The 61469-nt window shown below is 47.3% G+C and overlaps 1 protein-coding gene across 2 annotated transcripts; it reads right to left on the bottom strand.

Moving 5' to 3' along the window:
* Positions 1 to 12780: 12780 nt before the first annotated feature.
* On the bottom strand, positions 12781 to 54025 carry LOC142590556 (short-chain dehydrogenase/reductase family 9C member 7-like). 2 transcript variants are annotated; one of them, XM_075702761.1, is made up of 5 exons: positions 53416 to 54025; positions 25687 to 25923; positions 22882 to 23145; positions 16253 to 16385; positions 12781 to 14838 (listed from the first exon to the last, which is right to left on the bottom strand). In XM_075702761.1, exons 1-5 carry the CDS (start codon positions 53615 to 53617, stop codon positions 14484 to 14486), a joined length of 1191 nt encoding a protein of 396 aa, XP_075558876.1. In that variant the 5' UTR covers positions 53618 to 54025; the 3' UTR covers positions 12781 to 14483. The 2 variants fall into 2 exon arrangements, with proteins under 2 accessions (XP_075558876.1, XP_075558877.1); XM_075702762.1 differs by lacking the exon at positions 53416 to 54025 and adding an exon at positions 49979 to 50071.
* Positions 54026 to 61469: the final 7444 nt, after the last annotated feature.

Genomic DNA, 61469 nt, shown 5'->3' with positions numbered 1-61469 from the left:
CGCTGAAAAGTCATGGCGCGCATTTAGAAAACTCTCGCGGTGATTAAACTGCCCATCGTACGCACATACGTTTTGTTTTTCCAAGGGCGAGTCCACTTTAATGCGGTGTACGAGTGCCAATGCCAGCTTTTGCTTCCATGTGGCAATATGAGAGATATACCACGTTCTTCGTAATAAATACGACATTGACTTCTGTTGGAGAGTTCGTTGGATGCTAATTTCGTGTTCATTCAGATATTGTCACTTGCCGTACAACTATCATCATCATTGTGATCAGCTTATTTTTTATATCCCCTGCAAGAAGAGGTCCTCTCCCAGCCATCTCCAATTACCCCGGTCTTGCGCTAGCTCATTGTACGCTAGCTAAGTTGTACTTACAGCTGCACATTTCTTAATTTCATCTCCCATGTATTTTTAACGCGAGACCGTTAGCACTCCCGTGTCCCAGAAAATCCGGTGTCTGCGTCCGGCGACGGCCGTCTACTGAGCGAAAACCCATTCGGAACTACGCATACTGAACCACGTAAGCCCTCCGTGTAGCACACAGGCGTTACTGACATAACTGAATTTAACAAAGTATAATGCGTCAGAAAAATCATAAAACACTACTTACACACAACCTACAGGCATGATACAGTCGGATTGTAATTGGGATATGCGAGAAAGCATAACTCTATTACGCGGAAACTCGTACAGATACCCCTTTCGCAGCGCTTCTACCATTCATAGAGCGGCGCGCTGCGCTCAGTTCGTTGCACCACCATCCAGATGGCACTCGCCTCCTCGCATCCGCGGCCCCAAGTGAGAGGCCGCGTTTCTACCAGAAACCTCGCCGTCGTGCATAGCGTTCGCCGCCAGCGTTTCTCGGTAAACATTACGGTTACATAATCTACAGTTGCCGGGAAGCGTGAGAAGCAGTCAGGTATTTTTGAAAGCTATTGCGCTCCACTCTTAAAGGTGAAGCTTAGGCGTACTCCAATATTTTTTTTCTCGTTCTCGACGGCGCTTTCATTCCCCTGGAACTCATTCTGCAACTCGAAGGGTTCATCGGTTATCTGCCCTAGCCATTGCATGGCCTGCCCGGCTTCATCTTTCTCTACTAAAATTAACTAAATATAGGCTATCCCCGTTTGCTCCTGATCCATACCGCTCTCTTCCTGTCTTTTGATGTTACGCCTAATATGTTTCGTTCCATCGCTCGTTGCATTGTTAACTTCATCACGAACTTCTTTGTTAACCTTCGAAATATTTCTTTTACGTGCTCTTCTTCAGCTAGGTCACCCTGTGCAAAAATCCTTGCCTCGTTCCTTACTCCCGCTGAGACTTCGTGAAAGAGGTTTCTGAAGAATTGTATAGGGAGGTCAGGCGAGAAGGGGGGGGGGATTATTTTTATGCGTTTGGGTATCAGCGGTTGCTTGCAAGACAACAACAGCAGAAACACAGCACGATATTTGGTAACAAGATCTTCCGTTTCAGTCTGGCTCTCTGGTCCCATAAAGTTAAGTCAGTGGCAGATGGCCCCGCAGCTTGGGTGCCACGCCGTTAGCATCGCATTCTCGAGAGATGTTCCGCATAGACGCATCGCGAAGAGTTTCCTTGGACGGGAGGTCGGGAAAGGAAACTTTGGAATTTTTTAGGACTAGGTTTCCAGAACGGCACGCAGTAGCCGCATGTATCCTCTCTAACGCATCTAAGCAACCTACGTCATTGACGGTCACGGGAGCGGTACTTCCGAGGCACCTGCAGAGAAGCAGCACATCAGTTCGATCGCGCGTTTTTGTACTGGCTCGATCAGCAGATGCGCGCCCGTTAATAAAGCATACCTGCCGAAAACGAGCTACTGAACGCATCTGCTGCTACTCCGTATGTGTTTCTGGGAATAAAGGTACATCGGAGTCCTGTGACTTAATAATATAGGTTGCTGACACGGCCTACCGATTGCGACAAAGGTGTGTCTCTGTTTTTGCAGTCAGCCTCTCGGAACGGCCGACAAGACACTGAATCGAAGGAAGGAATTTATTTATTACGCCATACAGACCTAACTACTTTCGTCATCCCTCCAGCCTCGGCTGCTCGACCACACACTTGTGTGGCCGTGCTCCAGCGAATGATGTTGCTCGCGAAACCTCATCTCCGAAGAGGTTCTTGCACCTTGAAGTATGTTGTCACTCTGCGTTTCTATCTCATCTAATTTGCAACCCATCCATGCGTGCATTTAAAAGCCTGTTTAGGAGTTGATAGCGCGGGTTTCCATGCAAAACATTCGATTTGTTCATACACGATGTAGCTGTGGAAGCGAGCATAACGTCAAAATCGGCCATTGAACTGCGCACGCACGGAAGACAACGCAGACAACGGTAAACTACAATGGCTATGCTTTCTCTTTTGTGTGCGGCCAGACATGGCTAGCAACTCCAAAGAGCGAGTGGTTCAACCTGCAATGATGGAAGTATAACCATGACATCTACCGAGGTAAGAACCTACAAGAACACGTCCGCTTTTCTCAGGGTGCAATGCTAAATAAGCTGGTAATGCAATACTAGGCGCGACTTGATGAAAAGAGAGATATTCCACCGGTCATCAGAAACACCTTCATAATACCCCCCCCCCCCCACCCCCAAGGAACACGCACCCAAACCATAGCACCGAGCGACAGAAAGCAAGACTCAACAAAGTGCTCAAAGACGCTGCACATGTGGCTTATGTGGATGGTGCAAAGTGTCTGTCACAACCAGCCATGACTCTGGCTGTTGTTACGGCTACAAAATGAATATCGGAACAACTAGCTCCCTACGTACCAAGCACCCAGAAAAAGGGGAAGAGGCTGCAATAGCTTTAGCATATGCATACCTAGCATATGCTTCATACGTACCGAATTCTCATTGGAACACATTCTACCCGCAGAAGAACTGCTTGACTCATCTGGGTGCCATTCCATGCAAGGGTAACTGGGAACAACGCTGCGCAAGACGTTGTCCAAGCAAGTATCAACCGAGAGAGCCACTTGCGTCGCCCATCTCTCTCTGGACAAGAAATGCCCGAAGAGACCCAAACAGAACTACGGCCCCCAGAACGAGATCAAGAAATAGCAGCTTCCCAATACGAACAAATGACTACTTATGGAAAAAATCCTCGACTACTACCGAAGCGCTCGCTATACATACCCTCCTCTTGACAAATCATTAAACAAACACCAAGCAACTACGGGGAGACTTCTACAAACAAGCACCTTCCGTACGCCACTACTGATGCACCGAATACACCCAGAAGCATACTCATCACACTGTAAGACATGCAATACACCACGTGCAGACTTCCATCACATTATATGGGCATGCCCATCAGCTCCAAACAGTATCAGACAGAGAATAAACCACAATGCTAAAATAAGAACCCCTGAGCAGTGGGAGGCTATACTGCTGAGCGAATGCCCAGAAGACCAGCTCTGAGCTGTCCAGCTGGCGGAGGACACCGCTACGGATTAAGGCCTGGCCTGCGTCTGTCGGAAAGTTAAACTTTACGGGGCTAGCCTCTCAGCCTCTCCGTACCCCTTTCAATCTCAGTAGGGACTTTTCAGTAAAGATGTTTTATGTTTTATCTCTCTCTTTCTCTCAGGGTGCCGTGATTCATTAAGAAACGTTTAAGATGGGTGGACATTCACCTAAGATTATATATATATATATATATATATATGTATATATATATATATTGCCACATCTTATATGGTTGCCGCGGGTATGTGCCAGGCGATGCGAAAACAATGGTGAAGTAGCGCGCGAGTAGAAAAACAGAGACGACAACGACGTCGCGTTGACTGCTCTCATAAAGTGCTTTTACACGTCCTCGACACAGGCTGTCCCGTCTCCTACTAGGCCGTGACACTGATGGAGTCAAACGCTTCCTTTCGGGGCGGATCCAGCATGCCCACCACATCGACAAAGGTCATGTTCACCTCATAGGTTGCCGACTTGTTGCAGTCACCAAGGTCCATGGGGAAGAAGAAGAAGAAGCCGGAGGGAGCGGGAGTGGATTTTTACCTCCATTTTCTGAACACATAAGCAAAATCTGCCCGACTCTTGGCCAATCCCAGCGAGTTGGTAAGCGCCGAACTCATCAAGGACATCATCATCATCGTCATCATCATCATTATCATCATCATCATGCACATCACGTCGGCTCCGTATTCCACGAATGTTCTTGTAGTGCAAATCGCCAAAAAGCCACCCGCTATTGCACGCCATTCGCAGCTCGTTCCCAGGAACAAGTGGATACCGAAGACCAGGTAGGATTCCCATTTTTCAAGCCTTTACGACAATATTTTGGCCGGACCTCGTGGAGGGAGAGCCGCGAGGCCACGCGCCGGAGCCAGCTACCTCAACAATTGCCGATCATTTTCTCAATTATGGAAGTCACCGTAGAGGGGCGCAGCAAATCCCAGGAAGAAATGGATACAAGCAAGGGATGGAAGGAGGTCAGACACAGAAGATCAGACCGGCGAACCTCGCAACATCGCGAGAGCACCTTGTCGCCGACGCAGCTCGACAAGCGCAACAATAACCCATGAAAAGGCAGGCTAGAGCAAATACGCAAGGCAAGCAGAATGCCACATTTGCCAAGAGGGGATTACAAGATTGTGATCAGACAGCGTGGAGGACTCAAACTATCCGAGCACGGTATCGTTCACCTCACAGCTGCGGTACAAGATGCTGCAGGCATTCCTCGAGGCGAAAGGGAGGAGGACATTGTCTGCCCCAACAATTATCAAAATATCCTCATCGTCAGTACATCGGATCAAGAGCGTGCAAACAAATATCAGGATGTAGCACGTATCAAGATTCAAGACAGGTTTTACGAGACCAATGCTTACGAGACAGCGCCTGACATGACGGCCAAAGGAGTCATCAGAGGAATCCCACTCGACGAGGGCCCAAGAGACATCACAGCCGCGGTGGTTACGAGTAAAAACCCAGCGGCGATAGCAGCAAAGAGACTCAGTAATACTACCACAGTGATTGTGTTCTTTGAAGGACACAAAGTGCCCACGTACGTTCGATACAGGGCAGCGCTACTCCCTTGCTCCCTGTACACAAAACAAGTGGATTTCTGTCACCAATGCGACAGACTTGGACACAGAGGAGATGTATGTCCCAACGTTGACAACAAGATTTTTGAGAGATGTGGAACACCAAACCCAGATAAAGACCACAGGTGCCAACCTAAATGTCAGTTATGCGGTGAGGACCATCCGACCGCAGACAAGACGTGCAAAGCCAAATTCAAAAAGCCCTTCATCGTTAGAGACAATGGCACAGACTGCAACGAGAACGACAAGAACATGAAGACGCTACCTCAAGAGAAGACAGAGCAGAGTCTCGCCGAACGCCTGGCCTCCTAAGCGCCAGGGAACGACGCTCCAGATCGAGAACAAGGTCTCGATCTACCACCAGATCGTTATCCCGGTCCGGCTCCAGGACACCGGGGACACGATCCAGATCCAGGTCCAGAGCTAGGCCATCCTCTTCAGCAAACCAGACAAACACGGTGAGCTGGGCAGACGTGATCGATGGCGTGCGCCCGGGTGCTGGTGGGGAGACTGCCATTAATAACGAGATCAAGCAACTAAAACACGAGAACCCGCAGTTGAGGATTTTGCTAGCACGTATGAGCGATGAAATAAAAATTCTCAAGGAAGGAAAAAACCAAATAAATCACGTAACTTCCGCTCCACACGCGAGCACGAAAGAGCCATCTGAAATCCCGGACAATAAGATGGACGAAGGGGATGACCCCCCTCCACTCAAACGCAAGGCCCAAGCCATCAGTGATAAACAAGACCACGCAGTGGTAGATAAACCATTAGCCGATATTCAAAAGACCCTAGCAGAGATAGAAAAGTCAAATGAAAAACGGGACGAAATGATGAATCAAATAAATACGGCATTAACAGCAATTATGAGTAGATTAGACATCCTAGAGGCAAACCAGTCACCAGGTAATGGACTCCCCTCCGTTGCGTCAGAAGCACCACAATCCTTACCCACTTCACAACCGCATAATTATATAAGATCAGCTTCTCTGCAACCTCCCGTCTCCCTCCCATGGTCGCACCCGAAATGAGACGCCTAAAGAATGGTTCAGGATATGACAGTGGAATTGTAGAAGTTACGAAAACAAGAAGTCAGTTTTGCAGCAGTATTTAAGACAACGATTGACGTCCGGTGTATACACCGGACGTCATAATTCTGCAGGAAACACACGGGATTGCAAAGCTAGCAGGATACAGATCTTTTGGCTATGCCAAGGGGACACCAGGGCATTAACCACGCTGGTAAAAAGAAACATAACTTGCGTGCAGCACAACACAGGCATAACGCACTTTGACAATATTCTATTGGAACTCATTCCACAAGAAAAGGCAGGACGTAGCTTATTCTCAACATTTATAGCACCCCCATGCTACATAAACACAAATTCAAGAACCTATTCCAGAAAACACTCAGACTTGCTGGAGAAAATCCGGTAGTTATGGGAGGAGACTTTAATGCCCCACACACCACGTGGGGATACTTATATACCAGAGCAAAAGGAAGGGACTTATGGAACGACTCGCAAGAATTAGGCCTCACGCTCGTCACAGACGCCGCCACTCCAACCAGAGTAAGCACGGCACTAAATAGGGACACAATCCCAGACCTAACCTTTACCAAGAATATTGGAAAGGTGAAGTGGCACAACACACTGGAAGATTTGGGTAGCGACCACCGCATATTGGAGTTACACGTCAGAGAAGGGCCGAATAGACCCAAGGAACGACAGATCAAATTAGTAGACTGGGAACTATTTCGTAGAACGCGAGAGACGACACAGCAACGATCAATCGCAGACATAGAACGATGGACTAAGGAGCTCAGTGATGACGTCAAAGCTGCCACAATAATAGCACCACCTGAATCTAACTTGGATAAATGCGACAGCAGACCTCCACATGTGGGAAGCTAAGCAGTCGCTTCAGAATAGACTTAGCGGTCAGAAGCATAACAGAAAGTTAAGAAAGCGCATAGCACTCTTCAACAAAAAAATAGAACATGCTAAGCAATTGACCAAACAACAATGGGACGAGATATGTAATTCCATGGACGGACAATTAAGCACCGGCAAAACCTGGCACATGCTCAGGTTCCTGCTTGACCATGACAATAACAAGAAAAATCACATGCAAGTCTTTAATAAGTTAATACACGCATATGAGGGCACAGAGGAGGAATTTCTCAATGAATTACAGCAGAAATACTTAACACAGGCACCCCCTTGCATCTATCCTAGCTACAACGTGATTGCAAACGCAAAATTAGACGAGGAACTCACGGAGGCAGAAATCCGCGCGGCCCTACAAAAGTTGAACATCAAATCCGCCCCAGGCCCGGACGGTATAACCAACAAGACTCTCAGGAACCTCGATGATGAATCGATAGCCAAACTAACAGAATACATAAACGAGTGTTGCTCTGAAAAAGTTTTTAGAGGAGACCAACATTTTGGGGAAATATTAAGTATTGGATGATCCGAATACGCTAAATGAGTTACATAAACGTTGTTCGTGATGCGTAGTTGGTTTATGTGGGGATCGCAACTTTTACGCAATACGTATAATTCTGTCCTGTACTTGGAGTGTATTACAAGTGTTGTTGTGTGTTTTGGCTGTTCAAAACATCGGACTTCATATATGCGTACGTGGACTGAACTCATGCACAGAACTTTGCGACTCATGTACTGTTGGACTGTATATTTTTTATTGATCCGGTGTTCTACTGAGTGTTATATTTAGTGTCGCTATTCTCCCTTTTTGCGCAAATTTGTTTCGTCAGCCAAGTGACAAGGAGTAGCCGGTGCCACCACATAAAGGCGCCAACCTCTCCTAATATTCACTTCAATAAAAAAAAAAGTGTTGGGTAAAGGGAGAAGTGCCAGCTCAATGGAAGAAAGCGACGATAACGCTCATACCAAAGCCTGGTAAGAAGCGTGAGATCGACAACCTCAGACCAATCTCCCTAACATACTATGTCGGAAAATTAATGTAACATGTAATTTTAAACAGAGTAGACAACTTCTTAGAGGATAATAACCTATACCCAGATACAATGATAGGATTTCGCAAAAATCTTTCGACACAAGGTGCGATGCTCCAACTTAAGCATCAGATAACCAATTATAAAACGCGCTCGACAATGGCCGCCCCATCTTGGGCCTTGATCTTAAAAAAGCTTTCGATAATGCCAACCACGCAACCATATTGGAAAACATCGAACGAATAGGACTAGGGCAACGGACATATAACTACATCAAGAGCTTCCTATCAGATAGGAAAGCAGTCATCTCCATCGGAGGGCTCAAGTCGCCCGAGATCGACATAGGAGGGGGGGGGGGGGGGGCACTAGGCATGGGCTCATGTTCGTGATACCGTCATAGACCCTGTATTGGCGTCATTCCTGCTTTGTCATCCGGCTCTCGTCATGCCGTCGTCGTCACACCAACGTCGTCATGTGCTGCTTGTCACACCGCCATCGTGATGCCACCGTGGTCGTCCAGTCGTCGTCATTGCAGCCTTGCGATCTGATTCTCGTCAAGCTGTCTTCGTCGTGCGCTTACACCGACCCAGTGGTCCAAGTCGTCTAATTGCTCAGGCCACTAAGTACGTGTTTTTCTCTTCTTGGAATGAAAGCAAAAGCAAGAGACGTAGTCACCTTATAATGATGACGGCTATTCCTTTTCGCATAGCGGAAACAGCGATATAAGAATATATGTAAGAAAATGAGGCAAAACCACGTCATGAGGCAGGTAAGGAATCCGCAACACACAGTCCTATACGCCCATGACCATATATATATAAAAGGCAAATGCAAGTTGCACGACAACCAGTTTGTAAACAAAGTCGCGAACACACATAAGCAGCCCTGATGTAGACTGCGATAAGCTTATATAAACAGATGAGGAAGTACACAGAGTTACACAGAACTACAAGTATATCTTGTATATGATACTTCTTTTTTTTTGTATTCTGTAGGTATGTGTCCGTGGACGTGATTCCATCGTAGTCGCTGAATCGTCTTCATTCTAGCGTGATTATACTAATCTCGTCACGCTGTCGTCACCACGCCATCATCGTCAGGCAGTCGTCGTTATGCCGCCGTTGTCACGCTGTCGTTTTGTCATTGTCATGACTTCAGTAACGCGTTTTTATTGTGGTCATGGCGTAGTCATCCTACCGCATTCGTCATTCCCGACGTCAATCTTTCTGCGTCATCACATCCTATAATACTGTAGCCACTCAACTGTCATTATGCGGCCCTTAATTGTCACGTCGTTATCGTCAGACAGTCTCTTTCATGCATCCGTCGCTCAACCATCATCGTCACACCAACGTCAGCATACGGGTTGCTTGATAAAGTCATCACTATGACATTATCGTAGTGGCATTGCCCTAATGTCATCGTCACGTCATCGACTTTGAAAGTTGTAGCGCATAGGATCGCATTACTGTATGAAACTTTCTAATCTAATTTTTTTATTTGTTTCTTCTGTCACCTTTTATTCCCTTTACCCGCTACCCCTGCGCAGGGTAGCCAGCCGGTAGTTACACTGGCTAACCTCCCTATCTTTCCTGCCCTTTCTTCCTCTCCTTTTCCTGCCATCGTCGTCATTGCACCGTCGACATGCCGTCGACGTAATGCGTTCGTTGTTACACCGTCGTCGTGATGGCGTCACGGTCATTAAATCGCCTTTACCTGCCGTGGTTCCTTTGTAGCTATGGTATTGGGCTGCTTAGTTCGACGTCACGGAATCGAATCCTGGCCACGGCGGCCGCATTTCGATGGGGACCAAATGCGAAAACACCCGTGTACTTAGATTTAGGTGCACGTTAAAGAACCCCAGGTGGTCGAAATTTCTGGAGTCCCCACAACGGCGTGCCTCATAATGAGATCGTGATTTTGGCACGCAAAACCCCATAATTTATTTAATTTAAATCACCTTCACTGTAACATTGACGTTCGACTGTCGTAATGCTGTCGTTGTGAGCCATCGTCGTCGTACCGTTGTCGTCATGCTATGGCGGTCACGCTGTCGTTTCACCGTCCTCGTCAATTCAGTAACGTCATCCCATCGTCTTCATCCCGTCGTCATCATAGTGCCTTGATCGATCTGTCGACATCATTTCTTGTCTATCATTCTATCACAATCATGCTGTCCTAATTCAATGGGAGTTCACTGCCGTGGTCATGCCACGGTGCTCGTTGCGTCGTCGTCAGACAGACGCTGTCATGCATCCGTTGTCGAACCGCCTTCTTCATGCCACCGTGGTCATGACGTCGTTGTAATTCCAGCACCTTCCCTCGCTTGTCACTAACCTCTGTCATCACGCCATCTTCATTTCTTTGTCCTCATATCGTCATCATCACACTGTTATTTTTTTTTCATAACATCGTCATAATTTAAGAATCGACATTTCATTGACGTCATGCCATTCTCGTTTTACCACCTTTGTCGTCCCACCGGTATCATTCCTTCTTCGTCGTTCCATAATCACCGAGTCGGCATCACACGGCCGTCGCCATGTCTGTGAGGGATCTTGGCAATGGAGTGTCGTGGTAATGTGGCACGATATCGGAGTATGTGGGCATGTGGCCTAAGCAACGGAAGTCTCGGTATTACCACTACGCGTGTGAAATAGACGACACTTCAGGAATGCGGTCTGTTGCCACATCGCTCGAATGCTATTCGCATTACCGTCGACAGTCATCGCAAGATGGGCTGTGGCGCAATTTTTCTTTTTCTGTAGCGCGCTTCCAGCGCGTGAACTGGTTTTTCGAAACCTGTCTGGCACTGACATTCTTTACCATTCTATTCCCACACATTCTCAAAGAAAATACAGGTCAGTTTGAGGACACGCTCGCGCGTAATGCAGGAAGCTGCAAGACTGTAGAAGAAACATAAAATAAGAAAAATAACACTTACCGTAGCGATCCAAAGGCCAGGCACTAAGCCTTTCGTTACCGCGCCTTTTTCGACAGCTTTTCTACGCGTCGTTAAGCGTTTCCGTTAGCATTATTTTTCCAGAAACATCATGCAGTGTCTGAAATGACGACTGAGTTTTATCTATTTGTCAGATTTTACAGCTTTCGGCAGATTGGGGAGTCGGGAGAAATAAAACTTCGACTAGAGGTACCGTCGAAACTGGCTTCCACTGCTCGTAGCGCTTTTTCGATGATAAGTCGCAAATTTGCGCTCTGTTAGACTCGGCAACGTAATTTTCAAGTGACAGCAGCAGTGATGACACGGAAGCTACTCTGCAATTGTTAAATTTCTAATCCAACATATAGGCTCTTTTTACGATGTCTGAAACAACGGTAGATGGTCATGGTGCGTGTTATTTGGATTAATTCCTACAATGGATTCCTTTTATTCATCGGCGCTTGGACAGCGTATGTCCAAATTCTTACGAGCAATCCTCTCCGTCGTGTGTGGCTTTCAGCCACACAAGAGCCCGCAGTTGATTTCAAACCGACCTTCGACCGAAGCTTGACTAGCTGTCTAAGCTCTTACATTTCAAGCCCCACCTCCCAGCTTTTCCTGTCCTTGCTTTATCTCTTCCACTGATTGACTCAACATTACAGTATGAGGGGGCTTCTACATGCGCCTGACCTAACAGCCAATGCTTCACGATTCTAAAGAGTGCAGTGAAAAACAAACCAGGTACCTGCTGCAACCAGTAAAAAAAATGCTCCTCTCCCGGTGCAACAGGAACTTACCTGCTTTCACATTTGCGATTCTACTGCTTTCCTGCGTTGCATGGACGTTACTATGGCTAGTATTGACGCATACAAGTAGTTTTCTTTTGCGTGATTTAGCTTACAAATTTTGGGAACTAGAACCAGGTGAATATTTCGTATATTCCATATTTCTTGTACTCTCGGTACTTGCACTACAAAAAACAAATTATTACTATCATTCGTATTCCTCGAGGTGCTTCTTTGAAGTTCCACATGAGAATTCCCAAAATTGTTTGAGAAAATATCACAACTACGCATCCTTTCAAAAAATCTATGCGCACTTTGCCGAGCTAAACTGCTATAGGAGAAAGCCTGTCTATGACTGCCTCTGTTGCTGTTGTCGGAACTGCGCTGCGAGCGGACGCCGCCGTGGCGGCGATCATGGGATGCAATCACAGCCATATATATCACATGGCTGCAAGGTTTGTCGCCGACCTAAAACAAGCTTTGCAAGGTTTCAGCAATGGTATTTGAACGTCCACGTATTTGGCTTTAGTGCCCCTTTAAGTTAAAATGACACTTTCAGTCACCGGGTTACCGCGAGTATAAAATCGCCTTACCGCTCGAGAAAGTAGTGAAATTGCGAAGTAGCGTTTTGCTCGCGTAAATCACATGCGGCAATTTTTCGACACAAACCTGCTCTTTACATTTGTTGATCTAGCAACGAGCCGACTACCTCTTTCAGGGCCCGCCAGGCTTTCCACGTGCTCATTGCGTCTATGCTAGAGCCGCATTGATACAGCCTTGAGGCCACCTAGATCTTTCACGCTAATAATGGCGTGAGCCTTAGGACGATTCGAGCACGCCTTATCACTTTGTCACGTCGTTGATAACCTGACGCAAGTATGCTCAATCCTTCTGAATGCACATGATAGTCTGGCCTTAGTTGCTGGCGCCAAATTGCTCGCAATTGCCACTGTTCTGCAGCACAACACAAGAAAACATAACACACAAAAATTGGCAAAGATGTTTATTATACTTCTCCCAAGTCATTCGTCTCAACAAGAAATTTAAGGACACTTGTTTGAAGCGACGGTTTAGACTGAGGTTGCACAAAAGGCACATAGTGGTTCTCTCGGAGCACAGAGCCGATGCGAATAGAATCAACGACGGTAATTCTCCCCTGCAGTATCCCTACAAAAGCGTTTCACATATAGCCGAGAAGTCCGCATCTCTTCTGCACTACTTTTGTGAAATTGACACTTCTTCTACTGTACCTGTATAAATTATGTAAGCAATATACGGAAAGTATAATAGATTATTTGAAGTAGTAGTATGCACGGGACATTCCTTCATCAGTGGTCAATAAGTGGATGCCGAATATTCCCGAATTTTGAAAAATAAATTGCAGGTCCAAGACAATGAAATGATAGCTATAATAATGTTGCCTAACTCCATTACGCTGTTCGTCATCGAGAAGGAAAGACCTGTATATGATCGAACTTCATGATTCACCCTAACTTCCTAAACACAAGCGCAGCACAAAACTATATACACGAGTAGCCTGGGCTATAGATAAGCGACGCCCAGCATATACTTTGCAGAGTTGCGCACAGCGTAAACTGCGAGGTCTTCCTCGATTAAACTCTAAGTGCAAATATTGGCCTGGATGTCAGCGTTGAAATAATGTCACCATAACCGAAGCTGCAGTTAAGCGGAAGCCTTGATGTCGAGGCCACAAATTGCATTCGATACTTTCTGAATGAGAGCACTGCACGAGCGCGCAGTAAATTCTAGAAAGATGACACAACTTGAAGCAAACGTACTTTATCTTGGCAGTATTGCACTGTGCTCACGCAGAAGGGCGCACCCGGAAACGAGTCACGTTAGTTCACCCTGTCAGCCTCCGCACACCCACGCGTTCGCGCTGCCGTCTGGAAGAAAACGCGCGTGCGCTGGCATCGAACCCATACTGGGGGTCAGAAAAGAAACACCTTAATCGTATAATTTATTATTTAGGCACGAGGTAATATCTGTCACCATAAAATAAGCTCTTAACATTCTCCATTAGGCATATTATGAGTTGCGCAGACCACAGCATTTACGATGTCTTGTTAGATGAGGTTGAATTTTCGTTATTCCTCACCTACACATACCAGAAACCGCTGCCGTAGAAGCAGCCTCGACGCAATTGGTCAAAGAACATTTTCGAACAGAGAAGACACAGCAGCGCTGCAGTTCTTAAACCCTGCAATACACACTCGATTGACTGATGGCTGACAATTTTTTGGTAGGCTGTACAGTACTCCGATACTCGATTCCCAACTGCGTACCGAGAAGGCCGCTAGGAACTTCACCTTTTATCACGTCACAACGCCGAAGACGCTGCCGAGTGACGTTCCTTTTTTTCTGCAGACTCTCGTCATTGTTACAGTGTCTGACGTTCGGTCTTGTTGGCATGACAGAACTGAAAACGCATAATAGCCCAAGGACAGACAGCAAGGATGCTGCTAACTTTCGTACCACCATTAGTTCATTTAGTAAGGGATGGCAATGAGTGACCATTCAGTGCAAACGAAGGGCAAGCGTATTACACGCCTCCGGTCCATAACTGCCATTTGCGAAACGGCGGCACCCGGGTTCAGCGTCAGTCCTTGTCTTATTTCGCGCTTCAAGTTTGCGCGGGCGTTCGGGGAGCCGCGCACGGAGCAGCCACGGTCAGCCTCTGGCGATGCCTCGGTTGCCGGGAAGCGTGGACGCGGGCGGCTGCGTGTCCCGTATGAGGAAGGCGTCCTGCACGATGGGCGGCGCCATCTCCAGCATGCCGAACTGCAAGGCCCTGAGCGGGCCGTCCGGCCGGTACGCGAAGCGCGGCCTACGCGCCAGTACAGCGGCCTCCATGGCGTCCACGACCTCGTGGATCTCGGTTCGGGACTTGACCAGCGCCCGCCGCAGGTACTGGCGACTCAGCTCGTAGTAGCCCTGGCCGTAGTCGCGCCGCACTTCCTCGCTGGTCTCCTGCCACAGCTTGTCCATGGCCGGCAGAAGTATGCCGTCGGCGGTCAGGTTGGTTCTGTTGCAGGGAAACAGGCAACACATGTTATTATTTGATAATTAGAATAGCGCCAACACATACGTCCACAAAGGAACAAGGACGAGACAAATCATTAAAACTTCCTTCTGGACGAGTTGGTGCATACCTGATCTGAATATTATAACAGCGCAACACATCGTTAGCGCGGCTATAATTTTCAGATCAAGTATGCACCAACTCGCCCAGAAAGAAGTTTTAATGAAGACGTTACGATTCGTGCGACATTCTGTTCGTGCCATGAAGGAAACTGCCAGTGTTATGACGGCAATACAGCGATCGTGCATAACCTTTGTACCAGCGTTAATCTCGCAGTAGACAGGCATCCATTCCAACACGCTCCCATATGTATACGGAGATGCGTGCGGGTACGCGTAAAGGTGCATTAGCAAAGATGGCCACAGCGATTCATCTTTCCCAAGACCAATATTTATTTATAGCAGTCCTCGAAGCAGTAAAATGTAAATTCGTGCTGACGGAACATTAATCTTGAGCTTTTCTTTATTTCTGAGGCTATCAGCATGTGGAGTACCTACTTGATCGAATGAACACTAATTTCCTCTCGAATCTTCTTGCGCAAGGCAAAGCGACTATCTAAAACATGGCATTGCGTACACGTGCGTGTTTTTATTTCCGTGGGAGAGCGGAGCACATTTCAACACACTAGAAGGGCTCCTGCATTCTGCGCATGATCCTGCGACAACTCCTGCAGTCTGTGAAGAATAAATTCTGGGAACTGCATATCCGCCGCACAATTTTCAATCTTTTTTGCTTTTTTAATTCGATACCCACAATAGTCCCTGTGCGCAAGAAACACCGCAATTACGACAATCCAAGTCTATTTATTAGAGGTATATAATGTCTGGCGGCTACCTTGCATGTGAACTTTATCAAGATATTCAACTCATTTTCATTTAACACATCTTCCAAATTCTCTTTCATATCTTTCATTAAATTATTCGTGACTGTGGTTATCTAAGCATGCATAGCTGCATTAGTTACCATGCGAGAGAAGACGACTAAAATAACATCTGCCTTCTGTGCACCGGGTTACGCGTTCCCAAATCATCCACAAGGGTGATTAAAATTTAGAATTTGAAAACCAGTAGAGTTGCAGAGCAGGTTCCAGCGCGAGTTGCAAGGGCAGGAAGCTGTCCCAGCGCCATGAAGCCGGACTTCCATAGACTTCTTAATGATCTGAAACCTGATAATACAAGGAATTCTGCGACTATATCAATACTCGATAGAGACATGGCGTGCGTAGCCTTATATCGCTATCGTTAGGATAGCTGTAATTGCTCTCTTCTTTTGTGTTCAGTACGTATATTCCACAAAGCGTTCTGTACAGTGCAGACGCGCTTAACGTCAGGTGAACAGCAACATCGAATCTACTTACGCATACATGTTGGGCTCAATGGAGACTACACGGACGCCGAACTTTTTCATCTCCCGCCGGAGGCCGTCGGCGAAGAAGCGAGCTGCGCACTTAGACATGGAGTAAGCCACCGAGAAGGGAATGGCGAAGTACCCTGCGTACGGATAGAAACACAACACTCAAGACCGACAAAATTCATGACGTTTTTCAACGTTTAAACAATAGCCTGTTGTAGCAGCTTTATGTTAAAAGGTAAACGTTTTTACACTCATAAAGGCACTGCTTTGTCGCAAGGCTAACACCCTCATCTTAAATCAGTCAGATCCAGCTCTTTGTGGGCACAAAAGTCGTTTTCATTTTTGCCTATAATCTGGGACAATTAAACATGATTACAGCTGCGACATCGACCCGAAAAGTGCGTGAAAAATCTATAATAGCTAAAGTTGTCAAAATCTAGTTTCGGATCTTCCAGTGCACTCCGTCTTGTCAGAATTCCCGCATAGTTTTCAACTGCGGCTTGTCTCATCGCAGGTGTAACTTGATCTTGCTGTTCTGACTGTAAACCGCATAAAGTGTGAGGGTGTTTATGTGACAAACTAGACCCTTGAAGGGTGGAACAGCATTTACGTATTCAAGAAACAGCACGAAAAATCATGACAAGAAGATAGTGTCCTGTCTACTTCTTGTGCTCCATTTGCTTTTTCCACAAGATATGCAACACAGTATCAACCTTAGTTTCTAGAGGCCTTGTAAGGTTATTGAAAGAACAAAGAAAAATCACGGAAAATGCTGCACGCTTGATACATGTCAGTACGCCTTCGGGCTTCAGCAAAGCTTGTTATAAACTTACACCGCACGACAAGCAGTGGCGTTTCGACCAGGCTGTGGGAAAATGGCGATGATTAAGGATAAAGGGAAACACCAATGGAGCAAACATGATTGGCGAGAACTATTTAGTAGATCAGGCTAATATTCCGGCTAAAGCACCAGAGAGATCTGAAGAAAGAAGCAGACGAATGAAGCAGAACAGACTCACAACAGATAGCTGAGGGCCGAACCGAGGTCGTCCCCAACCTGACGCCTTATACTTGGACCTTAGGCCCCTGCCCTGTCCGCAGACACTACCTCAATTACAGAATCAATGATATGTTTCTCATAGCTATGGTCGCGTGTAGCACGGTAACTTGTTCACAGTGCCGTCAAGACAGCGAGTGAGAAGTACGTGCTGTCGCAGAGCGTTCCATGTTGCTTATTTGCCAACGTTGACAGTCTTGAAATCGACGCCGCCATGAATCGCGGAGAAGTGAATCTCATCGCGGAGCTGCCGCTGCTTGCGAAAAATCTGAGCCTCCGCACCATCGTCGAAGACATCGCTTGACGCCTTCCAGCTGGCAGCAAAGTAGACAAGACAAGCTTTCCTTTAGAATTGGACGCAGCCGAACGGCCCGGCACATGTGGGGACGGCGCAGAGCCCCAGGAGGGAAACCACTGTGACGGCTACACGCTTGTACCGGCTGAGCCTGCTCGCAACTGTGGTTTAGATGTCGGCGGGTGTGTCGACACTTAGAGAAAGCTAGGTCGGTCGAGAGCTTGCCTGCTTCTAGAATTGCTACACTTAGGTTGTACGCAGCTCGGCGCACCTCTCCTGCATCACATGAAGAAGGATGTGAGGACTGCGCCTATGAAGTGCTCCACCGTAGAGGTGCTCCTTCGGGAGCCGTTTACATCATCGTGCAGAGAGAGGAATAATGTGAGAATGTAAGTGTTGCTCTTGCCGCAGACTGTTCGATCTGGGGGAGCCGCTGCGAGATCAAAGGAAAGAAAAGGCACGTGAGCAGCGCAGGACGGACTCAAAACGACCAGTCGGAACGCGAATCTGGGACTGTCATACAGTGCTAACAAAATATTAGGAGCCTTCATTTCGTCACCCTGCACACACGCGATTTTGATAGCAGCTGGGGGATTCTATTAACTGATCTCCCATGGGAGGTTTGCATTTCGTAAACCAAAACATTTTCTCTGAAACACAAATTTCCAGGTCAGTTTGTTAAAGGCCTTGTCCTCTGCAATTATTTTTTCTTAGGTGAATCATTTAAAGTAATTGCTTGGGGTAACAGTACACAATTAATTGGAGAGCAGCTGTCATGGCTCAGAATTGTTCCAGTGACCTCTAGCTCGGAAGTAGGATGCCGCATCCTCTGAAGATTCCATCGGAAAAAAATGTTTTTGGTTGCACCTGCAACCAGTTTTTCACCGCATCAATGACTTCCGCATCGGTTGCAAGTCTTCCCCTGAGTGATTCCTTCAATAGCCCAAACACATGAAAATCGCTTAGAGCAAGGCCTGGACTGTATGGCGGGTGTCCCAGCAATTCTGATTCCAAATCCTTTATTGTTTCCGCCGGCCGTTTGGCAGATGGCCGAGGATTATCTTGCCGCAGGATGACACCTTTTAGCAGTTTTCCACGATATTTGGATCTCATTGAAGGTTTCAGTTTAGATCGCAGCACATCACAACAGTTCTCACTGTTCTTTGTTTCTAGTTTCGCCTCTTGGGGTCAAACGAACGGCTACTACACCTTTCATGTCCCAGAATAGTGTTGCATAATCTCCCCAGCTGATGGCTGACGTTTAAATTTCTTAACTCATGGTGAAGAGATTTTCCAAACCATGCTCACAACCTTACTTTCCGGTTCGTGATGATGTACGCAAGTTTCATCTACAGTAACAATTTGTTGTAAAAATCAATCACCCTCGAGACGATAACGGGCCAAATGCTTACGAGATGTCCAAGCTTCGTGTCTTATGCTGCACTGACAATTCTTTCGGGACCCTGCTTGCACACACTTTCCGTAAATTTAGCCTGTCATGTAAGACGGAATACGCTGAACCCTGACTAATATGTAAACTACTGGCGATTTTGCCCGCAGCGATTCGTCTGTTTTCCATCACCATACCCTCAACGACTTTCAAGTTGTCCTCAGTCGTTGACATCGATGGCCTGCCCGATCTTTCCTGGTCACATAAAGAAGTATTTCCCAGTTTGAAACGCTCTATCGATTCGTAGATCTGGCTTCGCGATAAACAACTGTTACCATACTGAGCTTGCACTCGATGAATGATTTCCGCGGGTTTAACACCTTCCGCAAACATAAAGCGAATCACTGCTCTCATTCCCTGCTTGATGGAGATCGACAATGGAGCTTTCATTTTCAACGGTTGCTATACTCTAACGAGTAACGCGGTAATAAGAGTGGCACGTTCCATACAAGTGCTGCATACGACACTAATTCAGCGCTGGATACTAGTTGTGATACCAAGCCCTAGTGCGAGAAATTGCAACTTTTTTAACTGAACCTTTTTCATTCCTGTACACTTTGGTTTCTGCATGGTAATTTTTATTCGAATATTTATGTGTCTTGTATAGTACCTAGATTTACGTTAAAGTACCTTTTACATTTTCCAGTGCTGCTCACTGCCGAATTGTAATACAGGGGACCGGGCTTAGTCAAGCTGCAATTAAGCGATTTTGATGATGATGATGATGATGATGATGATGATGATGATGATGATGATGATGATGATGATGATGGAAAACTTTATTTATCCCTCTTTAAAGGAAGGGTTTCTGCCACCGCCTTTCCCTTGTCGACATGAACAAAGCTTGATTGACATTGGTGGCAAAAATAGAAGAAACAGAATGAGAGTTTAAGTAACTGTCATTTAACATTGCAATCTGTCAGACAAACTCTTCGGCGTCTTCGAAAAATTCGCTTACCTATGCAAAATAACCGGTCTGCATGGCGTCTTGCTGCTTATGTTAGAGAGATCACCGAAATATTCAGAGCTGTATTTACCGTCTGTCACGTACTATGCTATTTATTTTGTTCTATGTTACCTATAGTATGTTACCTACTGTGCACTATAGTGCACTTATCGAGACCATTTATCTTACTTTCTTATTTAACACAATGTTACAGCGCGACATGTTACGGGCACGCACTAATTTCTTGTGACTAAGTACGTGCAGAAGGTCCAATTGAGAGTTTTGCTTCAGGATGAAATTGTACCAACTGTGTCTTATGTATTCCGTATGCTGGCCAGATATACATATATCATATACAGGCATCATCCCACAGGATATATGATTCGTCCCCCTCTGTAACGTGTTCTGAATACGGCAAACACAGAAATACATTTTAATTAGAGGAGAGCGAAAAAAGAACTGCAATAAATTTTTAAAAAAACTACGCTCCAAGACTTCCATCTGTTTCCTTTGACTTTCGCTTCAGAAGCTGTTTCTAACGTGCATTTCATTGCACGAGTTTCTCCGATTAGTCGCCGCGTTAGTTTTAGCGGGAGACACGCTTCCAGCTTTTCACAACGTGTGACCAGATGCGCAAACACCCACTGTTGGCTACATTGCTTTCTGTTTTTCCTTTATGTTCCTATCTGAAAGGCGTCTGGGCGCCTCAGTCACGCAGGGGTCGCTTTCGCGTGACTCAGTGCCACACATGGCATGGTGTTCACGAACGATTTCGAGTTTTGCCAGCGACTACAGTAACGTCAATGGCACAGTGCGAGCCCGCATTTCCAATGCACATCAGCACCTGCAAAAGTGGGCAGGCCGTGCGTCCCAAATATAAATGGAGCTTTTGTATTACTAAGGCAAGCTGGAAGATGCTGTTACTCTACTCAATGTCTCAGGCTGAATACATTTTACTGCACAAATAAGAGACAGTGAATAAGCCACTTGCGTTCGTTCATGGGTTCGCCACACTTTCCCTCGGGCATGGGTTGACTTAAGCTTAAAAAAAAAGAACATATATATATCCCTGACGGTATCTTCCAATCTCACCAACCTTCGGTTTTCCTTTTCATGGAAAAGCTACGTCTGGGCCACAGCTAGGCCAAGGCCACCGCGTGCTCTAGCGGACCGATAATACTTGCGTCGGTATATCTTTCTGTCGCATCGGAAAATCTCAAAAACGAGCGCCGTGGAACAAAGCGTGACTCGAGTCATTAGAGAGCGCGATAAAAAAAAAACAACGGGGCGAATGCATTTCCCTCGGAGCCTGAAGTATCAATGGTATGCGGATTCTGGAGCATGTATTGGTGACACCTCGTGGACGGCTCGGCTTCCGGGTTTCTCTCGAATTTCCTGCCTTCCAATTACCAGCACTGCTGGGTGTAGACGGTGCGGGTCTGTTGCTGATGCAGCTGCAGGGTTGGCGAAGCTCGTTGAGAAGCACTCGAAAACGTCGTCTAATGTCGACGAGTTCAATGCGGCGTCTGCGCGAACGCCTGCTTACACGTAGCTGCAGGTTAAAATATAGCCTCGCATGGACCGCAGCTAATGCCAAGGAATCTTTAAAAGCCCATCATGTGGCGATGGAGCGGTGTTGAATTTTGAGACAGGAGCACAAGGGGGACCTTAGTAAATGTATCAAGGAGGACGAGTTCATCCTAGATCATTCGGTAGAAAGGGGTGAATGAGGTTAAAAACGTAAGAAAAACAATCGGCTCTCTTTCCTGCGTACATATTGCAACAACACCCGCGACTGTCGCAATAATATCCTGTAGATGACGTCCGCTCGGGTTCTGATAGCAGGCTGCACTCGTGGCGGGAAACGCGTGTCAGCGGATGTCAAGATAACGGGGGAAAATGAATCAATAAAGGGTAAATATGCCGCTCACAGCGGAGTGTATGTGCCCAAGGTGCGGTGTAACGCTGGCTCATAGCCATGGGCCAAGAAAGTTGGGAACGCTGCCTTCGAATAAAGGCAGACACGAGAAGAGGAGAAAACAAGGGTGATAACTAACAACGAGAAGAGGAGAAAACAAGGGTGATAACAAACAAAGTTGGGAAAACAACTTTCCAAGCGTGATTTTTGCGCGATGACCCACTCTTCGCCGAGTCCGGCTCACAATCTGCATTGCCGCAAGAGCATGAATTTTACACCCCCCCCCCCCTCCCGCAGTGGTTTCATACGCTGTGGGAGAAGCTGTGAACGAAGAGGTGGTTATGGTAATGAGGTGGACCTGAGGTGGTAATGAGGTGGATGACACGCTGACGTCACAGGTGGCGCGAGAGCGACGGCGTAGTCCACAGCACGGACGGGCCGGAACATTGGCACGAATTGCAATTTAGTTCGCGCCATCATTACAGAGTTCCATACAAGCAATGAGAAGTACACCTACCCTAACCCAACAATAGACGAACTCGAGATGTCACAAGCTGGAACCAACATTTAGACAAGGGAACTTTGAGAAACACCTGCTCTCTATAGTTCTCAAAACACCAGACGTATATTGCCCGATGACTAATTATGGTGCAATATGACGCGAAGCAACGTGAAATAATACCAAGACGGGAAAGAGCGAGGAACGTCGCAATAGGGACAGATGAGCCTGGCAAAACTTAGTGGTAAGTTCGACCGCTGTTGATATCATCGTGAACCATTACTTGGTTAACAGAACTGGATTGGGACACCAGAAAAGTCCGCGATGTGACAACCACAAGAAAATAATAAAGGCAGCAGTAGCACTAGACCAGATACCGCAGCGCGAAATTAGCGCGAAATCGGGAAATGAATTCACCCGAAATAGGTAACCGACAAGCGACTGTGCGCGCGTCGGCGACACACTCACCCCACAGGCTGGTGGTGATGACCACGCGTCCTCCCTTCGTCCTGCGCACCATGGGCAGGAAGGCGCGCACGGTCCGGGCAACGCCCACGGCGTTCACCTCGAGCATGCGACGCATGGGTTCCAGCGAGCCCCACTCGAGCTCCGAGGCCCAGATGACGCCCGCGTTGGCCACCAGGGCCCACAGCTGGGGGGCCTCGGCGACGCCGACGCCGTCGTCACCGTCGTGACGTCCCGCACCCTGGTCGTCCTCCTTGTCCGTTCGCCCTGCGTACGTCGTGCACGTCTGTGGGTGCAGCTCGTCGGATACAGCGCCGCGCCTTCCTGGAACCAGTTACGAGCTCGCGGGACGATGGACTTGAATTCTTCCGTTATAATCAATCGTCTGACTAACGGTTTAAAAAAAAAATCTTTTCAGAATTTCTAGCCTAATTTCTGTTAGTGGGCAAAATAAGCCAACAGAGAAACACAAAGACAAAGCAGAAGAACTACACGGGGCAATCGCTTTTCCTGTGTAGTTCTCATTCGTCTTCGTGTTTTTCCGCTGCTTTCTCACAGCCACTAATATAAACCAACGCGCCTCGCAGACGACGTTGCTGTACTAATTTCCAGCTCGAGTCATGTTAATTTAACATGCCTGCCTGAGTAGTAAGGGCTATACAGACTAAATAAACTATTCCATATTCTTCATTTTCAACGAACTTGAAACGCACGGTCTGAAATAACCTTAAAACATCACAGCGAGGCAGCCTTTGCATAGTAGTTGATTCCAAACAGAGCCAGAACTACGGCTTGAGCACTAAAAGTCCTTAAAAGAGCCATGACTCCGTCCGCCTGCAGCAGAATGCTCTCCTTATGCAGTCCGAACAGCTGCATCACTAAAGCGCAGCTTGTAAGCAAATGAAAGTTATTTTTTACGATACGTTAGACTTTCTGGCCTCATTGCATGTTGCCGCCTCTACACAAAACCGCAGCAGACTTCCGAGAGATCAACTTTTGAGAAGCCTTCATCGCTTACCGTTCTGGAGCGTAGAATCAAATTAATGATGCATTGAAGAATTCAGCTTTTAGAACGTTCCGCACAGCGACCGCATCACCAAAGCTAAGCTTATGGCGCCATCTGTGAGGTGAAAATCGAAACACTTTCCCGACTCTGTGCCAGCTTTCTATGCCTTATGGCGTTGCAACGAACAGCGAATCACTTTAACAGTAAAATCTTGCTAACACTTGGTCCTCAGCGTGACAAAGGACTAAACGATCGTCGATTGTACCACTTATTTCGGGCTGTCACGATGCAGAACTGGTATAGCAAGGGCGAGAGAGAGAGAGAGAGAGAGAGAAAGATTTATTCTAGTAGAAATGCCGAGAGGTCGGGCTGAGTCAAAGTTCTGGCATGCTATTCAGCATTAGGAGAAGGAGGCGGGAGTAAATAGAGAGAGGAAGTGAGGTGTTGATCTAGAGGGCGAAGCTAATCAGAGCAAACCTGAACCGCAAGGACTTCTGAAAGTCTGAGATCTAGACCGCTCCCGTGCAATAATTTGATTAGAGTCTTCACCACATCACATCAGGCCAAGAAGCCGGCCTAGGTCCCATCACACAAAGGTTGATTGGTAAACTTGAGCACATCTTGCCTTCGGATCGAAGTGGGTAGGAGAGTAAGGCGTAGGAGGGGGGAAGGGGGAGTAAAAGGGAGAGAGCATAGAAGAAAGAATGGAGTAAAGAATCGTCTACATATATGCAATAGTCTAGGCAAGTGTCTCATTTTAAAACGGAGCTCTTATGGGCCCGTTTCTGGGGCGAGCGTCGGCGTAAGCGAGCGAACGAGCACAGTGAAAGATGAAAGCGAACGTGAAGGGGAGCGGGGGATGAAAGACGCTAAGAGGAAAGCGGAGGAGGAGGTGCAGCGAAACCATGAAGCGGGAATCGGAGGAACAAAGAATGGTGAAAGGGCGAAAGAAAAAGCGCAGTGCGGCGACGGCGGCTACGAGATGGCGCCAGAGTAACGCACGTAGTCTGCGGGGTCTGTCGGAGGCGGCTGCTGTGAATAGTGCCCACCCGTCACCCATGCGCTGGTCCTCGCGGTCTCCAGATTAGCGAGGCAGTCGTGGCACACTTCGCTACGTTCGCAACGTGCTGGACGAGAGAGACTGTCCGCGCCAGCCAATATATACATCGCGAAATGAAAACACGCATACAGCTGCGACCAAATTTCGAAGTTAGTTAGTATAGTAATCGTCAGCGAATTTTTGACTGATAAGTTGTTCGTAGCAGAGCTAGCATTTTAGCATGAAAATGACGGCGAACTAATGCAGGTAAAAATTGAGTTCATCCACAAACCTATTCGCAATGCCTTTAGGTATGTCCCATCTTACTTTTTACATAACCCCATCTCCTCTCCATTATTACAATTATTCACGTCTTTTGATCATATACTTCCGCTTAATTTACAAAGCCCCCAGTTTAGCGTTCACGTCCAATTATTCTCCTCGCCCAGGGAGGGAAAGTGAGTTGCATAGACGCTATAAAGAAAACTTGCTGTTGGCCTAACGAAAGAAAGCGCCTTGTCGAAGCATTGGTACCAGGCAGGGGCCGCTCTTGTTCTAACTATACTAGGGAAGCCCATGCCTAGGTATGATTTATGCAGCGCGAAATAAAACGAAAGGACGAGCTAAAGACGAGGACAAGCGCTTTTTTTTACTCGTCATTCTGTCTTGTTTTGCGCTGCACCCCTTATGGAAAGCCGATTAGCTCAATGCCCCCCCCCCCCCCCCAAATGCGTAGGCTTCGTCGGGATGACGCGCAGCCTACCTTCGCTGGCTAGAATTTTGGTGACCTGCTGCACGGCGTCTTCCACCTGGCTGTCGCTCGTGACGTCCATGGGCGCGATCACGTGCACGCTCCCTCTCCCCTCTTCCGAAGGGAAAGAGGACAGCGCGCGCAGTTTGTTGGCACCCAGACTGTCCGGCAGGAGGCAGGCGGCGAACACGCGCATGCCGCGAGAGTGCAGGCGAACAGCCAACTCCAAGCCGAAGCCGCTGTCGCAGCCTGCGAGGAGCGTAAAAAAAAAAGAATGAGTGTACGCCGCGCGAGGAGACGCCACAAAAGCAACTGATTACGTCACCGGCCACAACTAGGTCAAAGCACGAAACGACCGTTCATCTACATACTGCGCGCACGTACACGAGCACTTTGAACCAGAGTTATTAATTTATATACTATGCACATATCTTCAGCGAACTCAGAGCAAAAACACTGTTCATGAGGAGTATCATGATATTTATAAAAGTGGGCAACTAACATAAGGATATACCGGTTGTTCATTTGAATACATTAGCCAATCTTGAAATATCACCTGTGGCAGATAGCACAGCTCTGGTCCTCGAGCTAGATTGTCAAAATATGCGGACAATATTTCCACGACAAGCGGGAATGCATAACTAACAAAAATTCACTAATTATCTTTTTAACAGGTAAATAGCTTTATGATCACGCGAGAGATTACTAGCACACATCGCCATTTGCAAAGCGTAGCTGGGCAGTTTACAAGTTGTATACAATTGGAACGAATCCCCAGGATGACACCAGTTTAGATACATTAATTCGCGACCTTTTCAAAGAAATACACCGACGGACAGCTGTTTCTGTCCTTCAATGCATGAAACGGCGTTAAAAAAATAAGACGCTGTAGAATGACAGTACATTTTAAAGGGAAGTTCAACAGCGCATATCTCGAAAATGGTGCCATCCATTATAAGTGGATATGCCTTTCGCTGGGGAGGGGTTTCACAAATGCACAAAAAATTTCACACATATCAAGTAACAGGTTACACAAGTCATAGACGAAGGAGTCACGACAATATAAACGTGAAAGTTTCCTTGCACAAACGACGAATTTCCCCATCGCGAAAATTTCATGTTTTCAATAGTCTATATTTCGGTTAGGTTCTCGTGTTCCAGCAATATACCGCGCCTTTCATGTGATAGTAGCGTTTTTGATAGCCTTTGAGACTTACATAGCACACCTTGAAATAATTTTCCCATTACGCCATGAACAGAAAAAGCAGCACCACTCGTTCAACGAGGTAAACGGGACGACATCTCCTGAAGCGGAACTAGCAGCTACAATGCTGAAGACAGACAACTCAATAGTTGCACGGAACCAACAGCTGTTTTCAAGAGGTCCCCCTTTCCACACACTGACCAGGAACAATCTAACCAAAACCAGCGTATTCAATGGTGTGACTATCAGAAGGCGCTTATCCGTGCTGCTCGCTTGCTGTGCCAAGTGGTCTTGACATATTTGCCCACTATACGCGCCACCTCAGCAGCACACTTGCCAGGCATCTTCACCCAGGAGGGTAATAATTCACGTTAAGCGAGGGAGGGCGAAAGTACCGCATGGTAACAAAGACGCTATAGCGAAAGCAAACAGAATGGTGCGATTCCGAATGACATCGTCTGCTGCCATCAAAGAGCCCTCGCCGATAACCAGCAAGATCGAGACGACCGGCATATCGGACGTTCATGTAACAGGTGCGTGTACCAACGCGCAGCTGCTTCACTGCACCGAACATTGAAAGTAGGTTGGGAGCACAGGTAATTCATAACTTTGCGGGTTGATGCAGCAGCTCGGCTACTGCTCTTTGCCTGTAATCTATCAGTGAGCTGGTATCCGGTGAAACGTAGTGTTTCACATTAACCTATACTCTCATTAGCTGAACGGAAAAGTTGAAGTTTAGCGCACATCTGACTGTACTCCGCGAAGAATTCAGTTCAGTTTCAGTTTCCGTAATATGTTCAGGATAGTGTGACAGGGAACGGCATTCACAAGCGCTTTTTCCTGTGCTTAGTGAAATACTGATGCTACTCCTGAGGTAGAGAGGAATCTCTATCGAGAGCGTCCAGTCCAGCACGCCAGGCCATCATCCAGGTTGACACTTTCCGCTTCTCATTAACGCCAGCATCCCTCTCTCGCGCGCGATCTTCTCAAGGATATAAAGCCGAGTGTAGAGTCAATTTAATGGCGATATTTGAGCACCAGGTCGACACTTTCCAATTTACAAAATGCTCAAAGCACTACTACGTTTTCCACGATCGACAGGTCGCTGCGTCCGCATTTAGCTGTGCTTCCTAACTTCTTGTGCATCGGGAGCTGTGATGGTTTCTCCAATTTCTCATCTTTCGATATCGCGTTTCCGGAACTCCCATCTGTAGGGTCACAAACAAGACACTGGACTGGTCAACTTCTGCACGTTCAAAACTTGGGCCGGGCTGCTCAAGACAAATGCAGAACAACGAGGTTGAAAATGGACGACAACAACACACACGGAACGGTGCGCAGTCAAACGAAGAGGTCCTGATACATGATTATTATATAAAGGGTCACTCATACGAAGTCGTTAGAATGTTGTTATGCCGTTGATGATGTAGTCCTGTTTCCGCCGCTGTTGTTTTCCACGATCTATCGTCTTTCACTTCTTGTGCATGTGCATGTGTGTGTGTGTTCTGTAATAAATAAAAGATGGTGTGTTGCTTCACGTAACACCACTTTGTACCAGCCACCTGTGCATTCAGCATGCGCAGCTTTCTTTTGTTTTGTTTGCAGACTTTGCCCGATTCGTAAGTCGTCAATAAAGAGAGACCGAATTTGCTATGTTTTCTTTTTTATTCGTAAGACTTCTTTGCTGCTGACAGAGTCGTCTTCGCTAAACATGCCTCCTGTGTTGCCCAATTTCTCAGCGTGTGTTTTTACGAACCTACGCTTCTTACGTGCGCTCTCTGTGACACGGGTGCACACATATATCCGATACAGTCAACACGGGAGCACTTAGACGGGTGATAGGCGTTTTTTTCGCACGCTTTACTTCTCTCATTTATCTCACTTCACTCAATTATCGTTCATTAAACCGTAATTGCTGTAACGCCCCGTTTATCCTTCTCCCTGCAACATCCCAGCTTCGACATCAGGCATGCAAGTGTGTGTGCATATATATATATATATATATATATATATATATATATATATATATATATATATATACATGTGTGTGTGTGTGTGTGTGTGTGTGTGTGTGTGTGTGTGTGTGTGTGTGTGTGTGTGTGCGCGTGCGTGTGCGTGTGCGCGTGCGTGTGCGTGTGCGTGTGCGTGTGCGTGTGCGTGTGCGCGTGCGCGTGCGTGTGTGCGTGTGCGCGTGCGTGTGTGCGTGTGCGCGTGCGTGTGTGCGTGTGCATGCGTGTGTGCGCGTGTGTGTGTGTGCGCGTGCGTTGCCATGTAGAAACACCTGCATGCTTGCCTATAACGTGCGAACATCGCACAGCGAGACGCTGTTAAACAACCGCACGCTTTTGAGTACGCACCGTTAGATTAGCTCCCCGTCGCTACACACTCCTGCTTCTCGCCGCCACTCCACTTAACGAACAAACGATACCGACCTACGCGAGGCGAGCCTCGGCGGTCGACAAGATGCACTGCGGAGGCCTACCTTATCACCCTGAATGTTTTATCACTTACTGGAGCAGCTGTGTCCACTGTACACATGGGCTGCGTGACTGCTGGTGGTTCTCCGATGTGTCACCGTTTTCTGAAAGCGAAATTTGCCAGACCCCGCGACCTCTACTAGGCGGTGGAAACGCGCATGTTGTGGCACGCCGACGTCGCGCTCTCTAAAATAGATGCGTCGAGTGGGCTGTTGGCTGTGCAAGTTTATTAGGACATCGAAGTTTGACTAAGCTGGTACAATTTCAAAGCTGGACGGGAAAAAGCAATGCTGACAGAGGACCAGTAACGCTGACAATAGTGTAACGCGGATGAAAAAGAAAAGACAGGACAAGCGCAGCACTCTGGGTTTTTTTTTATTTTATTTATGTAAGAAAATGTTGACACCTCGTAGAGGCGCCGGGTACTCCTCTATACTCTCAAAGTAATAAAAAAAGAACACCCTCGCTAAACTGAAATTTACAGAGAGGCAGCATCGTTCCTTTGTGCGCACTGCACAAACTGCGCGAAACACGAAAAGCAAAACCGAAGAAAAAAAAAAGCTGCGAAAAGTTTCAAGAATGACATTGCGTGGCATGTGACATACCATCACCCAGACAACATGAAAAAAAGATGTGTTTCTTTATGCCCGACCACATGTGCGCCAGGTTAAACCACATATCGACATTCCTCGTCAGCTGACTGGCTGCCCGCCCCTTTTGCCCGACTTTTTCTCAGCGCATCGGGAGCTCGAAACCGGCGCGGTACTAACGTGCGTGTACGTGTTTGAAAGCCGCCAAGGAAATTCGCACCAACCAGATGTCCTTGGCATTCAGTGCGTTTTCCTGGAGTGATCAACTAGAAGCGAGCCGACATTAGCGCCCCGACGATGATGATCGAGTGAGATTCGAGGTCGTCCGCAATCAAAAGCGCGTGCCAGGAGTGAAAGGAGCCGGCAGGCGACCCTGGACATATAACCGCCTCCGATTTCCTCGAGTTTCGTGATCTGCCTTCAAGGCAATGGCTTTTAAGCGTTTATTTTTTTTTTAATGAGTTCGGCTATATAAGGCAAATCGATCATCAAATGCTGAAGAAAAATAGGAAGTAAACGTCCTTCGTTATAGTGGTTAGGGTAATGCCTATCTAGCAAATTGCTAAATATATGAGCATGAAGACCGTACCATGGCCACAACTTTCTTGCCGGTGAATACTCACAACTGCTTATGACTGAATATGCTAGCCCTCTTTGGGAATCGTGACAAAAGTACCTGGTGGGGAAAATAAAAGGGATGAAAAACAATGCGGCCAGGTTCATCGTGAGCAGTCTTGGCCGGCATGGCAGTTGTACAGAGGTGAATGCCAAACTATACATTTCGATGAGTTACCATTCCCTACAAGGAAATAAGGACTAAATCTTTTCTACGCGTATGCAACAAGAAAACTGGGATAAGCAGGGATGAATATATTCAACCGCCAAATTATGTCTCCGCACGGACTCACCATACGTTTATAATTGGAGAGTATCGAGCCAGGGCGAGTCTGTTCGCCAATTCTTTAGCTTTTTTTTTTTGTAAGAGGTATTACCAAGCGAAACATTTTGTCACATGCACAAATGTCAAGTGTAAATGAAAACGTATGTTACGTCCAAGCCAGTACAATTATGCCATCCCTTTTGCACGATTTTATTTGTTCTCACCCTACAACGCCCACGACAGGTCGGGACTGGCGATAAAATGAGCAGCATTCGGACAGCTCGCGCAGCAATAAAAATAAGATAATCACTTCAGTAATCGTGCACACATTTTCGCACATTATTTGTTCTTGCAACTTTCGTGCAGAAACTTATGTGCAAGGCAGAAACCACAGGCAGTTAATCTGCGGGTGAATGAAACCTTCTACTTGGCCAAGGTTGCTCCACTTCTCTCGAACGAGCACGGCAGTGCTAATATATATGGCCACATTACTCAAGCCACGACCACCTTTGACGGCACGCACGACGTACTGTGTTCCTAGAGCAGCGGTGGACAATGGGTTTTATTTCATCCTAATTCCTGCACACCATAATTGCTAACTCGCGCACGCGCGTCCTTCAAGTCGCTTAACTACTCAATTCTTCTTCATAAAAAGACACTACGTGACCGAGTGCTCCCTAAATCGAGATTTGTTTACTCAAATTACTAAGCCTCCCATATAAATACGCAAAATATCATCGTAACGACTGGACTATACCAGACGAGTCTGCGGCACATTGGAATAAAATTATGAAAATATTATGAAACTGGCACATTCATTAATAGTCAACCATAATTTGCCACTAAAGGGAATAATTTCGATAGAGCCAACACACTATCCGTGCCCGAGATTCCCGTTGACTAATGTGAACTGCGTTGTTTGCAAGAGGGCTTCCTGACTGGCCAGCCATCGAGTGTCCACCAGTGATAATAGCGACCCACTTGATAGCCGAATAACAAGCGCACCGATGGACGGCGTAGCGAACAGCACTCGGGTGAGAGCTTTCCCATTGCGGGCCCTGGTCTCCCTGATGCGGTGCTCGCTACGTCAACCTAGTAACGCGTGTTCATAAATCGTGAGCTTCAAAGACATCCCCGTTGCTTACTTGTTATGCCTGCCCGCGTTGAACAAAGGTCATTGTGCGGTTAATGTACTCAGCACGAAATGATGCCCCATTCAAGCAGTTCTGTGATGAAACCCTCATTGACGAGAACTGACCTTGAAAGTTACATTCCTTGCGTACAGGTAGCGAATCGACCAAAATCTGCGGATACCGCGTGGAAGCACCCCTGCCGGTGGACCCATGATTAGCAACTCGAAGAGCAGGAGATATATAAAGATCGCTCTTTCGACATGGCCAAATTGGTGGCAAGGTTTGCGTAAAAAATAGGCCCCCAGTTTGACCAAAAGTGTTACGATGGAATGTGTTAATTTAAATTTAAAAAAGAAAAGATAAAAACGGGTTGCCACACTGAGACCGAGCAGCTTCAAAGACATGCATCCTTCGTTCTTTCTTTCTTGCGTCCTTGCACTCTGGCTGTAGCGCAGCGCTAGCTGAAAGTGCGGGTGGCATAAGCAAATGTTCACATTCCTCGCTGTTCTTAGCGAAATATTTACAAAACTACCGCATTTACTGCGAACATTGTCCGAAAGCAATTATTAGCATGTAGCCATCAATTATTACAACCATATCCCGTTATTCAAAGATGATGTACGCTCCTACGTTGTCCTCGTTTCCAAAGACTGCTATTTGCAGATCTGTGTCAAAAAATTTCTTAAGGCACAGCTACTGTTAGCACTATTGCTTTCCAGCATGGCTGGCGAGCCAACAGGCAGTGGCGTAGCTAGGTCGTCTGGCACCCGGGGCCCTTAGCTCTTCTGTCACCCCCCTCCTCCCGGGTGTAGTCGAGGAAGGCGCGGATATCGACAATTTTCGGGTGTCTTCAGACGTATATGACACCCCCCCCCCTACTGGCCCCGTGCACCCGGGGCCCACGGCCCCACGGCCCCCCCTGTTGCTACGCCACTGCCAACAGGACCTGTGACAGCATCATTAGGCCTAGCACACAACCTAAAGCCGATTCAGGGCGGCACAATAGCCTCCGAGATTCAGTGGCGCGCGATGTTTCGCCCCATCTCGGAGGCCATTCCGACACATCAGAGTTCCCTAGTCATCCGCCAGGAAATGGCCTGCAGTCTGCTCTCGACAAATGCTTGCGATTTGCTTTGTCTGTTGAGTCATTAATTTTATACGCGAAATAATTACGTTTATTCAGTTTATTGAAATACCCAAAAAGCCAATATTGCGATTCAGATGGTAGAAGGTGGCATTTCGAACAAATTTGCAGAAAAGCATACGGTTCAGATAATAAGCGAATAATTGCAGAAAGATAAAAGACTATTACACAGGGAAAAGCATTGGTTTCTTCTCGCCACCAGCAGTAACGAAATCACCGGAGAACAAACAAAGAATGCTACAGAATTCATGAACACACAACACAAACTGCGAGTGCTAGTAAGACTACGGCGCTTTCATTTGAGTGCCATATACCAACTGGCTATTCTTTATACAAAGAAAAAAATAAAAGGAAACATGAATCCGAGTAGGTGTTTGGGAAGCATTTCTACTCATTTATCGATCCGTCATCCATTAGGTCGTTTATTGTGAACGGGGTTCCTAAATTGACACCTGAACCTGCGTCGATTTTTCTATGTTGTAAGCGTCGGCTTTTTCTGGGCTTCCCGAGAGCAGCATTAATGAGGCTACGTTAAAGACCCCATTCAGGTCATCTTAGACGGCCGTATCCTTGCTTCTCTTTTAATGGGAATATCATTTTTGTCTACTTTAGCCGATCGATCAATCAATCAATCAATCAATCAATCAATCAATCAATCAATCAATCAATCAATCAATCAATCAATCAATCAATCCATTGTCTGAATGTTATAAACAGGGATAAGGTGATTCATGAAGGCCTTCTGAGCCACCTTATGCCCTCTTATAACCTTTGTACCGCAGTGGCTACTCCATCTGTCCATCCCCTTCTTCATGTTGGATATCTATCTATATACTCTGATATGCCGACCCAGTGGACCAAGTTGTCTACCAGCTTGGGCCACTAGGTATGGGCTCGTGGTCGTAATGACGTCGTCGTCGTTTTAGTGTCATCATTTTAGCTTCGTGATTTTACTCTCGCCGTGCGCCGTCGTCAGGCCCTCTACTACGACCCAGTGATACAAGTTGTCTAGTACGAGTAGCTTGTGCCATGCTTGAATGTTTCGGGTCGAAAGGCCGTCGTGGTAGTGGCGTCGTCACCATTCCAGCTTTGTCATTCGACTCTCTTCATGCCGTCCCGATCACGCCATCTTCGTCAGGCTGTCGTCCTATCCCTGATCACTTGAGCAACGTCATCTCATTGTTATCCTGCCATCGACGCTATACGCCTTTGTCGTTCCATCGACGTCATTTCTTCTTCGCCGTTTCATCGTCGCTGCTTCGGCGTTGTACAGTCGTTCACATTCCTCCATGCTCATGGGCGACCTTAACAAGCGAGTGCCACAGCAATGTGGGACGATATCGGAGTACGTCGAATATAAACGAAGCAAGAAAATTATCAGAATTACCACTACGTGTATGACATCACCTTGAATTTCGAAGTACGGTCTGGCACTACATTGCTCGATTGCTATTCGCCTTACCATCAACATTCAACGTGAGATGAGTTCTGCCGCAATTGTTTTTTTTTTCACGTGAGGAGAGGTTACAACTAAGTGCTAATTGATGTTTTACTTACACAGCCTTTTCGTAATTGGTCCTCAACTGTGTGATGGGCCATATCGGCTATGGATCCACATGCTGTCACAGTTAATTTGTACACCTTTAAGCGCAATAAACGTTCTTATTATTCTTCTACTACTTGTTCTTCAACAATACCATTGCGCGGAATTCGCATTCTTCGTTGGGGGCGAGCGCTTTTGCGTACCAACAACGAGATAAGACAAAACAAAAATGAAATAGGAGGCTTCAGACCATGCCCACACGAACGAGAACATACAACCTTCAGTTACAAGGAAAAACAGACGCGTGTCGCCGTATAATTCGGAAACTGAACCGATGTTGTTCCCGGGGAGCACAGGCGAAATGAATTACGACACGCAACTCTCGCTTCGCTGACGCGCGTCTTTGCATTAGTGCCACTGCACAGCCGATCGTTACGACATCACTTGCTTGCCCGGCTCTTCACTCTTATGCGCAGCGGTGACTCAGTGCTTATTTTTGGCTTTGGTGTTGGATCGCGCGTGCAAATCCCGGCAACGGCGGCCACATTTCGATGGGGACGAAATGCAAAGACGCCCCTGTACTTAGATTTAGGTGAACGTTAAAGAACCGCGGCCAGGTGGTCGAAATTAATTCGGAGTCCCCTGCTGCGGCGTAGCTCATGATGAGATCGTGGTTTTCGCACGTAAAGCCCCATGATTTAATTTTAGGTCAACTCAGTGGTTGTGTGGCCTTCTGTTGCTCAGAGCTGAATGCGGGACTGAATGCGGCAGCATGGCGCAGATTGAAGGCAGGCTCGTTAAGTGGGTTTTGCGGCAGGCTGAATTAAAACTCAATGTGTAGGGGATCAAAATTAATCACGACCTATCCAGTGCGACGCCATCTTTAGCTAACGCCACAAATTTAGGGTGTTAAATAGCAGGTTCTGTTTATTTTATTTGTTTCACCACTTCAATTCTTTTACTTCATCAGGATCGAAAGCAGAGCAAGTTTTCAAGCATTCGCCTTAGCGCTTCTGCAGCGCTCACGTAAAAGCGGGCACAACAGAAGAGTAAATGCACAGGACAGCCGCTGTCCACTATAGTCATTTGCGCTTCCTTCTAATATCTGGCTGTTTTCACATGGGCGCTGTGTAAACCACAATAAGAATGCATTTTACTTTTGTTGTTACTGTTTAAGCGCATAATTTACAAATCCCCTTCATTTCAATGGAAATGGCTCCTCCTTGAAGATCAATATTCAGTCTATCGAAGTTGCCCAACTCAACCCACACACTAAATTAGGAAATGACGGACCAGCACCAGAACGTCGAGCTTCGGAGAGCTTGTGAATTACACGAATCGATGCACGCTAAAGAAACCGGACAGATAACTCCACAACCTAAAGAAGGAACGTAGCTCTTCAAAAGCGCCCAGACGGGGCACTGAAGAACAGGGCGGCCGTCAACTTCCCCGAGAACACGGGTCCAGTTAATTATGCTGATCACCTGGCTTAATCGGCTATCGCAAGCTAAATTACGCGGGGTAGTGCATATATAAAGGCGCCGGTTGGCGCAGTAGGTTACACCTTCGTGGCGTCGGGCCAGGAATAAAATCTTACCTACATGCCAAAACATACTTTTTTTTCCTGTTCTTTCACTTGGAGCGAACATAGCTTATACGAACTAGAAAATAAGGAAGTCATGCTCGCTCTATAAATTATGCACATTCAACGCATATCCTGGAATACACGTGAGGCGAAGCTTCCGTGAAGAGGTTATAATGAAACGCTATAAATTTGCCCATTTCATTCCCGCGCCTTTGGCACAAAGCAAGGTGGCGCGCGCGAGCGCGCGTTCTCGCGTAACCGCGCTATGCACTGTGACCCACGCGGCGTTCATCTCAAAGAACAAGTTGGCGTTGGCACGATAGAAGTGTACACGCGATTGCGGCCTACACTCAATGGAGAATCGGGCTGCCGTGCAGGAAGACCGAGCTTCAATCCCACCGTCAGGCACGCAGTTCAACTTGCTTTCTAAGTGCGAGCCATTCGGTGAGACAGCAGCAGCCACAGTTAGAAAAGTCCGGGAGAGCTTGCCAAGGAACCTTCGTTTTCAAACGTATCCGCGACCTGAGAGACAGCCGCCAATATTGTGTTTTTCAAGCCGAGTACTCCAACCACTATGGCATAGCCTATCTTTTTCGTTATAGCGCACGAGTAACGTCGGAATTGGCAGCTCACAAATGCCGGTGTAACATGGTCGGAGTCATCTGGCGCATCGTAACACTGAGCGCGGCAGTGCCGTGGTAGATGCTGTATAGGTTGATGAGTACGCGGCGATTCGGTTTGCTCTGACTTGAATTTTGTTTAATGAATATAGCCTGAAAACTACAGAAAATTGGACAAGAGGTGGAAACAAAGCCGCAAGTACGCATGATGCCACGGGCACCAAGCTCGGAACGATTGCAGCGCCACAGTTCCCTGTGGCAATTTTTGTAGGAAACAATATGCCTTACGCGGACAGAATCGATTCTTGTTTAAGACCAGCACTGCAGCGGCATAAAAGTGAAGACGGGGGGGGGGGGGGGGCGGAATCAGATTTGTTGTAATTCGCGGACCTTCGTTTGGAAACGAGTCACACGAGTGATAGCATGCTCCAAAGAATAGAAATTTATATTTCCGAATGCCCTCTGACTAAGGGTGATCCATTAGCGAAGCTTCTTAATCAGCTCGCATAAGAATATCAAAAAAGGACTCCCGATTACCGAATCGAATCTTTTACCATTTCTGGAGCAACATAACATACGAATGTTTTGACCACATGGCACCAAAATTTACAGGGACCGACAGAGTAGACAGCACAAAGCGCTGTAGGTCCCTGTCAATGTTTTGTGCGCTGCGGTCAAATAGACTTACGTAACCAACTAGCCCACCAGTTCGTCGTGATAAAATACGAAGTTTGTGCGGAGTAGGTTCAATAAAAGAAATCTGCCTTCTACACACCGACACTTGCATGTAATGGCATTTACAAGCAGGCGTCCGAATGACTGAGGAACTTGTAAATGATAAACAGCTGCTTCGTATAAACTGTAGCAACACGGAAGTGAAAGAAAACAGCGCGTTAACAGATTCACATGCCGTGCTGTGTTCACTAAAGAAGAAAAGTGCGGTACTACATAGTATCACACATTGTTTTAGATTGGATGCAAACATGGTGAGACTACTCGAATAATACATCTCAACAAATCCGTCTATAGCGTGTAAAAAGCGGGCCATTTTTATAGAATAAATGGAAAATATTGAACAACAGGTATGTGCCCCGTGCAATGTCTCGTGTGCAATAGCCGCAGCTTTCTTGCAGCGAAATCATCCGTAGCTGTCCCCTAAGGGCCATCATTCTCTCTACCTCGAGTCTTCAATGACTGTTTCCATTCCTGAACTACGCGAAAGAAATTAATACTTGACAACTTCGAATAGTAAATCCTCGCATCGAATAAGAATGAAATACCAAGGACTACAAGATTGGTATTCAAAATTTTGAACATTCGCACACGCATATTTCTAACAGAGAATGTTGACACATTTAGGTTAATTTATGGGGTTTTACGAGCCAAAACCACGATCTGATTACGAGGCACGCCGCACTGGGAGCCTCCAGAAATTCGGACTAGCTGGGCTTCTTCAACGTGCACACGGGGTTGACATATTTTCAGTAACTGTAACAAATTGCAATAGCTAAAATGTGTGAATTATTCCAAGCTAGTTAATTACGCACAATACAAAATTCTGGGGACTTCTTCATTTTGCTGGTAACAAAATCCAGTTGGCTTCACCCGCATAGAATGTTTTGGTTTTTAATGTACCAGCGTTCTCAGAACCCTTCACGCTCTTTCCGATATTTATGTATTTCCGGTTGTTATCGCTTTTTTTTTTCCCTAACCAACTCGGGTCATCGCATACGTGCCACTGGGCATGGGTCGATCCTCAGTGAAGGAAATCGCGAGAACGGAACCCATATGCTGTACAGGCCACGCACATGACGCATTTCGGCCATCGCAATACAGTGTGTGTCGCTACGCTGTTTGAACGCTAATTGAATGAGCGTTGACAGACGTGCCCAAACGGTTTCTGCCACATTTTATTTTGTCTTGTGGCTTGGTGCACGATAACTGGTACGAAAGTACGAAGCTGTGGTCCGGAAGCGTCAGCTGCTGCGTACTTCAGATCCTAGGAGCCTCTGTTAACGCTGCAGTACTGTCAGTGTTTTGCAAAGAGGAAAAGGCTTTTTTTTTTTACAAGAGCACGAGTGATTCTTTAAATACATGCACGCGTAGTGCATCCGCATAATTCCTGTTAGTACTGACTAAATTATGAGAATCAGAAAGCCGTGCAAAATGCTCGGAGATTCTTTAACATTATACGATTGCACTAAAAGATCATCGGAAAAAGAAACACTAACAGTTGCACTCTCACGCGCGGCCTTGAAATTAAGGAACGATCGCACAATTTATTGCCAGCCGAGCACAGCGATCCAGGCGTGCCGGTCTACTCTTAAGGAAAACAGCGGCCGCCCTCACAGAACCCGCTAGGACGCCACTAACGTACAGGCTACAGCATGGCGTGATAGCGAATAAAAGTATTAGCCAAAGCAGATAACCAATGACAACATGTTCTTACAAACAAAAATCAGCCATATTGTCGACAAAAGGAAGCTGAACGGTTAACTTTAGGCACTTGAGCAAGTTTGTGAAGTCCCGACAAAACACCGTGTACGCATCACCTTCGCAGGCCTGCGAACAATCGCGCTTTGCCCTATACGTAAGTGCACACCCAGCTCTGCACACGAACCACGCTGAGCACCAGGCCCTTCTGCAACTTCCACAGCGGGATTAAACTTGCCACCCTTCCTCCCAGGCCCACTGTTTCTCAATCGCGTACTTCGACCCTGTGATTACTGATCGAAACACAGTCAGACTCTGGACTTCCTCGCTTTGCTACGTTGACGCGATGCTTCTCGGCTCCTCTGCACCAACGAATAAGACTACGCGGACTACATTCGATGTACGGATTCAAATCAAGGTATAGTACGTTCCGCCCACAGCAGGAGCTCAAACTGAGACCCCGAACAAAATGAGTAGTCTTGGAAAATCTTCTCTTCGTCTATATTCGCGTTTTTCGCACAACCATCGCCTGATCTCCGCAGAATAATGCGTTAAACTATGCACGTCGGCAAATTGGCACCGCACATGACTTCCTCTTCTTAATCCGCTTATAAGGAAAACAGGCACAGGAAACCATTAGCTTGCAATGCACAAAGGCAAAAGCCACATGTATTTCGAGACGAGAATTACTAGCCGGCGACACCACTAAGGAAAAAGCAGGCACTGCGAGAGAAAATGAGAAGCCAAGGTCGAGCGCTGAATGGAAGCTCTGCCAGCTAGTGAACGAATGTATGTTATCTGAATTAAGTTTTCGGGATGTGTCCCCGCAAGGGGAGCTTAGGTTATCTGTCTCTAAAATGGAAACTGCTCGCGAGGAGAATGTCAGCACACCGGACCCACAGCGCGATGCTCCATTGGAACGACAACAAATAAGAGGGAGCTTTATACGATACAAGTGCAGAAATCTTTGTGGAGGAATGCCAAGCAACGAGTCAGCAATCAGACAAAAACGCGCCGGAATTCTGGCTGTTATCAGAAGGCAGACGCTTTTTGCGAAATGACGGAGACAACATAGAGACGACATAATTACAAAACAACACTCGACGACGGAGTCAGAATACTATATTTACAACAGGGGCAAAACCATCAAAAGCGACAAATAGATAGCGTCTCCATGTCGTCACGCATGCCATATTGTAGTTTTGTTTGTGGCTTCCATAGCGATGTTGTAGATAAGCTGATCGAGATAACAGAGACGCTTTCTTCGAGCCATGACTGCACAGTATAACGGCATCTTCGATGACGTCAAGGCGCAATCCACATCGCATTATAAACGAACATTAGGCCAATTAGGCCTGGAACACTAGAAATCTTGCTGAATTACGCAAATGTGATCAAAACGTTCAAGTGTATTGCGCGCGAAATATTGAGCGAGTGTTTACGGGAGCAGGAGGACGCGAAACATGAGCGCTTGCTTTCACATGTTGATTGTTAAAGCTATTGCTTGCTACGTTCGCAGTGAAACCTACACGAAAGCACTCTGCTACGTGTGTGTGCTCCGCTTCCTTTTCTAAGATGTTCACAGCCACAATGTATACTGAACCAACAATCAGAACTTCGCCGGTTTCGGGCATACGATCCACTGAAGTGGGTAAATATACATGCAAAAATATGTTCATGCCGAACACCCAATAAGATTGAGTTCCACACAAGATAACAAATAAGAATAGTCGATATTCATGCAAGGGAATATTGTCGTTCACCTGAGTGTTACACGAAGCTACAAAGGAAACCCATACGGGCTTCTCAGAAAGGAAGCTCCGCAATCGAAGAAAAATTTGGCCTGCTCCGGGACTCGAACCTGAAACCAAGATCTTTCCGGGTCGGTTTCCTTCGGTGGTTCCTGTTACATTCTGGTGGATGACGCTCGCTTTGCTTTCTTAGACCTTACTCCACCTTACGGTCTCCACCATACTCGGTAAATACTCCCCTATGCGGTGCGACACTGGCTCCATAAATTTTGATTGAAGCATTCGTTGGATGTCGGTACATCCGCAATACATTTCTTTGTTTCAGATAAGTCTTAGTGGCGCTGTACGTCAGGGCAGGACGTGATTACACTGCGGTGACGGTACACACTCTTGAATGGAGACGCACAGTGCGGCCTTCCACGAGGAAATTGCTACGCATCTTCGATTTGTGGCAGCGCCGTCGGGGTACGAAGACAATGGAGGACCTCGGTGGAACAGAAGAAAGAAAAGAGGAAGAGAACTGTCGGCCTTGGACAGGATAAGCGAAATGGATACGACCTCGTACCCATGGCATTCGCAGTACCGGGACGTGTTCTACAGTTTTGTTAAAGTAGCATAAATGGTGACGCATTCTTTCCAGGTGTTTTGCTTGCTATCCAGTAAGATTGCGCTAGGTAAATATCGAACGACGAGACAATGAGGCATGAAAAAAAAAAAAAGAAGACCCCGGCAGTTCAACAACGCCGCTTGGTCGCCTGTCTCCGCCTTTTTTGTTATTATTATTAATATTATTATTATTCTTAAAATTCTCGTGGATGCGCTCCTCCAGAAACTAAACCTATATAGAGTGCTGTCATGAGGTGGTTGCTGGGCGTCCCACTCTTTGCCAATCCCAATGTTTCTGCGCCTGCACTCGCGTACGCACACGCCTCGCCTTAGCTGAGCGCACGGCATTCCTGGAGCAACACAGCGTCCGCAGAGGATGAGGCAACGTATACTGCTTCGGGGTTCGGGACTCCGGCGGCAACGCTAAAGAATGCGACAGCGCGAATAGCTCGCAGGAAGGCAAAATTTTTTCAGGCAAGTGTGGCGCGATTCCCCGAGACGTCGTCGCACGCTGTGGAACATTACGAGCGCTCGGGGCGCAGGTACGAAACGCGAATGCACAGACGAAGAAAGTGGGCCAGCAGAGCTATTCGGGGCATGTCTCCGTGCACACGCCATCGGTTTGCGCAGCGGCGAATGGTCCTTTTCTTTCGCTTCGGTGGCGAAGTTTTCCTACATTCCGACATGCGATCCCCAGCCGTAACTCGTCTCTGCCCCCCCCCCCAATCTCCACCCACCCCCCTAAAAAAAAGAAAAAAAGAAGGCTTTATAGTTTCACACTTACGTTGCAACGTGAACAACAACGACACAAACAAAAGCTAGAGAGCGCACCGCCTACGTGACACGCAAGCGCCGCCGCACGCACTGTGCTTGAGCGCAGAGGTAAACCGAATAAATGGAAACACGCTCGCAACGAGCAACGCGTCCCCTTCCATCATGGCCTCTGCCACGACACTGCATTTTATGTGTTTACCAACTTGCGCGCGACAGCTCGTTTGTGGCAACCGTGTGCGACCTCGGACGAGAGATACGTTTGTGAAACGCCTACAGTATAGGCGCTGTATACCTTGCGTTTATGTTTGCGGCAAGGCGCTCTGTGTCGAGTCGCTGCCGTAAGTTAACAGACAAGAAGGTCGTTGCGACAGCCGTCGCTTCGCCGGTCCGGGTAACCGGTCTCCGCAGCGCCTCATTTCTGTCAACCGCGCAGTGTCCAGCCAACGATGGCGCCGGTTAGCTGTCGGGATAAAATGGGGATTATTATTCGTGGTTTATTGCTACATCGTCCGTCACTCCGAGTGGCGCACAACCGTGATGACCCAGCTGCTGTTTGATGGCCAATAACGAAGGGCCGCAAAATGTAGAGTCAAGCAAAAAAGCTTACGGACCACGGGTCTCAGAAAACATTCAATTTACGAGCAGCCCGTAACAGTAGTCAGTAAAATCGCACATCACAATGTTGTTCGCGTATACTGGTAGAGGCCGTAAATGCGAATACAACGCTGCGTTGTGAGGGTGCGCAGATAGTCAGCTTCTTTCTCAGATTTCGTGTTGCATAAAATTTCGCGGATGACTGTACATCGAGTGCTGGGACTACCGAGGAACTCGTATGTTGGGTGTGCGTTAAGAGAGAAGCGAAACCGTGCCTTCGCTGAAACGCAACTAAAGTTGTCCTTCGCAGCAGCCCGTGTTCAACGCACTCGGGACATCAGCCGGGTTCGGTTGCCGTTGACCTTTCCTCGTTAACAAAGAAGGGGCCTGCGCCACGTTTCTTTTTCAACTTCGAAACGGCAGACTTTGTATCGGCACAGCCAAATGAAACGTAGCCATATTCTGCGCATTTATCGATACTACGTCCGTGCGAGCATTGGAAATTTCGAATACGAGTCGAGCAGTCTTCGCTACTGCATTCAGTTCGCGAATTCAATATTCGATATAGTCGAATATTCGTGTCTGTTGGCACGTCAGGTACAACAACGCACGCTGAATTCTGGCAGAGAGAGATCAATGCCCACGGGGATCGTTCCGAATTATTCTGCTGTAAGTAAGAAAAAGCCGCGATTTTTCTTTTTTTGCTTGCGCACATACCACCAGTTTATGAGCCAGCGCACGGGGCAGGTAACTTACGCTCAATAATCTATATTCGTTACACAAAAAAAAAAAAAAACGTTTATTTCTTAGGAAGCCCAGATAAGAATTTGTTATCTCGTTTTACGTTCGTGTTCGTTTGTGTTCTCGCAGACGTGCATGCCAGTATGCGCTGCTCCTTTGTGTCCCGTCCATTTGCGCCGCACAAACCCAGTTTTCAAGAAGTGTGCCAACTAGGCCGTGAACCAACTCGGTTAAGCACGCTCTCTAAATATTTGAATAACTTGCAAGACAATGTGCGGTGTTGTACTCTCACACCTTCTTGCACTTGCACTGACTCTCTTCTTGCACTCTCACTCTCACTCTCGTTGTACTCTCACACGTTCTTGCATTTCGCCCCCATCGAAATGTGACCTCGTGCTCAGCAGCGCAACAACACAGCCGCTAACCCACCGCGCCACGTGAAGCAACAGTGAAGCATTGGCTGCAGGACTGCTAACTGGCACGATCCGCATAGCCTGATTTTGAATGAGCTGCAATGGGGACAACTGTGTGGGGTCAGTGTTACGCGATGTACAGATACAGTAATTCAATTGACTGAATAATTACGTAATAAAGTGATAGCAGGGTTTTTAATATCAAAGTATGACCTAGCCTTTAATATAATTCTAAAGCCGCATTCCGACTTCTTCAATAATGAGTTTATATGCGTAGTAAATTTTAGATGCCTAATTTTACTAGCAGAAAGGTAGTATTGTCAGAATCGAATGTTATGTTACTACCAATATGAAAAGATGGAGTTCCAGAAAGGCACCTATTGTGTGAGGAAAAGATAAAGTTAGACTTGTTAGTGTTAATACTTAGTCCATTACTACGGCACCTGTTCAATACATTGGCGGCGTCTTTGTTAATGTTGCATAACAGTAAGTCTATACATGTACATTCACTTAGTATGATAGCGTTGTCAGCATAGAGTATACAATTAGATGAGCTTCAACATAAGGGAATGTTATTGATATAGATTGAGAGGACCAAGAATAGAGCCTCGCGGTACACCAATATTATTTATTTGAGGCTGTGAGCAAGTACCAGATTTGTATATAGATTGTTCTCGATCATGTAAGTGCGGAGCAAGCTTAAAACTGGACCCAGTTCCAATCGATTCTAACTTCCGAAACAATATGCAGTGAACAATGGAATAGAATGGCTTTGAAAGAAGGACAATGAATAACGCAGCAACAAAACTACCAGCATCTATTGCAGGTTTGATGTCGTCTGTTAAAAATAGTATTGCTAGCACAGCAGAAATGCCTGGCGGAAAAACAAATTGACGTGGACCAAGAATGTTAAATTTCGTCAAATAGTTATAGTCAAACGAGTAACAATAACTTTTTCAAGAAATTTGCTAAAGAAAGAAAGCATGACGATGGGACGATGGTTCGAGCAGAGGCATTTGTCACATTTCGTAGAAACAGCAATTAGCGCTGCTTTTTCTTTTTAATGCTGCCGGGAAGATGCTCGTTTCAATTATTATGTTGATGGTGCGGGAAAACGTGTCGTAGATTAAATGGTCGACTAATTTCACGTAAACGGAGCGAAAGCACTCCTATCCAGCAATAGTGTCTTTCGTGTTATGGATGACAATGTGCATTTCTTCGGGTGAGACAGAAAAAAGAAAGGTGTGAGGTCAACGAGGGCATGAGTTATTGACAGGTTTAAAAGAGTCGGCTTCCTGTAGCGAAAATGAACTATTGAATACATTTCTAATGCCACTTTGACTATCGTAGGCGCGATCTCGTAAATAAATCTTGGCCATGAGGGTATTAGACGTACTCTTGCAGAGAAAAGCATAGATCACATTGCACTGCTATTTCAGATTGTTGCCTGCGCTTTTAATCTTGTTCTCGCAATAAGTATCTTTAGTATCCTTGTGAAGTCTCCCTAATATGTTAGAATATGTCTTATAGCCATTAGGTAAATCAATGCGGAATGGCTGTGTCTTCGTATTTTTTTATAAATATTTCCTATCTTTTGCAGACAGTTCAATAGGCTAGTGGTTATCCACGGGTTGTATGAAATCGAAAACTTATGCCTACAGCCACTAATTTAGTGCTTGTAGTGAGGTAGTTATTTATAATGCTCGAGAACTTCTGATAAGCAAGTTTCGGATTTAATGCTGCTGTTACTGGTGTCCAGTCTGTGCGGCTGATTACATCTATGAATAATGATTTCTATAGGCTGCTTGAAAGTATTGCTGTCGCGTGCTGCGGAACGATTTCGAGATGTTTTAGATCGTAATTTGTGAAATTTACGCCATGTCCGTTCATATAAGGTCGTCAGGGAAGCCTTTCGGTGCATCGGTAACTACAGTAGGCGGAAATATCTCTTGGGGGAGAAAAAATGTGACGCGCCTCATCAGCCGCGGTGTACGCACATTATCAGTCGCGGTGTGTGTATGTGTCGTGAACTATTTTGCTTATATCGCTTTTAATGCAACAAAGAAAACCGGTCTCTCTGTATTAGCAGCATGAAATGGTAAATCTGCTCACTATCTGATCGCCTGGCATAGGCAGTAAAACAAAGCATAAGAGCGCATGCTCGTGCACGGCCAACCTAAGGCAACCACGATACATCTAAGCGGCAGGCGCTATCAAATATTTGTGATGCACCAGTACCGTTCATATGCCTATACGCTAGCCTTCCTGCACGAGGCCGATGGCGCTGCTCAACACAGCGATCTCTGCGGTTGGTGAACCAGCACGATACATATGTAATCTGTACGCTTCGGCATTGCCTTCTTGGACTGTATACAGCCATAATATATGAGCGATTCCATAAAAAGAATGTGATGGCTATTTTTGAGGACAAGATTTCCGTAATACGTGTGAGTGCGTCGTAGAGAACGGAACGAACACAACCGAAAAAAAAAATTCGGTTATCATCCTCTTTCTCAAAAAAGCAAGAGAAAACGGGCTAACGCCGCAATACGACCTCGCATAGTCACGCCGCACAACGCTTATGAATATATAACCGCTGATGCCGTATGCTTGGACCATGCGGTATATAGAACAAAGATATGTAATCCAGCACCTACCACTGCTTACGACGCTCGTGCAGTTCGTAAACAGTCCCTTTGCTGGAGAAGCTTAATTCAGACTGTAAGGTATGCTGCTATTACTTTCCGAAACTATTTTATTCAGGGGCGGAAACCTCATCCATCGGACCAAGTAGTCACGCAAGGTAACCAGCAGCGAACAGTTTGAACGGCTCAAATATGCGCGCACACATCGCGCTGCGTGTTGCGTCCACCTCAACGCCAGCAGAAATTCTAGCCATGACGCCTTAAACCACTTCAGCATGTCTCACAGAACCCTCTACCACGTACAAGACGCACGTCATACTAAATAGACCACAAGACCGCGAAAACAAACGCCAGAACCTGCCGCCTTGCGTATACCAGCCATGCAAAAGACCGCTTTCACCGAAGCCAGTCTGGCGCTGCTCATAGGCGGCGCCACTGCGTTCACAATATGGCGGCGCCTACGAAAAAACGGTCTATAGGTGCTTTACTAACACCAGCATTAGGAGGAGTAATAAGATTAGATCATGTGAGGTCAATAATAGTACGTTGTGCGTCTGAAGTGCAAAGCATTGGAACAATTAACAGGTATTCATAACCATATCCATTGATGCCTGTAACATAATCATTGACAGAAGTGGTGGACTGTTGCAAAAGATTAGTCTTTATGTCTCCTGATATAAAGACCACTTTTACAGCGAAGCTGTATGTAGCTACCCTCCGGCGGTGGTCGATGTCCGTCCATCGACGCGTCGCGTCGACGCGTAAAAATGTTCTGCAGTTTTCCGCGGATGCTCTGTGGCTCTCAATTTAATATAGGTATCTTGGAAAAAATCACGCTGAAATATGCCGCTAAGACGACTCTATCATTACGCCGAGATCCATTTACTAGACATAGTTAGTTAGTTCACAGTCAAGTTGTGAACGTTACAGAATTCCCGTCTTCTGTCAACACATGGGCTTCCACGGGAGGGACACGTACAGTCGCATGCTTGTCCGCTAGAATAAAAATCTAGTCCTTCCACGTTTCATTCAGCTAATGAAATAGGAAGTATGCCACATAGTAAATTACAAACAAACGTGTTTTGTTTCGTGTACTCCTTTGACTCGATGCATATCGTCGCTCGCGTCGAGGCTCGGTTAAACGGCCACCTGCGTCCTATACACACTGCTACCAGCAGTGGGCGTTGTGTGCTGTGGTTACGTCATAGTCGCCTAGGCGACCTCATCGTCTGTTTCCACGGCGCTCTGGTATGGGCCTGACACGCTTTGTGCGTAATACCTACATATGCATAGATGCGTCGATGGAGGTAACACACGACACAGCTTTGCTGCTCGTCCTTCACAGAGTGGAAGGGCTGATTAATTTTCTTGTTCTAATGATAGCTAATGCAATGTTTCGCCCAAAGCCAAACAAACCATTAACAGAAGATGAGCGTGACCTGTAAATGTAAGCCACAACTAAGTTATTTTTATCTTGGGAAATGCATGATTCATGCAGTTCAATCGAAACGGATTCACATTTAAAAACGTTAAGCGCCAAGTCAAGCCTACCGTGATACTGGAAGTTGGAAGAAATGAAAACTGCGCCACCATGATTGCTTTGGCTGCGGTGACAATACTCTGAGTAATACGAAGGAAAGCTATACAGATTCTTGGCGCTTGCGCATGGCCATGTTTCACTCGATCACACAAATAACGGAGACATAATAACGAATAAATGATAACAGACTATAGTAATATTACGAATGTTTTCACGCAGGCTGAAACACCTGGTGTGATGTAGCAATAGCAACGTTTCTTTACAAATTTCACGTGAAAACTTCGTGCTTTATATTAACCAACCCGCGAACACGCGGTAAAACGGTTGGTCACACTGCAAGATGCTTTCTTTGAACTTTCATTTTCACTGAAGACAATAGTGAGGTTCCAAATATGCCGAATTCATATCTCGGTAAAACTTAGTACGTTGTTGAGTTTCCAGTATATGTGCATAAATTTGCATGCGTTCTCATGAGTTAACAGAAACCACGCATTAGACGTTTCTCCATTACTACGACTAAGAATTTGAAGCACTGGAGTAGTCGAGAACAATGGAGGAAAACACGGCACGAGCCAGGCACGTGCCCAAAGGAGGGGTGGGGGGGGCACCCCTGACCTCACGCCACCACACACATTCCCCAAGGGCTGCCAAATCACGCTTGATACTTGACAGCTACTCGGCGGTCAACATTTTGCTGCCTCTTTCACTCGTTTCGGATGGTGATAGTTATCGCCTTCTCCTGGGGTGTGAAGGCCAGTTTTCTGATCGATTTGGTGCCCGCGCGATTAACTAGAGAGGCGTTGAGTTGTCACCATCTATTGCAGAGGTAAAGCGCATCGATGCTCCTTCGTTAGTTCAACCTTCTTTGTTTAGACTCATCCAGGGACCAGGAAAGGGATTCAGTTCGCATTAAGCTGGTCTTTATGCTCTTGAAAGAAGTTGCGGCCGGAGAAAGCGGCAGCTGCGTTTAACTTTTCCTCATTACTTCCTCGAGTGATAGCTCACCGCGGCGCTAGCTGATCCTCGGAGCCTGTGATATGGTTTAGATAACGTGGATATTAAATTAATGCGAATCAGCGCCCATCATCAGACCTTGCAATAACCGTTAAACCCATAAGCAATATGACTGTCACCCGTTACCTCGTCTGGCTTTTCCCTAATTGTACAGCCCTTTTCGTGCAAATTGGCAACTGGAAACAAGAGTCGCAAGGGGTTCAGAAATTACGCGATCAACTAATGGAGAGAGCCGAGGCAAGAGCCAAACAGGAAGGAAAAGCGAAAATTAAGAAACTTAACCGTAAAAGAACTGTGATTGCTCCCCAACAAATATATATTTCTCTAAAATTCTTCCAGACTTATTTCAAAAAACGCTACTAGGAATCTTTATTTTAGACTTTCGCTCGTTTACTTGTTTTTGGCAGTGTTTTCCCTCCGTTTCTTTCCTGCGCGAGTGCATTTGATGTGGTTCCTTGTTTGTCCAGCAAATGAGAGGTGCATCTCGCAGGCGTACCTGTCAGATATACATTCTTTCATTTCTCTATTGCCGATTTACGCGTCTTTATGGCGAACGGTAGGCATTATTCACGTTTGTACTAGTAAAGATACCCGCCTTATTTTCTTGGAAAGGTTACCTTGAGCTGCACAGTGGGTCATAAGGAACGGTGCAGTGGAGGGTCCCGGATTGATTTTCTTTTAACGCTCGCGGTTCCTTAACGTCCACCTCAACGCGCGAAGTTACACTTTCGTTGCATTTCACCCCCACCGAAATGGGGCCTCCGCGGCCGGTAATCGAACCCGCGACTTCGCACTCGGCCGGCGAACAGCAGAACTCCGTCCACGGAGCTACCGCGACGGGCAAGGCCTCCACCCTCGACGCGCGCCTTCCACAAATAAGAATCTCTCTCTCTACCAGCCGGGCGTGCATGCACCTACACCTTCTTCGAGCCGCCGGGCGAACCTTCCGGGGAGAACAGAACGAAAAGCAACGCCACGCGGCGGCGTGCACTTGACACGGCTCGGCGCCGAACGCCCCCCCTACTCCCCGACGCTAAAGGGCCACTCGCCAATCAACGATTCCAGCCGACCTCCCACACGGTATCGTCGTCACGCGGCGGCGGAGAAAGTGCGGCACGCGCCCAGCCTCCTCTTGCGCGTCTCTTTTTTCCTCGTGTTGCGCAGCGTTCAAGGCCGGAGCCGCCGCGGAGCGTATCAAACGCGCGGCGCGCTTCGCGAGGCCGCGATGCCAAGGCGGGCGCGCAGGTCGGTCGTTGCGCGCAGTGCAGCGACTCGGGACTGCGCTTTCGTGCGTTCTGGTCGTGGCTTGAAAGTGCGGCGAATTACAACGAATGTCACCCAAAATAACCCAAAAAGAACTGCGTGGAAGCATATATACATATATGTGAAAGAAAGCAGCACCTCCAATAGTAGTGAACTCTGCTTGTGAACACTCCTTGCGGCACCTTTATACTTATTAGCTTGAATGGCCAATTTCCAGTACGTCGTTATCTCTTATCTTTTTACTTTCATTATTGTCTGTATTGTCTTGTGGGAGTTTTGTTTCTAGCGGCACCAAATTTTTAAATTTACAAAAATGTACATCACGCTGACGTCATGTTTACCATTCGAGTCTACGCATTCCAAGCCTCTAGACACAAGGCGATTGCCGCACTTATCAGCGTAATGATCGAAATTAGGGTAATTAACTTCCTCATTAACAATAGCTGGCTACACCGAATTAGTACTCCGGGGCCCATCCTCGACACTAAACTTATCCCAACCATCAAATTTTGAATAGCGGAGTTCATATGAGAGTTACGCGAACAATTAGTTCCCCTTGGCAGGCTACTTGCAACCGAAACTGGCTGCAACCCGTCTTTCGTCACGTCTCCGAGTCCGGTCCGACTCCGCGAGCAGCTTGCGTTATCGCCTTGCTACAAAAGAAACACCCTGTATGTACGTAGGTGTGTGTTTTGCCTTTCGCTTGCTTTCAACGCAACATATCTGTTGCAACTGTAGCACTTCAAGGTAAGCAGTGACAGGCGGATGAAGAAAACAAGCTTTCAAGAAGGAACTCACGGCAGCCCTGCCTTGGCAAATCGTGTTGGTTTCCACATACCGCAGCAAAACGAAGCAACTTACTCCCGCAATTCGAGCCCACTTGCCATCGCATACCTGAACGCTTCCATTTGCTGCTCAGCGAATACAGCTACAACGTAACAAATGCAGCGGTGCCGTGTGACGAAAGAACAACTTTGCATAAGCGGTTTAGCCGAGTTCCTTCATCCCCACCTCCGCCCCTACTGCGTGTTATCTGTAGACTTTTCTCCAATCGCCGTGCATATCTACGTGTATGTTATACCTGTAATTATCGGACGTACAAGAGAACAAAGAGAGCCGGATAATTTGTGTAAAATTCATTAGGGTTAACTGGCTTGCCATCAAGCACGGCGGCGTTTTGTTGACCGATTACTTTTTCAGCGAGGTGTAGAAACGCCCGTCACGATGCCTCTCTCCGTGATGCCGCCTCCCTTCGTCGCGAAGGCAAAGCGTCAGGCTTGTCGGCGGAAGAACGGTGATCGCAGGTGTGCACGAGGAAAAGTGCCACACAAATCTAACTAAGGGATGCCGCACCTCTTGTGGCACATATCCACTGTGGAGAATGGGACAAGATGGACACGCTCAGTGGCACACGGCTGCAGAAGTAGCCACGCCAAATCGGGGACGGTAGGCGAATAAGGCTTCGCTTTAATATTCGACAAATAACCAGGCGACAGCGGCATGCAAGATGCCGTTGAAGCAAAGTTCGTTCGGTCAGCTCGTAAACATTTGCGCTCGAAGGCGTGACTCATCTGCCACCCCGGAACACAACTTCAGCCAGTGTGGCCGCAGAAGAATGATAACTCAAGCTATCTCTTCCAGATCCTAAGCCTCTGGGTGATTTCTAAAGTTGATTTAGCATCATCCATCTGGCCGCTGCTCCGGCTTTGTTTAACACTAAAGCAATACCATACACTATCCCACAGCTCTAGTTCTGCATTGGGAAGATTTCGGCCAAGCCATCAGCGTCTGCTTTCAAGACCATAGATAGCTTGTGTCATTTCCTGTGTTTCTTTTTTCAGCGATGTCATGTTAGAAATCAACTGTCCTTATCGCTTGTGTGGTCCCACTAAAGAAGACGCGACTTTCGTGCTGTCTTGGCGTTGCGTTATTTTTTCTTTGCTTACGCAGTTTCTCGACTTGCTGGTACCATAAGATGGCGGCTACCATGGCATCAATGCAAAGTATCTATGACTGATTCGGTGCCGTAAGTTCCAGAGAAATGGAATTGAAGGGATCTTTTCTGCCTACGCCTTCAGTGTATCCACATGCCGAACACATTTTCTCTCAGGGTCTTTCTTGCTAACCGTAGACCGAAGCGTACATGTTAAATGCAACAGACTAATCTGCGCCTGTCGCTTTAATAACATTTCGGCTGCAAGCGCTGGCTAAACCTATGCGAATGTAGCGCACAATGATGCAAGAAGGTGCCATCGCTACCAGCCACAAATCGTCTGCTGCAAAGCCGGGCGTTTCCATACTTGCCAGGGGGTAATATGAGCACTTGCTCTACACTCGAGTGTTCCCTCTAGCACTGAACCACACTTAACCTGTGACGCCACGAATGTAAAAGTGCGCATATCTCGAAATTATTTCTGTCTCATGTGAGTTTTTTTTTTTTTTTTTTTTTTTACCACGCTCTTACTGACATAAATCTAGAGCCAGAAATTCGTTTGAAAGAACATCAAGTGCTCGCTTAAACTGAAAGCAAATTAAAACCTTGCCGTTAGTGCGACAAATGAGTCCCTCGAATGCTTCAGGCTAAGGAAGCACGTTCTGGTGTCTTAATATACTCAAGTTTCATTCGTCTTACTATAAGTGTGGAATCATTTAGGCGGTACCGTCCGATAATTTCGTTTCGGCTATACTGGCATCGCAAGAGCCTTCTGGAAACTGCAGCCACTCGCCGCCTCAATAGTGCAAGCAAGTTTAGAAAAGGCGGAAAACTCGGCGTGAGTCAACGCGCACGTACCGGTAATCAGGACGGCCTTTCCCTTGGGGTCCACGTGCTTTCCTCCGATCAGCGCGTAGAGTTCTTCGGTGATTCGGCGCCCGACCACCGACAGCAACCACAGCGCGCCGGCCGTCTGGGCCAGCGTCCAGAGCCCCGGCGCGATCAGCCAGGAGACCAGCGCCAGCGACGCGCACACCGACGGATACACCAGGCCCAGCATCGCGGCGTTGCACCCTGAGCGCTCAGTCACTGAATACACCTGTTGCTGCACTTGGCTGCACCCGAGTGGACGCTCGCCGATTCCGATGCACTACGCGTGTATGTGGCACCTGCGTGGCCCCCTCTGCACGTCTATTGCTGTTGTGGGGGGGGACTCCCCCTTCGCTACTCTCTCGCCGGCTATCGCCGAGGGACCGACCGGTCGCTCCACCCGGAAGAAAAGAATGGGGGGCGGGAGGGGGGTTTCCGTTCCTGGCCGCCGCCGATGCAGCGGCCGTTGCCGTCCGTGGCTGCTGCGCCTTCCTCCTCTTCGCAGCCGTGCCGACCGGCTAGGTCATGGAGACGGGAGCTATCACGCAGCACAGGCTGGGTAATCTGAACTCTGCCTGCTGCTCGGTCCGGCTAACGCTCAGCGACGCGGCTCGCGCGGAAGGGGAGAGAGAGAGAAGAAGGGGGAAAGCGCGGTTACCCTTCCTAGCCGTGCGCAAGAAAGGGTGAATGTCCAGACTGTTCGACGCCGCGGCGGCGTCCGTCTGGGGCACGAACGGGGCGGCGCGAGGACTTTCGTTACGGCGAGTCAAATGCGGACGAGCAGCAACGCTTGGCAGCGGGGGAACAAAAGTCGGGTTTCGCGGCCACGCCATGAAACGCCAGCACCTTCGAACTACACTCTTAGGCAAAGTTACACCCGTTCAGGTGTATCTCTGCCACACAACGATAATCGTCGTCTGCCTTGCTTGCGTTTCACTTCTTGAAAACACCGCGCCCGCTACTTTCCTGTCGGGAATGCTATGTCATGTTGATAACGCGCATGCCGTTCGTTATTGGGAAGTACTGGGCTCGCAGCGTTAAAGAAAGGAAATGCGGAGAGGACAGATGACGATTATCGTTGTGTGGCAACAGGGTGTAATTTTGCTTAAGAGTGTACGGAAGCGCCTCTACCTAGAGGCAAGGTTAAGCCTATTTGTTTGTAGCGCTTCTATGCGACATATAAGCCTTGCTGCTCGCGCGTTACATTTTTTGATCGCTGACGTGTAATATAATTTAGGCGATGCCTGCGGAAGGCAGACGTGAACTTTCGTTTAGGTCGTGAGCGGCGGCGGCAATAAAGACAGCAGTCTGGATTGAACAAAGGTTGCGACCGTGATGACGCCGGCGATATGCTTTATCACTGTAGTTCCATTTTGCGGAAGGTTTTCGCACCGGAGCTTGGCGAAAACTTTCACAGTGCCCTTCGCTCAGCTTTGGGCAGGCGTGACACGCATTCATAGTGCGTATTGCCGCGCGTGGTGGTGCGACACCTTCGTACGACGACATCGCGAACGTTTCTTCAACGTTGTCTGCGAGGTCACGGCACCATACACTTCTTCGATGTTCCCTCAAAGCACAGGTACAGTGCTCAGCGATTGAAACGCGTTGCTAGGAGCGCATAGCTGACGGCACCTTTCTTTCGCTCCACCGGTTGGCCTCTGGGTACACGAGGTTGATGTGTTTTCATGTCACACGAGAGCGAGTGTGGCTGAATTTTCCAGCCATCGGCCAGCGCTCAGTGGCTGCGTGGAAAACACCACGCCGCTATGCGGTCCGAGTACTGCGTTCCAGTCGCTGAGCACTGTACGTAGTGATGCGCGCACCTGTATGTAGATATTAGTCCCGAGAGCGAACTACAAGGGCGCTGCGAGCGCCGCTCGCGTAACGTCAGGGCACGGACTCGCGCCTGTCGTCTGGTATACAGTTCTGGCACAGTGACTTATAGTTCGGGCGGTGTCCGGGTGCTTTCTGCGGTGCTTTGGTTTGTTCGCCGTCGTTCTCCCTGCTTGTATACTTATGGCGATCGTCTCCAATATATTTTTACGACGTCGTCATTCGCGAAAATTTATTTAAAGAGCTCATTTCTTAGACGACAATGCAGCTCTCAAAGGCAACGCTACAGTGCCACCTGAAGGAGCGCGCACCAGCCCACACTCTAAGAACAGTTTACACCCTGTGGCTTGCCCCTTCTGCCACACAAGAATAATCGTCATCTGCCTTGATGCGTTTCCTTTCTTTATCGCTGCAAGCCCGGAACTTTCCAGTGACGAACGGCACGCGCGTTATCAGAAGGGGCACTCCAAAGGGTGTAAACTGTTCTATGCTGATAGCGCGCGTGCCATTCGTTACTGGAAAGTTCTGGGCTCGCAGCGATAAAGAAAGGAAACGCATCAAGGCAGATGACGATTATTTTTGCGTGGCAGAAGGGGCAAGCCCCAGGGTGTAAACTGTTCTTAGAGTGCACTGCGGCTTCTTCATGCGCGGATTCACAACCGCAAAAGCGTAGTACACAAGAATCCAGTTATGACAACACACCTGTTGCGGTGCAACAAGTATTTCACAAACGACTTCTGCACTAGAACTTCTACAACAGTTACGTTGATATACACGACTTCCCAGCAGTATACACCACTTCTACAACAGTTACTTTGATTTTAATCCATTAAAACAGGTTTGCTCACGACGAGTGGTTCATGGTATAGTATCGATTTTTCGTATTTCTTCAGAGAAACGCTCGGCAGTAACATGAGGACATAACTAACACTGCAGTTTAGATTCTACAAGCACTACTTGCTTCTTTATCTGCTTCTCAAAATCAGGCAGTTCCTCACGTGTTTAAGTGGCGGTAATTTGAAGTAAAGCTAATTAAGGCTTACAGCTATTTGCAGAATAAGAAAAGAAATGTACCAATATATATTCGATTTTCTGTGCTACATGTTCAACTCGATGACTTGAGAAATTTACTGGTGCTTGTTGCTTGAGGAATATAGATGACATATACATCTGTTTGGCAAGCAGACACAGGCTGCTCGGCCCAAATTTTTTATTGAGATATGCTTTTTGGACCGTATGGTTGCTGCCAGAAAGAAGTCGTAGCGTCAATCATGGACATATTGAAAATGTCATAACTCCTCGGTGGAGGGTCAAAAATCAAGTGAAATATGTAATGCTTGTGGCGTTTTCTCTATGAAGGTTTACGAGGTTCTCTTTTATGTACCAACGAAGCGAATAGTTCTCACTTTATATAATTAAACAACGTTGGACCGAGACACAGTGAGGCAGAAGGTGCTTGAATTTTCCTTTTCTAGGCAATCTAAGCTGCGCTGTAGTACCTCGAGAATACTTTAGGCATTCCAACTGACGCTGTAAAAAAATGCTTTGTGGTTTCAATTCGAAGTTGTAGTGAACTGATGGGTTTCGCGAACAATGGGTGCGTGCCATACCGACAGTCGGGTGCTATACCGTTGCGTGAGGGATGTGCCATACTGTCGATAAAGGCTACTGAGGGCCACCATGAAACATTTCATCGCTTGCAATTGATTGGCTCTTGGTCTTAACCACGAAACTTTTCTCTCAAGTGATTGCTATACTATGGTATTTGTGAATTAACGATGTAAATACTCTACATGACGCGCCGTCGTGTTAGCAGCCATTAACAATTCGTTTCTTGGAGGCCTGTTTCAGAGAGGGTTTGTGAAAGTAGCAGCAAGCTTTTTCATATGAAATAGTCAAGTATGACCATTTAATAATGCGTAAGAGAAAAACATAGGCACGCATTAATGCGCGCCTACCTTTTTTTTTACGCATTAATAAATGGCCACACTTGATTAGAACGACTCACCAGAGTAATAAGAATCATGATGACAGCTTCGCTGGGCATCGTCTTTCTAACACGGACAACGTGTTGACGCCAATTACCAAGATTTTTCTTGCATGTAAAATGCAATGTCTCTCATAGCTAAATACTAAGGGAGTGTTAAGTGTTTAGCGAAGCATCATACGCAACTTCGCGTGTTGAATTTGCACACATTCTTTTTACGCAAAATTTATGGACAGACACAGCGCATATATGCATTGTAAAACCAGTAGACCCCTTCAACGCCACATAGCTTGCGATATCCAAGCCGTAAATTTTCTCGACTCACGCGCTTTTGGAGAAGAAACTGTGATTCAGGCATGGCGGCAGAAGGAAGCCGACATGCCCTTCAACAAGGACGCCACGAGCGGCACATGCCCCAAGAATACACGGAGGGAACGAGCGCGCGCGGCAGCCAAGCGAGCGGCGTCCTGGTCGTGACGTCACTCGCGAGAGGGCATCACTCCAAGTTCTCGCCGCTAATAGGGAATTTATTACGAGCGACAGATACGCTCTGTTTTAGGCGACTTACCAGCACGCTACCAAAGAAGCTGTGCTGGAAACCGCAGAGAAGATATGTACGGATCTGTGAGCGGCAAGATAATGCTGCGGCCCGCAGCGGCGTAGCGCGAGAAACATACTGGAACGCGAACGAAAGAGCCAGCAGCATGTGAGCATCGCGAGTACGACGAGAGCCAAAAAAAAAAAGAAGGAAGCGCCGTCATGTTCGATTTATTGCGCATTGTCGTCATCCGGCCCGATACGTTTCCGCGCAATATTAGTTCAGAGTTTACGAAGGCAGATTTTTAATGAAACCCGGAAATAACATTAAAAAATGAACTCTTTACTAAGTACTGGTAAATGAATCGAATAGCTAGAAGGAAACAATGAAACCACACGTTCAATAAACATATTAAGCGCTTCCCTTTGAACCCAAGAGACACTAACTACACCAAAACATTGAATCACACTCAACTGCAGTTCCGCGTAAAGAGAAGCAATCTCGGTTTGGTAAAGAACGGTTCTTAAGAATATCGTGTCACTCCCAGAGAACGGCTAACGTCTTTCAGATGTGTAGCAAACTGATGCGGAGTGCAGGGCATGGTGCTGTTTGTGGTTGTTGCAATGCCCATTCAACCAAGCTGGCGTCAAAGCTCATTGACCACAGGAATCTTAGTGACGGGAGTAAGGGCTTCTGCGCGCATATTCCTTGGGAGCACTGACCTAAAGCTTTTGGTTATGACAGTGGACGAGTGTACAATGGGACCATCACACTGCACAGCACCTGCCTCTCGGCACTATAGCGCGGGCAGTCAGAGAGAGATAATGTGTGCGAACGTCTCCTCACAGCTGCATGTGTCACACGTAGGGCTGTTGGCCATTCCAGAAAGAAAGTCATAAGAGTTGGTAAAGGCAACGTTTAGTCATAGACAGTACAAGCATGGGCTGTTGACGTCGTGGCAGCCCCGGCGGTAGATTCATCCGTATGTCCGGAGACAACGAACGCAAACGACACATGGTGAAAACGTTCGGGTTCCGCAGGGGCAAAGTACATTCACGCGACATGAATCGCAGCCCGGTTCGCGAAAGCCAAATCGAGACACATTGACCACTTTCATGCGCAGATCGGGAGACTTCGTCGGCGTGTCCATTCCAGCTGATATTGCAATGACCTGGAAGCCAGTGAAATATTATGTTGCGGCTCTTGTCATGGCTGCGATGGTATATCTGTCCAATTTCCGAGGCCAGTCGTTCATTGGGTCCATGGCGCATCCGGCTTTGCATGCATTGAAGGGCTGCCTTGGAGTCACTAAAAACTGTCCATTGCAACAATCTAAATCACCCAGTGACCCAAGTTGATTTCAAAAAAAGTTCACTGAAGAGCCGCACATAACCAGTATCACACACCCAAATTGGTTTCAAAGAGCTCCTTGGATACTGGCACAGACCCAGGGGCACTTAGCCTTCGGCATATACCAATGGTAATGGCCCACATTACACAGTGACCCAAGTGGGCGTCAAAGAGGTTCATTTAAGAGCGGCACATATCCAACGACCCACGAGGCGCACACCCATGGTAACGGCCCGCGTTTTCAGACTGCACATGTCCACGGGAACGGCCCCGCGTTTTCAAGACTTCACATACCTTCGGGATCGGCCCACATATTTGAGGTGCACTATCTTGAGCACCGACCCATGGAAAGCGCCACATAATAGCCAAATAGTCGTTACAGGAAACTGGGTTCAATTACCTCGTCCTGGATAGCAAAAAAGCGGGTGCACTACGATCCGTGACGCCCTGCTACCTTGCCCGTCTGCCATAGAATCGAATGGGGTGCTCCCAAGTAATGCGCGGTGATTTTGACGACACCGCTTTCGTCACGCCGTGCTTGGCAATGGAAATCTCGGTCCAGGTAGCATGACGTCATAAAGCAGAGCGCCCAGGCTGCATATGGGAGGGGGTGATTCAAATCGCCAAGAATGTTTCCCATTAAAAATCGTCTCCGTTGGCTCTATGACTGTCCTGCGCTCAGACAGCAACTCCTAGACAGCAGGCCCGTGTACCTTGCCTTATGACGTCATGCTACTCGGACCGAAATTTCCATCACCGATCCCGGCGCGACGAATGCGGCGTCGTCAAAATCACCGTGCCTTACTCGGGAGCATCCACGCTAGAATTTCTGGAATTCGGGCAAGGTAACCTGACGCCATGCATGGATCGAAGCGCACAGGTCTCGTGCTACCTAGGGTGCGTTGGCTCAGGTAGCAGAACGCGAGGCGGACGTTTCGTGATGGAAAACACGAAGGGAAATAGAGCAGACGAAGAACACGTGCACATAGAGCACCATGCGGAAAACCGCGCGGCTTCAAGGGAGCTGGGTGTCCTTGTCGTCCTTGTCGTCCGTTCAGCGCGGGGACGAGAGAGGCGCAACGCGATAGGCAGATACGAGCTATTAGTGCTTACCACAGCGCGGAAGGTCGTCGACATTGGCGACGCGCAAACAACGCGGCATCCGGGGAAACGCGAGGCTTCGCTCGATTAATCGCTGCTCGCGAAGAAAGAAATAAAACGAAAGACGTGGTCGGGAAATGACGACAGCTATCCAGAGATAATCGAGTGAGTGTTTCAGCGTAGCGTGCGGGGTCACGCACTGCTCGCAGCCAACGCTGCTCAGATACTGCATCGAAGGGCGCCGATTTTTTTGTGTGTTTTCGATAAGACTTTATCCATAGCACGGCCACAGCGCATTCAACTCGGCTGCTAAAGCGAGAGAAATGGAAAGCGTACTCGCGGTCCACTTACCTCGTGTCGGTAGCGAAGGGAAGGTTACACTAACCGACCAAGTACGGCGGAAATAATGTGCCCAGGATCAGAAGCAGTTGCACTTATCGGCTTCGAGGGGCTCGCAAGCAAATAATCATAGAGGAGGGGTTAGAAAAGATTTGAGCTAGAACTGTAACTTACTCTACAGATGCTCTACATTGCATGCCACGTTTTCACAAAACTGAGGGCTCTTGTTTCTAGTTCTGAGTTACTGCTCTCAATTGACCGAGAGACTTGAGGCTGTCTTTTCACTTCTTCATCTAGTGCACTGCATCAATGCGCTGTGGTTCATTTGTCCGTCTTTGCCCAGGTGCGGGCGGTGGGGATGTGGTCACCTGAGTTGTACGCTTTCGCCGTCAAGCCTGCTGGCTCTCAGCTTCGTGCACGATTTACAATCTTCTGCCTTTATTTTTTTTGTACGTTTCTCTTTCGCTTTCCCCCGTGCTTGGCAGCAAACGGGACCCGTTCTCCAGCGCAATTTTCTTTCTTCCTCCTTTCTCACTCTCATAAAGGGTGTTGCATACGGAAAGCTTGCAGTAAAGAAAAAAAAGCTGAGATGAAGAACTCGAGAAGACGAACACTGTAGCTAACAGTCGCAAAAAGGGAGCACGTTTTAGAAGTACAGTTCCCACAGGGTTCACTTGTGTTCAGTATAAGGAGTTTCCCAACATTTTATTTGCAGGTGGGCACTATTGATCTAAAGAGTAAATTTACATGCACCAAGGTTCGGCAAGAGCTCTTGAGAAAAGTAACTTGCATCGTAGTGCAAGTTACTTTTCAAGTCCCACTTTTTTGCAAGTCCCACTCCACCGGATGGCTGAAGACGCCGCCTGGGCCCAAGGGCACCTGGCTGCCGCCTAA

The sequence above is a fragment of the Dermacentor variabilis genome, chromosome 8 (assembly GCF_050947875.1).
Source record: "Dermacentor variabilis isolate Ectoservices chromosome 8, ASM5094787v1, whole genome shotgun sequence".
NCBI lineage: Eukaryota > Metazoa > Arthropoda > Arachnida > Ixodida > Ixodidae > Dermacentor > Dermacentor variabilis.
Note: the sequence above shows the minus strand (reverse complement) of the source record. Positions and strands in the feature narration are given on the sequence as shown.

What these genes read in the sequence shown, in the direction of transcription:
- LOC142590556 (XM_075702761.1), bottom strand. Translation starts at nt 53,617, where the DNA reads ATGCTGGGCCTGGTGTATCCGTCGGTGTGCGCGTCGCTGGCGCTGGTC. An exon ending in CAAAATTCTAGCCAGCGAAG is followed by an intron (nt 23,146 to 25,686) that starts GTAGGCTGCGCG and finishes CGACGTACGCAG; the next exon opens with GGCGAACGGACAAGGAGGAC. An exon ending in CATCACCACCAGCCTGTGGG is followed by an intron (nt 16,386 to 22,881) that starts GTGAGTGTGTCG and finishes ATCCGTACGCAG; the next exon opens with GGTACTTCGCCATTCCCTTC.